Raw genomic sequence first — 72089 nt, forward strand, 5'->3', positions numbered from 1 at the left:
GCTTGTTTTGCATATTGATTCACGTGGTGAAACAATGCATATATGACTTGAATCCAGTGTGCATAACTCGAACTATGTAGGAGTTGTGTATGTTGAGGTTTAGTTGCTTTGTATTATAAAATATGCATGTTCACGTATGCATGCATAGAACTCATGTTTTTTTACGCATGCTTTGAGGCTCAATTTACAAAATACAACGCTCCTTGTGGCGATGATATGATGCATAGGGTAATATACTTTCATATGATATGATTTAAATGTCACGTGATATGAAATTATGAATGCATGCGATAAATGTTTAAGTTCAATAGTGAACTATGGTTTATGGAACCTTATTGGTTAAATGTATGATTTTATGATTTAAGTGCCATATGAAGTGATGTATGATGTAATGCATACTGATTGTATACATGCTTGTGCTCGTGTTGGTTGCTATCAACCCTAAAAGTGGTCAATTGTATTGATGCATGTATGACAATAGTTTTCACTGGATATGGTACCCTTTGAGGAACTGTTCCCAAAGGATTCTCAGTGAGGTTGTACATTTTTCAGACCAGGTGATCTAGTGTGGATCTTGTAAATATTTATATGATTAAATAAAATGTTATGATGAATTATGATGATCTTCTAAGTTGATTGAGATAGCTAATTATGAATCTATAGATTTAGCTTTTCTGTTGTAGCATGATTATATACTAAACTCAGATGTGATAATCAGATCCTTATTGATTTTAGATCTTGATATGAGGTTATGATTGTGACACTTATGTTAGCATATAGATGAATGATACATCACGCCTACATAGTTTTATTGCAAATGATTACATTATGATTGTATGAGTGAATATATCATATCTTTGTATCATGATTGATGTGTATCATGAATATCTAACTAAATTACTAAGAAGGTATGTGTGTATTTCACACTGGAATGGTCAAATGTGATTTGACTTATTGTTTATAAGAATTATGAATGCATATGAAAATGATGCAATGATCTGAATGTCTTATATTATATTATATATATATATATATATATATATATATATATATATATATATATATATATATATATATGCGATGACTTATATGACTTGAATACATATAGATTATGCTTTATTATGTGAGTTAAGGAAAAAAAATCTTAATACAAGAAAAAGAAAATTAAAAGAAAGAATAGGAAAAGAATTACCTTAATTTTTGGAAACTTTACCAAGATTAGATCAATAGCTGAGATTAACCCTAGCCCTTGATCTAATTTCACACCCTATTTAAAAAGAGGAGGGGCTCATGCCCCCCCCCCCCTCTTTTGCCCCCTTAGTTTTTTTCTTTAGAGTTTTTCTCTCTTCCCAAAAATCTCTTCTTCTTTCTCTCCTTTTTCTACGTCAACTCCATTGGTGTTTTCACCCTTGGAGCTATAAGATAAACCTTCACGTGGTTGAAGGAGGTGTAAAGAGGCTACAACCAAGTTCATGGTGCATGTGGATCACCTGGTTCGTAAGAAGAGTCCAACCGAATAGCATAGGAATGTGTTTTTCACCAAAAGGTAGAGAGATCTATACTTTTCTTGCGAAACATAATTCATAGCATGATATGTATCAATTTTTCATAAGCATAGACCCTAAACCAAGCCTCACACATGTCAGTTTGGCTTAGAACTATTAAAATATAAAAATAGATCGGGTTTCCAATAGAAAACCTCTTTTGAAAACAAGTTTTGCTAAAAAATTAGTTTCTCATAAAAAAAATCTATAAATTTTTAAAATATGTAGGTTACACTATAGTTTTTCTGTAAATATTGATTTGAATTAGTAGAGTATGTTGTTGTAGACATTTTGTAAGAAATTGAAGGATTTCTATAGTCAAAATCCTTAAATATTGCGTTTTTAGTCTCTTCAGGGTTTTTAGAAAAAAAAATGATAAATTTAGGAAAAATGTGAAATAGTTAATTTATTTCTTGCAAAATTTAATTATAATTGGTAGAGTATGTGCATACTGATATTCTATATTTATTTTATATTTATATGTTTTTTATTTGAAGAGTAATTTCATGCTTTATTTATTAAATCATGTTATTTACTTATTTTATTTCTGAGAAATTAGGTCTTGTGTAAGACGGGGACATACTTTCATTACAAATATTGCACATCAATTTGGTACAAGCATAATCATCAAAATCAGATTTGCATGAATGTCAAATCCATCACACACTTGTTCATACATACATTCAACTTAGATTGTTTGAAAATGAATGGGTTTTACACTACTGTCAAACAAAGCAAGAACAATTTGATCAGTGACCAACACAATGCCATGCACCAATTTGAGTCTATTAAGACTATCCACTATTGTTGCGGTTGTTGTTGTTGGGACTGGACTCCCCCAGTTGTCCACTGCTCATCATCGACCTGCTTCTTGGGATACTCCTAGATGTAATAGCCTATTTTTCTACATTAGATATAGCCACCCATGTTATGAGGGCATATTTGTCCACTGTGGAATCGATGGCACTTTTGATACCTTTGATTTGGCCTCGATTGAGACCTAGTTCCTTCGTGTTACTTCTATTTTTTAGCAGGTAGTGTGAACCTCTCGTCACCAAGATTCTTTACTAGCACTTCCTTTGTTACCAGTCTGTTGCAGAGATTAGTTTTGCAGGGCTTTCTAAGACTCTGCTGAGTCATTGTCAAGCAAAGTGGCCACTTTAATGACCTCATCAAGCATCTTTTCTCTACATGTGTAACACCCCAGATTTCCAAAATAACACTTTATCCAATTTTTATGGATTATTATTTTTCTATGTAGTGGGATTTAGAAAAGACTTTAGCAGCAAAAATAGACGATAGTTAGTCATCGATTTTAGAAGATGTTGGGCGTGTCATAGGTATGTGGCCAATCACTCATTGTTCACCAAAATATTTTATTTAAGCAAACCAAAATAAATTATTTATTACAAACAATACTGCTTAGTAAAGTAGTACTAGATAAACTGGGTTTGTAAACAAAATGTCTAACGTAGTCTCAAGAAACCCTGGATCTTGATGCTGCCCTGCTCTGCATCTTGCACCCAGGTTCAGTACCTGTATCCCCCATAAAATAGGGTCAGAACCATTCCTGATCTGGTAGAAAGACATTTTAATTCTAACAAGTATAATATATTGAAGACATAAAGGGGCCACTCCAATGTCGTAGTTGAAAACATCATAGATTAAGTCTCCACGACTTAGAGTATAAGTATCCCATGGACCGAAGCAGGAGCTCCTTGAGCCTAGCTTAGACATACAGATACAATCTGGGTAATTCACCTGATCGGTTCAATAATGTACCCAGATAAGTACCTTACATAAGGTGATGCATGAGTAGTACTTAACGTACATTCATTCATTCGTTAGCATATCTATGACTAATGCATTATTTTGATAATTACAAGTTCACCTCCTAGTACGTAGGAGAACCTAACTTCAGCATCAGACGAAGCCATCTAGGTGTTTCTTATGCTATGCATTTTTGTGCCTAGACACCTGAATGACCTCGTTCGTAGTGGGGTGACAGATTTTTGTCGGGATAACCCCTGCCAGGCTACTTTGGATGCATCCTACTACTGCAGTAGCAAGATCAACCCCTAGGTCTTAGGGATAACCCAATCTCCTAACCTTCGAGTGATCGAGAGACCATATGAACTCTTTGGTTCATAATATAAAGTATGTCACTCGATATGGTATCATCATCATCTTCCTCGATGAGTGTAAGTCCTGAAGGGGTTTGACAACATAATCTTTATTATTAAAATATCGAGTACCACATATGCAACCAATGCATTTGCATAAAGGAAAATATGAACCCAACTCCAACCAGTTTTTTGAAGCACGGACCGGTTCTCGTGTGGACAGAGACTATCGTTATGTTTGTTTATATGCATGTAGACATCGCTCTTGGCACCTATGACCTTCACAAGTGCTTCACCCATTGCGGGTGGATAACCAACTTTGACACAATGACACTTATGAGTACTATTCTTGTAATAGTAGTTTATAGAGGCATGCATAATCAAATATTACTTTTAATTAACTGCTCAGGCATATTTAGCCACAACGAGCACTGGCCTAACAAGGTGTAATAAATACTCTAGCGCAACGTCCTGTACGAGTATGATGTCTTTGAAGGTGAAAATGGAATGAGCCATCATGGCAAGGTTCCAACAATGAGGGCATCATCGTGTCATTCATACTAGCTTAGGTAAGTATTTTACCAAAATTTTTGGCAGCATCTCTCATGTTTACCGAGAAAAATGCTACACTTGTTCGAGGGCACAAATATGCCAATTAGATTCAGGTAATCATTTGCTAGAAACTTTGTCAGCATCTTCTCTATTTAACAAAAAAAATGCTACAATTTTGCACTGGTGACTTAGATGTTTAAGTAAATACAATTTTGCACAAATCTGAAACTTCCCAATAGAAGTTTCTTCGCCAAACAATATTTTGAACGTTGTAAGGCTTTTGAATCACTTTGAGCGATAGGGATCAATCACCATTTGTATGCTTATTACAACATATTCATATTTATTAAAAGTAAGAGCCTATGCACATAACAACGTGATGACAAAATAATAGCATAAAGTAGGAGCCTCTGCACGTAACAATGTGATGGCAAAGTAAAGTGCATAAAGGAAGGCCCGGTGGATGAAACCATGCATCGGACTAAGTAACTCGCATAAAAGAACACACACACACACACACACACACACACACACACACACACACACACACACATATATATATATATATATAGTAAATAGGAAAGTAGTTACAAAGATACTCACGTGAACACTGAAGCAAGCTTGTGGTGGCATAGAGAGCGTGAACCAAGGACTAGGATCCTATGACATGTAATTCACCGTAAATATCTAATAGCCACAAGGATATATGCGTGAACACTGAAGCAAGCTTGCAGTGGCCTAAAGAGCGTGAACCAAGGACTAAGACCTGATATCGTTTAGAAAGGTCCACTGTAAATGATAGTTATTTCAATAATATAACTTGAAATAGGAAACATCATGCAAACCTACCAAAATTTGATAGAGGTGGCTTAGTGCAAGCATAGAGGCACTCTTAGGTCATGGCTGACACGTCCTTACATTTGGTACTATCATAACCAAGAACGTCTCATGTAGAACCCGTCAGCATAAAGAAACGGGGAAAAATGTAGAGAGAGCTCTTCTGGAGAGAGTAAAAATCTAGAGAGTCCTTTTCTAGAGAGAGATAGAAAAACTAGAAAGGAGAGGGGAGAGAGAGAAAGCTAAAGAAAGAGGGGGATGATTTCTCTAAAGTGGGAGGAGGTCCTATTTATAGTGGATTTGGGTGTGGGCCCCACTCCAAGGGATAACTATGTCATACTTTTCTTGATTTCTCTCTACTCTTTTTGGATAAGGACAAACATGTCCCCTATAGGGCCCACCTAGATATTTATGAGACATTTATGTGGGACCCATGAGATATTTTTTGGGGGCCATGATTATTTTGTAGGACCCACATATTTTCGAGGCTTCGCCAATATTTTCATGAAAAAAGTGAGTACGCCGTTCTCTTCATTTTGACAAGATGAAGCAAATTTTCTCTGCTAAATTCTCTTTTCGCCAAATGAGCGTGATATGGCTCTTTAAACATTTTGAGTGTATATCTCCAAGTATATACACATCCTAAGTATAATTGGCTCTGCAAAATCCCTTTGTTTCCTATTTCAGGTCAATACGCTGAAATTACATAAAAATACCTCATATTTTTATTCAGAAGTTTACTAAAAAATTACGAATCCTACATCATTACCCTTTTAAAAGAATTTTGTCTTCAAAATTTTATTGTGGGTACTATGTGAATAGCTCAAGATATTTTTCTCGTATATTAGATTCAGACTCTTAGGTGCAATCATCTATCTATGATGTTGTCATCTCACTTTAACAAGTGAGATGACCTTCGATCTAAGCACCTATTTTTTATGGCCCATGATCTCTAAAAGTCTTTTTTCTACAGTCATGTCTTTCTTTATGTCAATATCCTCATGTTGAATAACGTGAGAAGGGTCATGGATGCATTTTCTAAGCATTGACACATAAAATACGTTATTTATTTGAGCATATTGGGGTGACAATGCAATCTGTGTTGCATGTTTCTTGATTTGTGACATGATTTAATTATGAATGTATCTTGTGTAGAGAAAATTATGACATTACTGCATGTAAAGATTGATGTATGATTTTAAAAAATGAGTGTAGAGTTTTAAAGTTTCAGGATAGGATATGTCTTGAAAATCTTACGCTTATACCATGGGAGGGCATTGTAAGTGTTGTAATTTAATAAGTCTATGGTGAGTTATTATTCTTAAATATATTACATATGAATATGTGTTAAAATTAGTTAGTGAACATAAATTAATGATTGTATAACACACTAACTTTAAGAAATGAAGGTTGAAAGAATAACGTGCATAGAATAACTACATAGAGCATAATAAGGAACTTTACTAAGAGGCATTGTTGAGGTGTGTGCCTCGTGTGTGCCTTAAGAATTTCTCAGACATTCCTAGGTGTCTCTTAAGGGTTAAAACATTGCTCACTAGACACATATAGGATGTAGCATGAACAATAAAACCTTAGGAGAAAATATTGCTTCTCAACACCTTGGGGGCAGGTATATAACTCCTTGAGTACATTGGGGGCATGTATAGCCACCCGAGCTCTTTAGATAGCTACCAATGAGCACTTTGTGGCCCTCAGCTTGAAACTGATGAGCAACTGCAACACTTGTGTCCATAGTCTGGGCCGGTTTAGACTATGTTGTTGTTAGTGGTTCTGTAAGACCCATAAAATTTTAAAGAAATATTTAAGGCAGTGAAAACTTTTAGTATACGCACACACACACACACACACACACACACACACACACATATATATATATATATATAAATTTATATCAAGTCTCTAGATTTTATTTAAAATGCATATAACCATATGAGTCAAAACTCTGAAAAAAAATTAAATGCTTAAACTCATTGTATTTTAGACATTTTAATAAGAAATGAGGTTTTAAGAAAATTGCTCAAGTCTTTGCGTAAATTTAGAAAATTTCTTTCAAAGAAACAAGACCTAGGTGTAATTTCAAACAAAAAAAGAGAATGATAAAATATAATGAGTTTTAGAATTTTTAATTTGAAAACGTTGGCATAGGGCCAACATCATTATTTTTGGGCAAAGGCACACTCTAAAGTGCAGCCCACACCTTGTTTTGAAAAGGCTTCTTTAAAAAAATAATAAAATAAATAATAAAAATGATTAAAGCATGCATGAATAGGGGTATCTTTGAAAAGACTTTCAAAAAGAGAATCCCCTATAAGGGCGTGTGGGCTGTAGAGGCATATTTATAAGTATGCCACCCCCTAGAAGGGTGTGGCATTTGAGTGGGAATAACCCCAACCATCCATTTTATTGATTAAGTCCTAGCCATCCATCTCTAAAACCCTAGCCTATTTAAGGTTTTGAAAAAGGGAAAGAGAGAGAAGCCCTAGCCGAATTTCCCTTCTCTCTCTCTCTCTCAACCAAGAGATTCTCTCCTTTGGGCGTCGACCTCCTCACTCTCTACTTTCTAAGGTGTAGAGTTGGGTACCATCTAGGGACTCCACTCTACACGTCCAAGCAAGGGAGAGCTTCTCCTTTCCTCCACCTTTCAAAAATCACACGGTCAAGGTGAGATTTCCTTTCTCTAACTTCCACATTTGCAAAAATAAATAAAAATCTAAGTTTCTAGCATGAAGCCATGCTTCCCATTGCATCTTATGCATGCATGGGAGTTGGGCAGATTCAGAACCCTCAATGGGTTTCATTGTTGTTGTTTACTTTGTCCACGTTGCATGCTCACACATGCACAATGTTTTTTTTTTGTTTATCTCACTCTTTTTGTTCATGGCATTATAGCACAACCTTGCACATGGGGTCTAGCCGTGTGGGGTATTGGCTAGAGGTTTTGTTCGGCCTCTTCCTTGCTGTGTTTGGGCGCAAGGGATGTCGGTTTCAGCACCCCCGACTCACCCATTTTCTGCCCAAACCCCCTTTTTCCTTTTCTTTTTTTTTCCTGCTCGTGTGTTACAGTTTTGGCAAAACCAGAACCAGCAGGTCTGAGCACGTTCCGGTGTGGGTTCTGCCCTGCAATGGCAGCCACCCAGGCCTGCTTGCACCGGCCAGCTGGTGCATGGCCATGGCGACCCAGCCTGGTGCACCCTGCAGTTTGAGCACCCTTATTTAAGGACTACAGCGGTCTTGCTGCAGCTGGAATTCCCACTGGCCAGTCCTTGGCTGCGTCAGGAGTCACGAGCTAAGGCAAGACAAGTCTGGACCAAGGGCTTGGTCCAAACCAGTCTCGACCCCTTTTCCCCTTTCCTCCTCTATGGTGAGTTGCGATGCTGGCACACTCGGAACCGACAGTGCGTGAGCAGCCATGTCGATCCCCAGCCTGTGCTCATGCTCAATTTTCTGCAGCAAGTAGCAGCCTGACTGTGTGGTTGTAATGCTTTTGTGGAACCCATAGTGAGCTTGGACCTGCTGGCCGAACCCTGTAACTGGTTCTTCTTCTTGCACGTTGCACATTGGCTGCAGCCTTTGCAGCACCAACCAATGACTTGCGAGAGCAGCACCTTGAAGCTCTGTCGAGTCTCTCTTTTGTTTGCACAACTCTAGCTATCCTGACAGCGATGCTTGCAGACAACATTTCATTGGTTGCAATTCCTTGTAGAACCGGTGCTTGCGAGCAACACCTGGTTTGTTGCAAGTTTCTGCTGAAGCAGATCCCTTTGGGCAGCTACTCGCTGTTGCAAATTCCTATAGCAACAACGTGCCTGCGATGTTGCAGACCATTATAGAAACAACGCTCTGTGGGGCAGCGCTTAGCTACAACAAATTTGTTGTAGAAAAGGTTTGCTGGCAGCGTTTTTCTTGCTGTGTTTTCCTGCGGTATTGATACACCCGACATCACCTAGTAGGCTGCGAATTCCTGCTCACTCAACGCATATCGGGCAGCCTCTAGCATGCAGCAGGAATGGCGTTGCGGTAGCACCTCTCTTGCTGTCATTTTCCTATAGAAGCGACGCTCTATGACAGCACATTGCTTGCTGCAAAATTCCTGCAATGATGACGCACATGGCAACGTCTTTCTTGCTGTATTTTCCTTATGTTTGATGCACATGGCAGCGCTCTACTTGCTGCAATTTTCGTGCATGATGAAATATGTATGGCAGCACCTCGCTTGCTGTCATTTTCTTGCAGAAACGGCCTTGTTGGCAGCACCTTGCTTGCTGCCATTTCTCTGCAGAACTGCGCTCTATGGCAGCGCATGGCTTGCTGCAAATTTCTGCAATGTCGACGCTTGTGGCAATGCCTTCCTTGCTGCGATTTCATGTAGTTTTGACACATTTTGGCAACGCATAGTGGATGCATAAGTCTACAGTAGAGGGCCCCTTATGCATCGACCCTCTCGCTACAATTTTCCTGTAGTTTTGGTGTAGTGGGCAGCACCTTGTGCGCGACATTTTCCTACGGAAAATGTGTTTGCGGGTTGCACCTAGTAGGCTGAAAATCCTTGTGCACACGATGCAAAAATGAGCAACATGATGTTTTGATGGAATGATGTGTCAGAAATACATCGTAGCATGCTAAATGAATGAAAACATGTCATATGCACTTCTCGCATATTCTGACACAGTTAATTTATGATTTATGAGCATACTTTGTTCAAGTGTCGCAGTAGCATGATTGTGCCATGTAATGCTTGAAATGTTTCAGATGCAATCTTCTTTACAAATCATGCTATGTGTTGTGCATTGACGCTTGTTGCGTCCCAAAAAGAAAATGGGATTTGGATCACACAATAGGGGCATGAATGAATTGTTATTGCATGCTGAAAAATAATTCATGATGAGTCGCTTGGGCATTTGACTTAGAGAGGGTGGATGGTACAACCCTGAGTGATCGATCGAGTTTTATGACACGTTTTAAAGAGCAATGGCGTCCTCTAGCCTCCCGTCACTTAGAGTTAGAGAGGTCAAGGTTACCGATAGTAGTATCTCTCAGCTACTATAATAGTGTGGATTGCAATCTGTTGCCTATACGATGTTTCTCTCGGCCATGGGCCGCTCACATGAGGTTGTTACTCGGTCTGTAGGTACCCTGGTTATCACACTCAATAGAACAATAAACGTCGACGATATTTTTCATAGATACAATATTTTTCTTCGTGTACCCAAAGGAGTAATCAAGACAAAACAATTAAACTAATTTACTAACTGCTGAGTCATGGGTTGGATAATTGTTGTTTAGGTTCATCGCTTAATTGTTTAATTGCACTTGGTTATGATTTTAAGAGCATGCTAGTTACGTGATGTTGTCACTCACTGCTTATTTTTATTTCTGCTGCAAGTGGTACTTTTCCTATTTACAGTTATATTTGCTTAGTGTTAATTGCTGTAAAAGAATAATGTTGATAATTACAAATACATGCTAGTTGCTCTTATTTTTTTTCATCAGTGGCATGTTATGGTTTATCTCACCTGATTGCAAGAGTTTTGACCCCATTTTATGGGGTGCAGGTGATGCTTGACAGGTGGTGCGATGGGGGCTGATGCGTTTTGAGGACTGAACCCATACTTCTAAAAAGCTCTTGTGATTCTGGATAATCATTTTGAGAAAATGTCTCAAGATTAAGACACTTTTTGTAAAAGAATGTAAATCAAACTTATATGTCTCATTTGGTAATTAGAAAGATCATTTTGTAATTCTGCAAATATCAAAGTCTGTCTGTAACTCGCTCAAAGATTTTCAATTCATTTTTCCTTTTTGATTTTTTTGCTTTGTGCAATCTTAAAAAAAAAAATTGTCTAAAAATCAATGATTTTTAAGTTGATATTTTTGGGGCATTACAAGTTCATATGTCTAGCCAACATCGTAGACTCTGAGTTGTCTATATGGGTTGCTACACCCGAGGAGGCTATGTTCGGAGTAGCTTATTAGAGTAGAGTATGAGTTTGAGTATGGTGATAGAGATACCGTAAAAGAAAGGTAAAATCAATAAACAACATGTGCATTTAGTTAGCAAACTAAACTAAGATTAGGAGTTTAGAGCTCATTAAAGTTGTAACAATCATATCAAATTTGTAAATAAAAACTTACTGAGTTGTAGACTCACTCCCTCTCTTGGTTGCAAATATAGGCTCAGGGGACTGCTGCCAACAGAAGGAACTAGTCGAGGATTTTGACTCAGCTGCCACAAGACATTATAACACTTCATGTTGCATTTTTGAATTATTCAGCTTATGTAATTGTGATACTGGTATTTGGATGGAAATAATTATTGTTAATGGATGTATGGACCTTTAGTCAATTCTTAAGAAAAAAAATGTGGCATGATTTTGAGGTTATGTTAGTTATTTTCTTCTGAAAACTAATGTCCACGAACCCGGGCTACAGAGACCCAAGTTTGGGTTGTTATAGGGTCTCTCCCGTTTCTCCAGTCCCTCAAATTAGAAATTCTTTTGAATGATCAAACGAGGGAAGAAGAAGAAGATGATGATGATATTGATGAAAGAGAAGAAGTTGAAGAGGAAGAGGAAGAGGAAGAGAAGGAATGGATCAATCGACCGGTTTTCGTACCAAGAGTGGTCTCTGGTCTCTCTTCAGCTCTTTACTGACGGGGTGGCGCTGGAGTTTTTTTTTTTTTTGTGTGTATTGTGGCCGGCCGGCCTTTTCTTTTTCTTTTTTCGCCCCTGGTTTGGTGTTGCTTTGTTTGTGGGGGGGTGCTAGAATTTTACTGAAGAGAATATTGGCTCGAAAGACGGACGGGGTGATATATTAGAGAGACTTGGTCCGTGGAGGAGGCACGCGTGTTGTACATTGTTAAACTATTAAAAAGGGAAAGAAATAGAAATATTTGTTCTTTCACCTGTTCCTCCTGTGCTTCAGTTTAGAGCAGATCCGGTGATGAAAAGCGAGCTTGTCTGAATCGGTTTTCAAAAAATTTAGCAAATTTCAAAGAGTCGGCTGATGCATACTCGAATGCAATTGGGTTGAATCTGTTGATTTATTATTTTTTAATTCAAAAAATATATAAAAATGGAGAAATAAGAATTATAAAAAAAAATAGGAAAAAGGGCTGATTCAGCACGATTTGTGCTGATTCTTTGAGTAGGACCCGATTCAACCCAGCAGCTAATCGAATTGATTATGGTAACATTGTTGAAACGCACTCGGGCACTCAATATCCAAAGGCACGCATCTCCCTGTATTCTCTGTTAAAGGCGTTAAAAAACACTGAACAGACCACCAATGAAGTACCGCCACATTTTTCTTGCAACAATCCAAGATATAAAGGGTATGGATAAGTATGACTAGGATTGCTAACATTACATGTAGGGGTGCCAACGGGTCAGATTTGGTTCGAACTCAGGTAGGTCGAAAGCCGGATCTGACTTTGAAGTGCTGGTAGCAGATCCAGTTGGGTTTACCATGATAAAAAAACATACCCTATAAGGTTTACATGAACCAGCCCTGGTAAAATAATATTTTTAAATTTTTTTACATTGAAAAATCACTTATCTTAATTGGAACTCAGGTCGGACCCAGATTGGGTATGAAATCTCACAAACCATACTCAGCTCCATTTACTAATCGAATGGTCCAACCTGGACTCTAACTGGGCCTCCTTATTTATTACCAAACCCTGACCCTATAGGGTTTGGTAGGGTCAGGTCTGGGTCAAACCCGACACATCGACACCCCTAATTACATGATCAAAAGTGTAAAACACCTCCATAACAACATGAAAAATATAGGTGAATCACATGTTTGAACCATGTTTTATCCGTACGAGTCCATGTCAAAGAGATACCCCAACTGACCCTCGCATCGTGTCCCTCGTGCACTATTGTTGACGGAAAATTACACAAGAACGGTGTCCCGTCTCTTATTTGTTGTGTTCATGTCACGAAGGCATGAGTACACCACTAAACATTTTAAACTACATCCACACATCTAATGCATATCATTTGAATCTGGCTCTGGTCTAAACTTTGTTACATGGTGAACCCAGCTAACAACTGAAGCCTATTTTTGAAATCTACCAATATACGACCTGCGCTGCATACGAGTTTAATCAACATGGAGAATTACCCGCACAGGAGAGTTGGCTATACTTGAGAAGAAAACATGCAAACCTGTTACCTATGTGAGAACTTTCTGATATGTCAGACTGCGTCACTATAAGGCCAAATCCAGAACTTAGAAAGCTAAAATGTTTCAATGAAGAATCAGGCTATATTTTGGTGAAAATTTTCTTGAACCAATCTTGAATAACTTGAACCAGATTCATGATAATTAGGAAAAAGTATTTGATCAAAAAACTGTAGCTGGCACGATCTTCTGAGGTCGCAGCAACGTGTGAAGTGCCAATCACAATGAAGCTTAAGCTCATTCATACTGGTTCAGTCAGACTTACATCAGGTTACACACGATTTAAACCAGAGCTCTTTCTAACCAACTTTTATTGTTTTAGTGGCCACTGAACACGGCCCTAACCAGATCTAACTTGTTCATCTCATGTAATCTCGGTGGGATAACATAGGTCTCACACATAGTATACACAAAAAGGATGTCGTACTAGCTTCAATATTTTTATGAGAGAGAGAGAGAGAACAGAAACACCAAGTACAATGATCAACTCTACATGCAATTTGATGCATGTTCTAAAGCACTCAACAAGTGAGCCTAGATGAAGCAATTCGTGTTTGAAAGAACTGATAAACTTGATCTACAACGCTACAAAAATACTTTCAATATTTATCTATCAAGTTCATGACTCGTTCCAAATTTTGCTGAAAAACCTGTCTTTCAAATAACTGCATCACAAAAGAATGCATGTGCAAAAGAACTAAAAATACATGCTTCAAGTGTCGAGTGTCTCAATTTATTATGTGCAAGAAGATTAAAACAGCAATGTACTCATCTTTTTTTCTTTCGGGAAAGGGGCATTTGGATTGCTCAAAGTTCTTGAAATCTCTGTCAAACAACTTATGCTTAAGGATACTTCAGCAACCATAAAAGCAAGTCCGAACTTTGGATTATCAATTCCAGAACATGTTGAGTGAACAAGCCCGAGACCACAGCTAGAAAAAAGTCAGCACGGTCTTGAGGATCTTGGTCCCAAACTGAACTTGATTCTTCAAAAGTTCTCGTTCATTTACTTGCAATCATATCACTAGAAGCACAGGTGGAAAACCCCATTTTTAACATGATTTCCTCCAAGCGCTTCACATTTGTCAGATAGAGATATCCAATCTGCACAACAAAATCACATTAAAGTTTTAGAGCTAAAGCAAATGCAACCATTGCAGTAGGAGAAATATCGGTCCATCTTCTGAAGAATGCCAGCAAAAAAAAGGCATATTAGCATAGGTCTGCATTAAAATGTGCAAATGCCTCATGATGGAAATCAAACAGCTCAATTTTATGTTTCATAAATGGATTATTGCTCCAAATGTAAACACTGCAATAGGGCAAATAATATGAATTGCATCTTCTATGAAAGCCAAAAAATGAAAATCATAATATAACAATAACTATCCAAAATTAGGAACTTAGGTCTGCAATTAAAAAGCACAAAGGCCTTTAATGCTGGAAATCAAACAGCTCAGTTTTATGTTTCATAAAAGGATTATTACTCCAACCTGCTTCCTGGAGCTGGTCTACTGTATCCCAGAAGTAACTTCCATTTTAAATATCATTCAGTGAGAAGCAGAATACAGAGGTCAGAACCATGTATCCAAGGAAAGAATTAAAACCACATCAAGAATGAGACTGAAGATAAAAATTGATTAATAAGTATTATAAAAGAGTCAAGAGTTGTGAATTATAAATCTCCTATCAAACAAACATTACTATATCAATGACGAAAATACCATCAGCATATGTTGTATATCACATAATATCACTTCTCAAACTCTGCTGAAAAGGATAGAACAGCTCTTTGTAAGAGGCTTTGCATAATGAGCAATGAAACAGCTATAATCAACAATCACCTTCCTATAAATATGTAACTAAAATGGATCGCTGGTTCAAACCCATGATATACAATTAACACCTGAATAAACAAAATAGCCATACAAAATGCTTCCTCGCTTTTAAAGCCCAACAGATTTTCAAATACCATGGTGGTGCCTTACATCAGTTGCCACTTGCCACCAACCAAGGTCAGTAAGATTATAGAATGTACAACATAAGATTACTAAGGTTGCCAAAGTACAACCAACACAAAGTGCCATAAACACCTGGAAAAGTTGGTTACCTTCATAGGTGACAACCAACATACTGGCAATTCCGAAATTGGTAGGCCAAAAAGAAAAAGGCAAAACCAGGTACCTGCTAGTATCCTTCCCTCACATTGTAGCAATACCATGGCGATCTGCACTAGTTTTCCTTCATGCAAGTCTCAAACCATCTTTCCTTAGATGGGATACCATATATGTATAAAAGCAAAATTGACATGCTTTTCATACTAGCAAAATCATGATGCATTTGCTTGCATATACCATTAGTCTATTCTTTAAAAGATGTGTCATTTAGCATTTACTGTATCTAAAAGAAAACAAGAGCACAATTGCAAGAGAAAAACATAAGACACCAATTAAAGCCCAAGATGCTTAATGGTATTGAATCTAACAAGGGTTTCGAGAGATGATGCCCTCTTGTAGGTTGATACGCCAACACGTTTTACAGCCTTTGTTTTCCCAGATTGTACATTTTTTCCCCATCGAACAACATCCCTACATTCAAAACTATACAAATAAGCATAATATTTTAAGGTGCAACAACTAATATCCAAGGGAAAACACAAATAGCATGGGAAAGAGGATGTCATTATACAATGTCATTCAAGGAGATGAAATTACAGCGTAAGGAACTGACGAAGGACAAAGGCTGGATTTAAAAGATAAATGGAATGAATGAATTCTAGAAGTAAAATGGTGATCAGAATGATATCCAGCAAAGTTTAACACTGATTCCATTTTATCTCCATTTTGAACAGTATGTGTTAAAATTGTTAAAATATGTAATCTCATATGTAATTTTTTTTTGTCTTTTTAGTCTAGTTATGTATTCTAGTTAGGTTAGGTTAGACCTTTTTTGGACCTTTTTAGACATATTGCTTTTTGACTTTGACCAAAGTCAAAAAGCAATGTACTAAGAGAGTCGTTGGACTCCCAACGGCTCTATTTGGAGCCAACGGCTCCCAACGACTCCCTCTAAAGCCCCTTTTGTGTAGTATAAATATGGGGATTGTTCCCCCTTGTAAGGTATTATTTTTGAGGGAGTTTTTTCCATTTGAATAAAAAGATATTTTTCTATTTTGCTTTACATACCCTTTTTCGGGTATATTGTATGAACCCTAGTGGTTCTTGTGTACATTTGTTTATGAACCATTCTTGGTTCTTATGAGAAGTCGTTTGTGTGTATGATTTGAAGATTCGATCGCTGATCTCATCTTCTTACATGGTATCAAATCTCGGTTGTGATCAAGCTATTTTTTTCGGAAGCATGCCACTCAAGTTTGGAAAAGAAATGACGTTCTTCTTCAAGTTTATGTAAAAGTGTGATTGTGCAAAAGCTTGGAGAAGCATTCGTATCTATCATCCGTGGTAGAGTACATATTCTCTCTTCTCTACTCTTTTTACTCACCTTCTCCTCTTTATTATTTCTTTCAAACATTGTAAAAATGGATGACAATGATAATGTCACCATTAAACCCATTAAACTCAACGATTCAAACTATGTTACATGGGCTTCAATTATTAAGCACCTTATATGGGGAAAATGATTGTGAGGATTAGTGGATGAGACCGATTTGGAACCTAAGCTAATTCTTACAAAGATTTAAGGTGAGACAAAATACCTCTTACTGAGGTAGAAAAAACTAAAGTCATTACCACTTACGAGAAAAAGTGGAAGGAATGAAGAATGGGACACGCCAAGATTATGTCTTGGCTCATAAGTAGCGTGAATATCAAGAAGTATTCAAGTCTTGCAAAATTTAAACATGCTAATGATGATTGGGACTATCTTAAGAGAATGTATTCTCCTAAAGACATTGCACATGTATGCAATCTACAAAATCAAGTTCGGAATATAGTTCAAGGGGACAAAAGCATTAGAGAGTACTACAATAGCTTATCCGAATTATGGTAAGAGTTGACTCTTCTCGAACCAAAGTGGCATTACCCACAAGACATAGAACTCCACCAAAATCAAATAAATGCATAACACTTTTTTCAATTTATTAATGAACTAAGATCAAAATTTGAGTCTACCAAGTCCATTCTTCTTCATCGAGGAAAAGTTCCCTCGATAGAAGACACTATAGAGGAATTAAGCATGGAGGAAAATAGGCTCAAAAATAGAATCATCATGAGTGATGATGACTCGGTTCTAGCCGTATCTAGACCGAAAAACCATGTTCGCACATACAAACCTCCAAACTATGGGAGGACAAATGATGAGAAGCATGGAAATGAGTTTAAAAAAGGAAAGTAATTTGTTACTATTGTCGAGAGTCGAGACACGTGAAAACTTATTGTCCAAAATTAAAGAAACCATATGAAAGGAAGGTTGCCTCTATCGGACCTCCTCAAGAATCTAGTGAACCATCCATCGGAAGTATGTCCTTAACACAATTGGTGGAAACACTTCAACCATTGCTCAAAGGAACGTCTTCATCCACTGAAGTCACCGTCTCTTCCGTGGGCATCTCCGATCCTGGTAAATCTCTTTGGCTTCTTGATTTCGATGCTTCTTTTCATATGACACCAAACATTGATATGTTATCTGAATGTCATAACTCAAGTGAGTCAAATGTGTTTACTGTTAATGAAACATCTCTTGAAATCAAAGGAATAGGAAATTTTAAAAAAGATTCTCAAAATTCAAAAAGGTTTTGCATTCTATAAATTAGATATATTTCTAAACTTAATCTAAATCTTCTATCTGTTTCACAATTATCTAACCATGGATGTAATGTTTTCTTCTCCTCCGGTGGATGTCGAGTGCAAGATCACCAGTCAAGGAAGTTGATTGGAGAAGAACATAGAGAATGAGGCTTGTATTATATGGACTTTTTGAAAATACCTAAGAATTCATTGTGTTGTAATGTTCAAAAAGTTGACTTAGATTTATGGCACAAGAGACTTGACATCCTAGTGTATCCAAGCTCTAATTTTTTTCAAAGATGATTTTTTTTTGTAATTTTGAAACTTTTACATGTGAAAAATGTATTCTTGAAAAAAATGAAAAGATTACCTTTTCAAGAAAAAACATTTGTCTCTTCATGACCACTTGAGTTGATGCATTCGAATGTATGGGGACCCGCACCTGTTATTTCATAAGGTGACTTTATTTATTATATAATTTTTGTAGATGATTTCACAAGACATACTTGAAACTATTTTCTTAAACATAAATCTGAGGTTTTTTTCACACTTTCAAGTATTTCATAATCAAGAAATCAATTTAAAAATGATATTTCAATTTTTTGCACGGATTTAGGGGGAGAATTTTTGTAAAAAGAATTTAAGGATTATTTGAACTTACATGGTATTATGCATAAAAAATCATGCCCTTATACCCCTCAGCAAAACGATTTACCAGAAAAAAAACATAGACATATTATAAAAACAACAAGAACTTTACTTATTACACATCAAGTACCAAAGGTCTTTTGGGCTAAAGCCACTTAAATTGCAGTTTATCTTATCAACAGGATGCCATCTTCTTTATTAAACAATATATCTCCTGTTGAAAAACTTTTTAAACAAATCCCAGATTACTCTAGATTAAGAGTTTTTTAGTGCAAATGTTTTGTTTTTTCAAACAAAAATGACAAACTTTCCCCTCATGCTATTCCGTGTGCCTTTTTAGGATACGCAAGTCATCAAAAAGGTTATAGATGTTTTGATCTCAAAACCAAAAAATATACGTTTCAAGGAATGTTCCAAAGAAAGTTTTTTTGAAAGTGTGAATTCTAAGGAAATAGATGAATATTCTTTTCTGTTGGACCTAGTTCCAAAAATTGATGAAGATGATATAGATAAGAGTCAAGAAGAGCAACTTGATACGACAAATACAGAATCATTTAGTGATAATCCAGATTGTATTCAATATTCTAGGTGAGGTGATTTCGAGAAACCATGTACTCTAAAAAAATATACTAAAGGACGGGAACAAGTGTCCACTAAGAAATCATCTAGAGTGTCTAAAGCTCTAGAAAATTTTTTGTCATATGAGTCTTTTTCACCAAAATATCAAGCCTATATTGCTTTAATACACTCCTATGTAAAAACCTTCTAACTATGATTCAACCAAAGAACAATCCGAATGGGTCGAAGCAATGACAACAGAATTAAGAGCTTTGAAAAAAGCAAATACTTGGACTATTCAAAATCTTCCATTGGGCAAAAAGCCTATAAGTTGTCGATGGGTGTATAAAGTTAAAACCAAGAGTGACGACACTCTTGGTTTTAAAGCCCGATTAGTTGCCAAAGGTTATTCCTAAGAATATGGAATAGATTATGAACAGACCTTTGCCCCTGTTGCTAGAATGACCACAGTTAGGATCGTGATAGCTCTAGCATCATCAAAGAAATGACATGTATATCAAATGGATGTTAAAAATGCATTTCTTAATGGAAATATAAATAAAAAAGTATATATGGAACCACCACCTGTCATCAATATTCCAAAAGGAAAATCTCTTCGATTAAATAAGGCTTTATATGGGCTTAAGCAAGCTCCAAAAACTTGGTATGATAAATTTAGTCAAGTTATGATTGACTTTGGGTTTCAATCTTGTCTTACTGACACAACTTTGTTAAGAATTCTAATGTAGGTATTATCATTCTTCTTCTCTATGTCAACGACATGATCATCACTGAAAGTGATAAGCAGGGAGTTGACAACATCAAAAAAATTCTCAAAACACATTTTGAAATGAGTGATTTGGGTTTCTTAAAAAAAAAATCTTGGTATAGAAATTGCTTATTCTTCTAGAGGCTTCTTATTAACTCAGTCTAAATTTGCCCTGGACATTATTGACAGGTCTGGTATCTCAGATGAAAAACAGGTTGACACTTTTGAAGTGGTGAACATCAAAATAAAGATTGATGAAGAAGAGTCACTTGAAAATCCTACACCTTACAGACAACTTGTCAGAAAATTGTCTTAGCTCCCTATTACAAGACCCGACATTACGCATGTTGTCCACACAAGTCAATTTCAGCACGCTCCTACCACTGTTCATATGAGAGTTGTTTTACGCATTATTCGATACATTAAAAACTCTATTTTTAGAGGACTTTTTCTGTCTGCTTCTTCCTCCTTAGAATTAACTGCTTATATTGATGCAAATTGGTGAAGTGATCCCAATGATCGACACAACTACTGGCTTTTGTGTGTTTTTAGGAGAATCATTGATTTCATGGAGTTGCAAGAAGCAACAAAAAGTCTCTCTCTCGTAACTGAAGTTGAATACAGAGCAATGACTATAACTACTATGGAAGTAGTCTGGCTAAGGCGCTTGCTTCATGACATGGATGTTGAAAGCACAGGAGCAACAAAACTATACTACGACAACAAAAGTTCTATTTATATTGTCAGCAATCGGACATTCCACGAACGCACCAAGGATATTGAGATGAATTATCACTACGTACAAGAGGAATTTCTACATGGCACCATTGATCTTCCCTATGTTTCCTCAGAATACCAATTGACAGATTTCTTTACCAAGCCTCTCGCTGCTCCTCGATTTCACTTTCTCTTAAACAAACTTTCGATTATCCAACCGTAAGTTTGAAGGGGAGTGTTAAAATTGTTAAAATATGTAATCTCATATGTAATTTTGTTTTTGTCTTTTTAGTCTAGTTATGTATTCTAGTTAGGTTAGGTTAGACATTTTTTGGCCCTTTTTAGACATCATTGCTTTTTGACTAAAGTCAAAAAGCAATGTACTAAGAGAGTCGTTGGACTCCCAACGGCTCTATTTGGAGCCGTTGGGAGCCCAACGACTCCCTCTAAAGCCCCTTTTTGTGTAGTATAAATATGGGGTTTGTTCCCCCTTGTAAGGTATTATTTTTGAGGGAGTTTTTCCCATTTGAATAAAAAGATATTTTTCTATTTTGCTTTGTATACTCTTTTTCAGGTATATTGTATGAATCCTAGTGGTTCTTGTGGATATTTGTTTATGAACCATTCTTGGTTCTTATGAGAAGTCTTTTGTGTGTATGATTTGAAGATTCAATCGTTGATCTCATCTTCTTACAGTATGGAGCATATCGTAAAGTTCATAACTAATCTAGCTTTATGATATTTAACTAAAATGAGAACCAGTTACTTTCAGATGAATTGGTTTCTAAAGGAGATTAAAATTTTAGTGACTAATTTATCCAGTTGAATACTGTTTAAGTTTAGTTTTGCTTTATTCTTTGCACATAAGAAAAGGTAAAAAGTTAAATAATTTTTTTCCTTAGTTGTTTCTTATGTATGTGTCCTATTGTAAGATTGTATCGTTCAGGCTACTAGAATTGTGTGAGTTGATTCTTATGTGTGTCTTATTGTAAGATTCTGTTGTTCAAGCTATTAGAATTGTGTGACCTTTCCACAAACTTCTTTTCTTCATTTCGCAATGGAAGTTACTATTTATAGCATATATGAACAGAATAATATCTGTCTTAGCATATAGTTTACTGAGTAAAATTATATGAATTTTCACATAAAAATAGATCACAACAGTCTTGCTTAAATAGACAAAGTATATTACCTTCCTATTATCTACCCATAATAGTTGAAATGCAATTAACAGTAAGATAAAATCATCAAGCACTAACCTCCAAGATTTCATTTACTGATATACTAAAAAATGAATAGCTTCAATTACTAAATTTTCCAATAAAACAATCAACCATGCAACAGAACATCCAGAAAGAGCACAAATTATGGTACAAAATGTTCTGTTACCGCTCATCTTCAGTTAAAAAATCATCCTTCTTAAGTTTCTTCAATAATGCATCCTGGATAAATGAAAAGATGACAATTAGTGTTCTAATTTTAAGGAAAACTGCAATCGTGTGTTAAATAAATAATAAAAATCTGAAGAGTATCATCAACAAGTTTATCCAATCCACACAGGTCAGCTATTAAAGTTATAATTCTTCTCTGTCGAATTCCAGTGTAACTTTTAGAGAACATGACATACTAAGTGGCAGTTGGGTTATTCTAATAAAATACACTTGAGAGATAGCCAAACGTCTGGCACAGAAAATTTTTCAACTTTATGCCGCAATCAAGTTAGGAATTAGGATTACAAGAAAGCATACAAGAATGAAATGATCAAATACTTTTAGAATATCTTCCATAATCCATCAACAACAGAATTAAGGATTCCATAGAGCATCAGTTGTGACTAAAGGCAGTTTCATCCTTCCAACTAGTGCATTTCATCTTTGTAATCCAGTGACAAGAGGTGAATTAACATAGCATGCAAATCACAAGGTAGGCTAAACTATCGAACATTCATCTAAAAGGGTTGTGTATCAATCTGAAAGAGAATTAGTCATCCAGGGACTAAATGGGCTACATCTTCACAATGCTTTCACTAGAGAGAGACTTAATGGAGATCCTTGATTGCTTATATAATAGAAGAGGGGTATAAGAACATGAACTAATCAATGTATGACAAAGCCCCTTGCAAGAGAACCATATTAGATACCAAGCAAACACAAACAAACTGAATAGAACTAAGTTCCATTGTTCAATTCTAAATCTGCCCATCAAACACAACTAGGGTAAGGTTTTATTAAACAAACATGGCAACCCAATAAACTGAAAACAAGAACTCCTTTGAACCAGGGAAACCAAATGAATCAGTCTAAAATATTCCTCAAGCATGCTTCATTCATAAAAGCATATTAACTAACCAAGCAACGTTCATCCTGCAGTGTGCACCTTGAAAGCATGTGCACCAAGTCTAGATAAAACCAAGGACATCTAATCAACATGTACCACAGAAATTATGGAAGAACATGAGAGAATCAAATTTCCACGTGGCTGTAAACACAAATAGAGGATCAAGGCAGGGAAAAACATGTTTACGAGAGCTCCCTCTGTTGGTCTTTGATACTCAGAAAAATATTAGGAAAGAAAACATAGTTTAGAATTTATTTTGAAACAGATACTTCTGTAGAGCTACCAATTGAAATAGCAATAGAGAACTGTAATCCACTATGAGCTACTCAAACCATAATCAGTACAAGTATTGCTATATTCTTATAAAATCATATAAATGGGCACAAAAAGCAGAATTGGTTATCGAAATAAATAACCATCAGTGCACAACAAATTTGTGACCATCTGCACCAAAATTTTTATCATATACCAAAAAAAAAGGAACACATGACTTTCAATACCTCAGATATCTCAAACAAGGAATAGAAATAAGGCAAAACTTGCTATGCTGAAATTCGCTGCTATACCCATGTCATATGATCTCATGTGGCTTCAGAAATTGAGCAAAGGGCACTTTGACTAATACACCATTCTAGTAAAATGCATTTCTAGTTATGGATATGAGAGTGATTATTCCAGTGACAATGTCGTCCATTTAGCTAGGAAACTAAAAGCCATATTTTAGATCCCTATACAAGTCAATAAACATCAATTACTAGAAATTCATACTATTGCTGAACAATAAATCTTGGCCCCCAAAAGAAACAAAATAGAAGAATGAAATTTGAATGGTTAAAGTATAGCATGATATATACAATAATAGCCTTAACAAAATGAAGGAATAAATGACTTACTAACAAATAAAGAAAATCACCAAAAATGATTAAAACATCACAAGACTTGGCATAAAATCAAACTCTTGGCATTGGTAATAAGAGTTTATCAGATTTTGAATTAATAATGCACGCATCAGTCTGGCAATACCAAGAATACATACTTGTGCCTCACAGCGCACCACTGCCATCACACGATCATTAAATTCATCAATAGATAAAGGAGGGAACAAGAAGTGACGCCGAGCATATAACTGCATACTTCAAGGGAAAAACATGTGAGAACATAGAATAAGTAGATTATCACAATGAACACCATCAAATGGATTAAGAACTCATCTGCTTAAATTTGCAAAAGGTGCATAATCACATAGAGGCCTTGATAGAAATAATTTGCTATGGTTTTATATATATAACAAATCTTGCATTTCCAATTGGTAGTAGGGTTTGATAGCTTTTGAAAACGTTCCCGCTGCAGCATTCTATAAATTCATAGAAAGGAAGGTCATAGCTGCAAGCATAAACGTGGTGCACACACATAGTGTAATACCCATGAATTTTATCAGATAAATAAACTTGAAATTTATATCCTTAAGCTAGTATAATGATAATTCTATTGTTTTAATTGGTAAATCATATTTGGATCTCAGATATTATGTTTGGATCTTCAATATTGGATCCCAACAAACATCTAATAATAGAGGTTGAAATTCTGTTTGGATCCTTAGATTCGGATCTCTTGTAGGGATTTATAAATAGATTGGATCCAGAATCCATATCAATTAGGGTCTATATATATATAATATCATATATATATATTATAAAAAGAAATAATAATAATAATAATAATAATATTATAAAATAAACATAAACTATACACGGGGATCCACAGTTGGATCCATTTTGCGGATCCACATCGCTTGAGAGACGCGAATCCAACACGCGGTTGGATCTCGGGTCTCGGATCCGGACCCGAGCCGCGCCCCTTGTTAAGAGTACGTTAAAAAAAAAACACAACATTAAAGTTGTGCTGGCCCGATAAAATGGGCGTTAGGGTTCTCTCAGAATCCTAACGCAGCCGAAGGGGCGGTTATGTGCGCAGCCGTCCTTTTCGGGGGCCACGCTCCTACAAATCCCCTCTCCTCTCTCTTTCTCCCACTCTCCTCTTCCTCCCTCACTCATTACCTTCCTCCTCTCTCTGTCGCACGGCCTGAGGAAGAACACACGACAGCAGAGGAACTCGACAATGGAGCTACCGAAGCTCGGGACCTCTCCTCTTGCGGCGGCAGCCTCCATCGCGCCGGAACAGGTAGGATTTCCTGTTTTTCTTCTTTAGGGTTCCCATCTGTCGAGAGATGTGTGTGTGGGTTCCGTGAATGGCAACCCGAATTGTTATGTTGGGGGTTTTCGATTCCGGTTTTGTGGTTGCCGGAAATACTCAGTGAAAGGGAGATTTGGGGGTACCTTTCGATTTCTGCAAACAGAGTCGATTTCGGCAGCTATGAAAATCCGAGTGAATGGAGGCAGGGAATCCGAAATCCGAAATCTGTAATTTTGAGGATTTCAGATTTTCTTGACAGAAGGGTTTTGATTCCTGTTATGAACTATAAAAAAAATGTGAATCTCGTACACGTGAATACTTGTAGATTTAAACCCATGAACAGTAATGTAGTTCATATTATAGTTTTATTTCAGTTTTCTTTTGGTATCCATCTGGTAGTTTCTGATATTATTATTCATTGATAATGAAATGAAATAAATGTGTTGGCTTGCTCTCCACTGTAATGTTTCAGAAGTTTTAACCTTATAGTATTACTTGTTTTCGCTGTTATAAAAAAAAATTCTCAAAATTTGGGTTAAAATTTCGGGGCGTTACACATAGCTTCCCTTAAATCATTTCAGCCTTTACGATATAGAATATATGTGTGTACATGTGTGTAACGACATGGGAGCAATCTCACAAAGCACAACCCAATAGGGTTCATACAAGAGACAAGATGATCACTCACACAACCCAAATATAGGTTCAAATACAAAAGGCCACTAAGGGTCAAACCAACAATATAAAAAATTATAATCTTCCTTTCATAAAATGCATACAAGATGCATACCATACCAGGGGCAACATGCCCCATATATATACACAGATTCTAGCTGTTGGGACGCTCCCAATGGCTAGATTTCTATCTGTTGGGAGGCCCCAACGATCATATTGTCAAGGGCAATAATGACCTACCTATAAAAGAAAACAAAAAACAGAAAACGGAAAATAAAGAAAATAGAAAAAGTATGAAGACAATTCTACTCCTAATGGGCAAATCCTATTACAAGGGAAAATTATCAAAATACCCCTAAAGGCTATTACCTATTACATTTACAAATAATCTATAAACAAATATATATATATAAGATACAATATCTTAACACCCCCCCTCAAACTCACGGTGTAACAACCGAGAGTTTGCCAAGGAGGAACTGAGATCTGGGTAAGGGAGAAAGCTTTGGTGAAGAAATCTGCCCTCTGATAATTAGAAGGAACATATGGCAACATAATGGTCTTCTTCAAAAATTCTTCATGAACATAATGACAATCCATTTCAAAAACTCTTCACGTACATATGATTGCCCACTATGTAAGTTGCGCTCTTGTTATCACAACACAATCTTAAGGGTTCTATTATATGAACTCTCAAGTATTCTAACAACTATTTCAACCGTACTAACTCGAAAATAGTAGTCGCTATAGTACGGTATTCTGCTTCTGTGGAGGAAAGGGACACTTTCTATTGTTTCTTGTATCTCTACAAGATCAAAGAATCACTTACGAAGATACAACATGGTTAAGCGTCTATCATTCACATCTTCCCCCTCATCAATCATAATATGCAATAACATGTAATGGGAAAGAAGATGACAAAAATAAGCCATAATTGAAAGTATTTCTAATATATCTAATAATCCTCATTACAACTATGTTAAATGTAAACACATGTATATCTTATATATATATTTGTACATGTGTCCTAGGGGTATTTTAGTCTTTTCACATATACAAAGTTTATATGTATTTTTTCTTTTTCTGTTTTCCTTTTTTTATTAATGTAATTATTCTCAGCCCCAAGGGCTTATTGGGAATCACAAAAAGAAGTCGTTGGACTCTACCCAACGGCTACATTTCTAGTCATTGGGTAGGTCCCAACAGCTCCTCTGAGCCTTTTCTTTGTGTATAATATGGGGTTAGCCCCCACCCATTGTATGCATTCTCAAAGGGATTATTTCTCAATAATATCTATTATTTTTATGTGTGTTCTCAGCCCTTAGTGGCTCATTCTTGTGTTTTCATGTGTTGACCTACGAATCTTATCTTTTATTGTATTTCCACACATCCATCTAAGCATACGCATCTCAGCTACACTCACTTTTTGAATATGATGTCTCTTGGCAGCCCAACATTCCGTACCATATAGTAAAGCGGGCCTAATAGTCGTCCTATAAAACTTTTCCTTCAACCGCAATGGCATTCTACGATCGCACAACACTCCAGTTGCACTTTTCCATTTCATCCACCCAACCTTTATCCTATGATTTACATCTCCATCAATGTTAGGTCAGGAATAATGATTCAGGAGTTGTTGTGGGATGTTGCGGATGCGGTCGTAATTCACACAATCTTTGGGGATCCTGGCCAACAATTATCTAATTAAACAATTTTTTGTTTTATTTGAATACATTCATTGTAATAAGTTAATAACTCCTTTAAATTCAAATGTTATAAACCTCTGATTTTTATTTTTTTATTCGATGTCTTATTTGGATGGTAACATCTGTTTAAAATTATTTCTGTTGTGCTTACTATTTCAAAAAAAATACCAAAAATTTTGGGAGAAATTTTGGGGTGTTACAATAAAGATCACAGCACCTTTGGAGAGGTAAAATTTAAAAATTCAGGTGAAAGGGAAACAAGCACCGATGACTTTGTGTGATAGTACAAGTAATTAGGCAAACTTTTAGCCTTTGAAAACCTTTTTGTTATTGTCAAGCTGGGGTTAGGCAGACCCCGACCAGATTACAAGAATGAATACAACTCAAAATCTAAATTTTTGAAGGACACCATTCAGGTGCTTTATTCTTCCAACAACAGCCATTCCTTAGAACTCCTAATTTTGCAAGACTAACAGCCACATGAAGCTTTTCTTTAGAAGTCCAAATACACTTCAACTGATGAAACCTTGACAAGGATACCAAGACACCATGATCAATATTCACATTCCTACTACCGCCTTGTAGTATATTATCGAATGTTTTCACCACATCCTTCCGGGAGCTCTCAATCACCACCTGATGAAACTCGCAGTCTCTAAGCACTAAGAACAAATTTTCATATAAATTGGAAAAAAAATCCACATAATCTTGCAATACATCGAATGCTGTTGATATTTTCTAAAATCTTGATTAAATAACTATAGCCCTAGTCTTATATCTTGTGATAAAATTGTAATCTTTTCAAAATATCAAGGACATGTGACACATGGACACTTATTCTGCCATGGAAATTGTAAAGTTGACATGGGAGTGGATCAAAGAACATGAAAATATACGGCATAAGTTGTTCATTCCACTCAGGTGGTTCTACATGTGCCATGCCAATTAATGTGAAGGTTGCATATCAATAAGAGAAACACAAGCAGTCTCCAATAGTTTCCAAGCTTGACACTAGAACAACAATCTTGAGATATAAATAAATATCAACCACGAGTTTTCTCCATGTAGGTAACAAGTCATAGAGGACCCTCAATAACTGTAATAAGTTGCAATGAATAATCACCTCATAGATGCAATCACCAACGTAAGCTAGAGATTCTGCATTGTATATGGTTCTAGGCTTATTCACTTTCGGTGCCAGTGGCAACCATGTCTCATATCCCAAGTATAAGTTCCCTGTTATCATCAAAGAAGTAGCTTAGTGGAAGAAAGTGGAACAAAGTCATAAAAAATTTATAGACAGGTAGCTTAAAAGAAAAGCACAATTCAACAAAAAATTTGTTACGTGTAGATGCCATTTAGGTATGCCAAGAACACTATATCATGAATCAGACACTGACATCCATAACAAGTGTTGTTATGACGTATGTGCCCATAGAACATGTAATACTTTCTACCATAATATTTAAAAGATTAGTCATCAAAGGCTGGCTAAGACGATCCCATTTCCAACACTGCAAGCATCATTTAGTCTTACAAAGTTGGCAGAAACAACATGGTCTTACCTTGCACATTACTATTGTTATGTTCTCCGGAGTACAGGGGCACAAATAGCAAACAAAGATCATCAACTTATGCAAACATCATCATCATGAAACTGAAGAACACAAAATACCAGATGCCCAATGCGAATTTCACTCCAAGCATGATTTGTTTAGAAGATGAGAACTTCGGGGATCATAAAAAAAAAAACTCTTAGAGAGCAGTAGGAAACACAAAGGTCTTGTCATTCAGGAGACTTCCAAAATGCACCGTGTGAGATTTCTCGGATGGAATAGGACGCTGAGAGAACCTTCGAACTGAAAATCAACACAGGTAATGCTCGCAAAACTTTAAAATGCCAGTCCCTCATAATTCACACGCTATGCTTTTGATTCCCCTACCATTTCAGCCATCCAACAACACAGTTTCATAATCAATCGGTTGGCGGCAAACTCGGTTCGGGAGAAAAATTATCAGTCTCTCATATATCATATGAAGTTTACAATTTTGTAGACGCATTAGTCATTACAAAAGGTAATCTACGATGGCATACATGCTTCTTTTCATCTCAAAAAATATTAAATTCAGACTTATGTGACAAGCCAAGGAGCTGAACTGATCCCCTCGTTTAGAGCGTCATTTCCCCCCGTAATTTAGACAGAAACGGAATTATGGTGCAGGATTCTTGGGTAGAAACTGGTAATGTTATTATGTAAAATTAACGCCTCAGACGGCCAACACAGGCTGAATAGAGATAACCCAGTACTGAAATTCCAGAGAGAGAGAGACCTGGTTGGGCAACAGCAGCAGGGGTGGAGGAGGTGACGTTTGGCTTGAGAAGCAGCTGCGAAACGTCATCCACTTTGGTTTTGTTGTCGGCTGTCTGCTGCTGTGGAGGATGGGTCTTGGTGGTGATCGAAAGCTTTGGGGGTTTGTGGGGAGGAAGGGTCGTGGTGGTGGAAAGCGTTCTGGTTTTGGTGTTCTTGGACGATTTGGTGGTGGGGACCTCATCGTCGTTCAGCTTCCACGATGCGTACTGTCGAGCCACATGAACCGATGGCTGCAATCCTACACCAGCAAACGCACACACCATCTCTCTCTCTCTCTCTCTCTCTCTCTCTCTTGCGGCAGCCACCACCTCCCTCCTCTCCTCTCCTCCCGCCGGGATGAAATTATGTTTAAGATATCGCATCATTTGCTGTGTAGTTATATGGTGATAAGAGATTGAACACAGAAATCAAGTTCCCATCAACGCCGAGAAGGTTTTTTCTTGACTATACAGGTGGGCAATCAGCCATGATGGCTGAACTTACAAATTCTCCTTTTGTGGCTTGTCATTCTTCAAGAGTAAACAGTACGGGTTTGGGTCAGATATCCGACTGAACCCGAATCCTTTTAGTGGGTTCAGTAACTTCAGTTAGAATAATGAGACCCAATAAGTTAACCGAGTTGGACTCAGTTTTGTGGTTCTATTTCCAAATGCGAAATCTGAATCTGACACTGCGTCCAGTGTGACAAATATCGGCGTAAAAAAAAAAAAAAAGAAAATGCAAGAATTGGGTGGCCAACATTTTCTGATAAAAATGTCATAAATTATTTTTTCCAGATTTTTAAATTTTACATTTGTTTTTAATTTTTCTTTAAAACGTTATTAAAATTGGTTATTTGTTTATTTATCTTTTTTCCAAAAAAAATCCAAGATTTATAAAGAATTTCAAAATATCTCCGGATTTTGGCTGCCGATATTTAAAAAAAAAAGCTTGTCACTAGTTGCCATGACTTCACATGACGTTCGGAATCTTGGTTTTTAATTTAGGACCAATTAAGATACATAGCTGAACAGAGCAAGGTCCATAAAAGCTTTCACCATCAGATCGGGCTGCATCCAACCTTGGCTATACCACATAGGGATGGCAGTGGACCGGGGGAAAGCGGGGCCCTGCCCTGCCTCGCCCCGTTTGAACCGGGGATGAAGGGTATGAAACGGGGATGGAGGCGGGGACGAAGGTTAAAATCCATCCCCGTCCGGGGGTGGAGGCGGGGATGGACGCGCACTTTTCCCCGCCCCGCCCCGACCACTTTTCCCTGCAATATCCCTGCCCCGCCCCGCCTTATCCCCGTTTGAACCGGGGATGGAGGACATGAAACGGGGATGAAGGCGGAGGTGGAGGATAAAATCCATCCCCATCAGGGAGGCGGGGCAGGGGTGGAGGATAAAATCTTGAGGCGGGGCGGGGGTGGAGACCTTGTCCCCGCCCCGCCCCGCCCCACTGCCATCCCTAATACCACATGGTGGTTGTGAGGGTGCTGAGATGAAGGCACCAGATCAAACCTGCCCCCACACAGGGTTTTCTTTGCTTCGGCGAGGCTTATTAGTCACAAAATTAAAAATCTTGGCCACAAAGTCAGATTTGGAATACAACAACAACAACAACTACAACTACGCCTTCATCCCAAAACAATTGGGGTCAGCGATATGAACCAACAAAGAAAATCATTATGGGTCTTTCACATAAATCCTTCTCCTCCGTTCATTTCTATCCAATGCCATGTCCTCGGTGAGGTTCAAAGCATTCATATCCTTTCTTATCACCTCCATCCATGTCTTCCTAGGCCTACCCCGACCTCTTTTAACCAATATATCAGATTTGGAATAATAGGAAAAAATCACACGATAACTAAAATATTTTGTGTGTTATACAAATCTGAGCAAAGTATCAATGAATGCATAATACCAAAAAATCAAAATCTTAAAATATAAATAAGATTTTAAAAAGCGCTTTTATCCCATTAAATTTATGGTATTTTCAAAAGATACACTATAGCTGAACATGGAAAGGAGATCAGGTCATATTACATATGTAAATCGGTTCAGGCCTCACCACATATCTCACTTTTATAGAGATGTAGGACCCACATTAAGAATTACCGAGTGAGATACTGAGATGCACAGTTCCCATTTAAGATGTCCAGTGGGATTGAATACAGTCAATATAACCTGCTCTGCTCTCTCTTGAAAATGATATCCCAAAATACATGTGAATTTGAGTCTAGTTTTGGTCTGAGGGGGGATATGATATATTTGGAAACCTTGGCACTACGAAAAAAAATTAACTAGAATATGTTTTATTTTTATCTGCATACAATCTTAACATTATCATGATCATTATGCATTTCAGTGCTATTGATTTCAATTTATCCTTAACAAGATTGGCTATCAAAATCTTTGGCATCATGAAAAAATAAAACCTTGCTCTGATGTATAATGATGCAATCAATAGGAATCAAGAAAACTAAAGAATAATTTTTCGTAAATCAGTTTAATCGTGATCTAAGCTTTTATTAAAACTGGAATCAATTTAAAAGCCTCTTATAATCCTTCATTTAAAAAAAGAAAGAAAATCTAATGAATAATATTTTATCATTAGAATAGGTCCAAAAATCAGAATTATATCCAAAAGGAGCTCCATGGATCTTATGTGCTGAAATAAATCCCATGAGACGACATTGGATTTTTAATGCAAGTCGAATATCTTGATCTGAGTTAGCATTGATAACTGATACGTAGATATCAACCTTACTCAGTAGAACGCGTTCTCTTATTTTTCTTTTGATTCATTGTTTGTCCTTTGTGGCAAATGTATGGTGAATAGGTTATTCAATAGATGTCAATGTCGAACATGGCTAACACATGCAGATCACATAAGTATTTAGCTAGGCATGCATAGCAACTATACCAAGCTCATCTTAAAGAAAGTGCAATCTCCTGCGCACTCGATTGTTGAAATCCAACATTTTCTTCCCTTATTGATGATAGATTACTTTTCTAGGGGTGCCAATGGGTTGGACCCTAGTGCTCCAAACCCGGATCTGACTTTGAGGCGCTGGTACTGGGTCCGGACTTGAGCTGGGTCGGATCTCACCCACCATAAGAAAAAACATACCCAGGTTATACAAAGGTGACATGTGTTAAGATTATACTGGATCACATAAGATCCCGATCTAGATCCACATAATAAAACATGTATATTTATCAAGAAGGTAATGTTGTAATATGTCACACACATATAAATATAAAGAGACATCACCCTATAGAGAGGGTCGACTATTCTGTTTCAAGTTTTCCCTTCTTTCTCTTGTCTGTTTTTTATGCAAGACACGATTTCCAATGAACATCTTCACATGGTATCAGAGCTCAGAAGAGGTAAGTCTTGTTGATTGTTAGATGCAAAGAATCCTTTTAAAATCTCTCATTCTTCTTCGTTATCAGGTCTAAAAATATATCCTTTCTTTATTATCACATCAGATCTGAATCAATACAGATCTGGTCAAAAAAAAAACTTTCTCTCATCGCATCTAACATCATATATGTGTCAAGTCGGATTTGATTTCCCTCTTTTCTTCCTAGTTATTTTCTCATATTTGAACCAAATCAGATATGTCCACATCTTTTTTTTTCTTCTCTCAAATAGATCTTATCAATGATCCTTCATATCAGATCCTTTCTTGATCATGTTAGGGCATATCTGACATGATCTGAGCCATTTCTGAATCTGACTAGATCTAAACAACAAAAGTTTTTTTCGATCACGTTTTCTGAATTTGACTAGATTTGAACAAAAAAGAAATTCAGATCACGCCAGACCAGATCTGACGTGAACCTCTTGCTTGTTTATAATATATATATATATATATATATATGTATGCATATTTTTGAATACTTTAATTGAATATGGGTATCTCTGATCTCTAAACTTTAATTCCTTACTGTCTAAAAAAAATGAACGAGACAACCTAATCTTGATCATGAACCCAACGTGTTTGTCTTCTACTGTAACACCCCCAAGATTTTGAACCCGAAAATTTTGAGATTTTTTTTCATAAGCGGAAACATTTTCCAACATCTTGGATCAAAACCCTTATGCGAGTTATGGGTCGATCAATCACACTCGTACTAGATTTTTATATAGAGAGAACATAGTAATTTAAACTTTTATTGTAGCATATAGAGTATTGTTCAATAAGCTAATAACCAATATTAAAGTTCATAAAATGAAATAACAGAAGTTCCAAAATCCAGTCTTCAAGAAAGGGAAATGGTTTGGCTTCTTGACTCCGCCACAGCTCCCTGCTATCACCCCAGTAGTTCATTCAGTTCATGTAATTGTGTAGGGGGTCAAAACAACAACCTAGTAAGAATACAATAACAAAGTACATGTATATGAAAGTAGGCATATAAGAAACATCATTTTGCAAGTATAAACAAATATTAAGGCATTTGATCAATCATAAAACCACTGAAATACTCAATTTAATACTTATGCATGAATTACCAATGCACTAGAGTATTCATCTATGACATGAGTGGCTTAAGATTCTTTCATTTAGGTGATCTTTCCTAAATGATGCATGCAATGCTTTTGACAGAATACACAATACACTTTTGTTTCTCTTTTTAATAGTCTTTGTGGGTACGACACATACAATATTCATATTGGAGACACAACCAAGGGGTACATTCAAATAATTTGTGTCTTATTACCTTGGCCTTGCACAACCTTTCCATCCGTGGATGAGGGACGAAACTTATCGCGAGAGAAATCCCAACACCCTCAACTTGATATACCAATTTTTTTCTTCAGCTGAAGCCTTATTCACTACCGCCCTACAGCACCAGTGGTAGCTATCCCCTATGTTCGTGGTTGGAGAAGCAACTTTCTGTGCTTTACAATACCCCACAGAGTCAATCATACCGCTTACTCTCTCATTGTAAGCAACATGAGAACTAATATTCACATTCTTAATTAGTTAATTCTCATGACATACGTACTTAAACATTACTTTCAAACTTTCAATGGCCTCCATAGGACACAAGTACGCATGATTTTCTAACTTATCATAGTCATTGACCATCACTTTGGGGCATAACATTACAATTCTCTTTCACAGGTTTTGAGCACATATGGCCTTTCTCACTACCTTGTGAGTCAATTTCGATATTTCGCTAGTGTCTCAGAATAAAGCATTAACGCATACTTTCTTTGCATTCATCAATTAACATACATGTGTCTCATGTTTTTATCATTATAATAATTCACATAATGTGTTGATCACCCATTTGGTTGTCAAGCAATATGCATCACATGAAAAAATAACTTTTTTAAATTGAATAAGCGCACTCTTTTATAAGGCAAGTATTTGTTTCACATTCTTCAAATCACATTTATGATATATCTTAAAAATCCATACAGGTTATGGTAAAAATACATTATATATATATATATATATGTATATATAAACGAAGCTAACATAACCCTTAATCTTTTACTTAATGAAAATATGTAGTTTAAAATCATTGAGGCAAAACAAATGTGACTATATTTTAAAACTTACATCATACACAAAAATCCAAGCCAAAAACACATCATACATAGTTTAATCATATCACTTTTCATAAACTAATACTTTAAGATCATCGAATAAAAAGCTTGAAGTCATACATATAAATTGTTTTTCACAAAAATCCAAATCTCAACTTGCGGGTCACCATATAGTTCACAAAACACTTAGGTCATTATATATGTTTTTTTTATAAAATAAAAAAACCATCTAAAACGACGTGAGCATAAATTTTTTTCTTCCCTTCGCATTCATATAGATGTTGGTGACTCATAACTGGATCTTTTCGGCCAGACAATCTATGCTGCCACACAACTCGAATCGAGTGCATATTTCGTTGATTGCAAATCTATTTAACAAACTTACTAACTAAGCATTTTGATTCCCAATCATAACACGTGATGTTAAGAACATGAAAATCATATTTAACAGGAAAAATCAGTAAGTAGCAGTTCAACATTTGATGTCAATTGACAGGGCTGATCAAAATGAGATTTTTGAAACCTCATAATAAAACAAAAAATCATCAAACACAAATCATCTTTTGATGTCAAATAACAATGTAGCTAAAACGAACCTTTCTAGAAATTAGCAATATTAAAAATCGACATTTCATGGAGCCATAATTTCACATGCATATACTTAAGTCAAAGTACCTACCTCGAATCGATATTGCGGCAGTTAGACACTAGTGATTGGCTGCGAACCCGGCTAACGATCATCACTACTACCACGATCTAGCTACAACAATATAGAGAGAGGTATATAGGAGAGTATGAAAAAACATGTAGGCTCGCATATTATTTTATAGAGAGGGAAAAGTAGAGGTTACAAAGTTAGTTAGTGTTGGTTTTGGGGGTTTCAATTCTCAAGGGTTACCTTAGGGTAGTGGGGAGGCTGCCATTTACGCATAGCTTAATGAGATGGAGAAGTGAGTGAGAGTTTCAAGAAACTCCAAAAGCCTTCTTTGATTATTATTTTTTTCTTTTTTTTCACATGTTTTGCAACTTCCCCCATTCATGTGAATCGAGGTATTGTTGGTGTGAGTTTTGAAAAATGATTTTTGAAACAATATTTTTAAATAAAATCAAGTGAAAGCCATACACCAAATAATAAAAATTGGCTCGCACGAGTGGTGGAGTCTGGGTCGAACTCAAGGAACGGGAAATGTTTTGTATTGAAGCACACAATCTAAACTACACTTCATTGCCTTGAAAAATAAAATATTAATTAACTAAATAAACAAGAGAGTGTTGCCCCTGCAGAGGGCTTAAACAAATAATTAAAGTGCCTTATTACAAACCCAAATGAATTAAATAAAGGAAATCCTAATCTAAAAAGAAAAGGCTTCTTGAGTCTTTTGTAGTTCCTCTTAAATTGATTTGCTTCTCTTTGTCCTTGTTTCTATGTTTATGTGTAGGCTATGTTTTCTTTTGCTCTATGAGGGCTTTAGGGGACCTCAGAGGGCACTTTGGGGGTATGAAAATGGGCTCACAACATGTCCTATTGCTTCCCTGCAAAAATAAAAAAACAAAACGCAGAACAGACGAACAAAACTACACTAAATCTAAACTTAAAAGTCAGCAAAATTAAGATCTAAACTAACTAACTACAAATTCACTATGAGACAAAATAACAAAACTAACTATCTAACAAACATGTAACTAATTGAATCAACTAATCTATATTAAAACAAGAAAGAACTAACTATAATAAGTTAACTAAAAACATGAACTTTGAACTGAATCAATTGAATGCAGAAAATTGCTAACAAGAGTTGTGAATCTAGAACTAACTAAATAAAATCTAACTAACGCTAATTTAAACTAAAACATGGAATTAAAAACTACATTAGCAAATAAACTACGCTGCACTACAAATTAATTAACTTGACTATGTAAAACGTTCTAATGAATCAAACGAATTAACACAACTAAGCAAAACATGAATTAGAACAATGAGTTAAAACAACTAAACTTTTTATCAAGGATTAATAAGACTGATTATATGTAATCAAGCTATTCAAAGCAAACAAATAACTAAAAAATGTTAATGTTAAAACTACATGTACCTAATAAAAAAACTAAGTCAACTAAATTTAATAAACTATTAGGTCCAACCAATTACCAAACAAATAATGTAAATACCATAATGAATCAAGGTTAACGTATTGTAGTAACCAAATAAGAACGTAAACTACGTATAGACTTAATAGTTATGCGGTAATTTTTTTTTTCTAAAAACACTCTAATTAACTATTCACGTTAAATCCAATGACCGACTATTCCAAACGTTTATCAAAAACTAACTCCTAATGTAGCCACGATTGAATTAACCAATAACTATGAAAAAGAAAACATAAGCTATCCTAATAATTTATATGAAAACAACCTAATCAGACTGTCTTTACTAAAGGGATATGGATCGATTAGTCTAAGAAACCATCCATTGATGCAGCAAAGATCGTGACTCTACAAGCATCAACACTTTTGATCAGTGTGATTCGGTTTCACGCTTATCTTGCATGTTTGGTCAATCGGACACCAAAACAGGAAAGAAAAACTCACGATCCTTATGGCCACATTAACTTGCAATACCCTGTCGACTGCAAGTCATACGAGGCTACATGAGCAGCAGATCATATCAACCAAAAAAATAATGACGTTCACAAGGGCCGATCAACGTCTCTACACTGGGTTCGATCAAAGGTGTGTGCATCCACTGGTTCACGCTGATCTTGCAGGCTTCACAAACCCAAACCAACTTTAACAAAGATGTGTCGTGTAATAAAAAAAATAGAATACTAACTGAACAAAACCAACCTATTTGAGATCTACGATATGCTACACAACTTTTAAATTTCTTCTAACCTATATGCAAAAATATGAATCTAAGATGACCTGGATGCAAAAAATGATAATATTTATTTTATGATGTTATGCCTATACAGAGGAGATGAAAAACAATACGATCTATGCAAAAATCAAGCAAATAACGTTCAAACTACCCTATATGCAATGTTGGAAATAAAATACGATGCATAAATCTAAAAATAACTACGGAGATGGGGGAGAAGAAGATGTTTTTTACCTTGCTGCACCCAAATGGACTTCAGCTCTCTCTCTTCGACAGAGGGGATGCGATAAACCGATGACGATGATGTTTAGAAGAAAGATTAAAAAGCAAGAAAGGAAAAAAGTAGGCAACCGATCGATGAAAAAGGGGAAGAAAGGAAGAAGGGAAGGCAGAGAAGAGAGCGAGAGAGAGGAGCTCAGGCTGTAGGGCTGGAAAAAACAACTTCTTTGCTGGAAAAAGAACTATTTATAAGCTATTCTAGGTCAAAACATAATTTTCAAAGAAGGTCCAAAATATTTTCATAAATTCTAAAGAGGGTCTTTCTTAAAAATGTGCTTTCCAAAAGGGTTTTTTCCTAAAACTAATTAAAAACAATTAATTAAGTCCTAATCTAACTAAACTATAATTAAGAAAATTCTAAAACTAATAAGCATACCGAAAAATGCAGGGTCGAACCAAAAAATATGATTTTCTCAAAAATTCAATCTCAAAGCGAATTCTAAAAAACAACGATAAAGATGGGTTTTTAATGCGATTTTATCATGGATGATGCATAAATAAAGATGAATAAAATATGAATATTATGCATGATCAGTTGTCCAACCCACCTCTTCTAGTTGAATTACCACAACCCACCATCTTCCAAAAAGACATTTTTAGCTTTAATTCTTATTATCTCTTCTTTTTTTCTTTGATTCAAATGGGATCCACTAGAGAAAACACCCCCTCTCTTTAATGTTTATTATTTCGCTCTCTTTTATTAAAATGTATATATATATATATACATGTTCCTATACTTATGTAATTTATTTCAATGCTTTATAAAATCTATCTCATGTATGTAATTATTTCATACTTTTATAAGATCTATATTAAATCTTATATCTAGTACTACTTTAATTTACATCATTAAAGTATGGATCCATGTTGGGTCCAGTCCTATGTACATCGATCGATACACATACCGAAAATTAATTTGGATTTTGGAGCCTAGGTTCCAGGCCCAATTTGGATCCTTTCAAGATCCGAATCCAATTACCAAAATTTGACCCATACATTTCTATTATATATATTTTAATATTCAAATCTCGGATTTAACTATGAAATTGATCCAAGTATTGGATCCATTTTTCATAAATACTGGATTTTGGATACTTTAGGTATTGGATCAAGATCCAAATCCATGTAGATTATAAATTCACGAAATTACATTCCTCACTAACCCTTAGTTTATTTTAACTTTTCAAAAATTATTTTTAAAACACTTAAAATTTCTCATAAATTTGCAGGTCTTACATCTACATTCTTTTTAAAACTTCTTTTTTCATTCTCCTTCTAATTCTACATTTTCTTCTAAATTTTCTGCTCTAATCTAATGGCCACCATTAATGCTTCTTTTCTCAATCATTTGGTTACTGAGAAACTCGATTCTTCTAATTTCATTACTTGGAAGAAACAAATTATTTTGTTTCTTTGCAGCCATGATTTAATGGGGCATCACGATGGGTCGATTCATATGCCTTTGGAATTTGTTTCCCAAACAATTTTAGTGCAGGATGGGAGCTTAGAGAAAGTCTCAACCACTATGGTTCAGAATCCAAAGTTCATTGCATGACATAAATAGGATCAGTCTGATGTAGCCTTTATTACAACTACTCTTTCTCATGAGGTTTTGCTACATATTACATTAGGAGTTCCCGGAGAAGTTATGGAATATTCTTCACAAGTGGTATAAGGAGATCTCCACCCCAAAAGTTTTTCAATTAAAAACAGAGTTTGCATATCTAAAAAGAGGTGATTTCAATCTTGTTGAATATCTCAACAAGGTTAAGATTCTCGTAGACTAGCTTATTGTCATACGATCACCATTGTCTGATGAAGATATATTCACTGAAACAGTTAGATGACATGGACTAGAATACAACATGTTCATCACCGTTTATATAAGCATTGTGCCCCGTCCACCGTTCGATAAGCTAAGAATCATGTTGCTGGCATGAAGCCATGTTCAATATATCATTCGCATCTTCGAAAGATGAGGTGAGTCATGAAGTTATGATTGCAGCCTAGAATTTTAGCTCCTCTTGAAGAACAGGACGTGGTTGTGGATGTAATTTTGGTGGACGTGGAATAGGTATCTTGCCTATACCTTCTTTCTCTTTCAATCAAGCAAATATAATATGCTAGATCTGCGGCAAAAAAGGTCACACTTATTCTAATTTCTATTGGCAGTATGTTCCAACATATCAACCACCTATTGCGCCTATTCCAACCCATTTTTGGGCACTTACAACTGCAACTTCTTCAATTTCTCCCTTTGTTGGTCCTAGTCCATGATCTCCAATGAATTTTATGCATGCACCATCTAATTTCTCTTCTCCTCCAGTTATGAATTCGTAGGGTTTGGTGTTACTCAATGCTAGTTTTAGACAACTTAATACTTAGCAGAATCACAATCATGTTTGTAAGACCTGCGAATTTTGTAAATTTTTACTTGTGAATTTATGCATATTTTTTTAGTATTGTGATTATTAAAAAATCATTTGATAGAGTATAATTAAGGGTTTCAAGGAATTTAAAACTTTAAATTTGAACTCCATATTTAACTGGGTGTTTGGGTCGAATATTGGATCTGGCATATGTTTAGGATCCAATACCGATAGTAATTGAATATGGTACATGAGTCTAGATCTCGGGTGGATCCAAAATCCAACCTATGACCGGATATGGAGTGGTCCCAATTCTAATAGAATGGTTCCAATTTGGATCCTGATCCAAATAGGGAAGATGAGAATTTAAAATCCTGAGAATAATAAGAATAAGAAAAGAAAATATAGAATATGGAAAGGTAGGGGGGCTCGCCTCCTATGGGACCCACCTACCTTGTTAAATAATTTAAATCTTCAAAAAAATATATATGGTAGAATCATAATTTTTCAAAACCCTAGATTAGGATAAGCACTTACCTAATCCATTCCCAAGTATGAAAAAGAGAATGAATTGTGATAATTGAAGCAAGTATGGGTTGTCCCCCTCCCCCCTGGGATCCACTTGCCTTGAAAGAGAGGACCAACCTCCTCTCTCTCTCTATCTTTGTTAAGATTTAATATATACATATGCAAAAAATAAATATCACAAAACAAACGAGGTAAATTAGAATAGAAGAAGGAAACAAATTAGGAATAAGAGGGACTTACCTTGAGCGAGAGAATGACCAAGAAGGAAAAGAGGGTGGCACCCCTCCTTACAAATTCCTCCCTCAATCTCTCCCTCTCTTTCTATAACTCTCTCTTCTCTCAAACCCTCACCTTATCCAACTATTTTTGGATCTCTCTCTCTCTCATTCTCTCTCTCTTCTTATATTGACCAATTGAAAGGAAGAACTTCATTGTTGGAGCTTGGTGGATGTGTTCATATTCGTGCACACTACTAGAACCGAGTTCATTTACTTTTCATACTTCGAGGTAGGATTTATTTTCAAGTGTGCATGAATATCGAGCCAGCATGCAGGACCATGCTGGACCGCAGTACGATATGGTTGTCAATCCTTCTTTCATAATGAAATCAACAACATATTAAGTGCATTCGAATCCCACAACATGCCTATAGGATTCAAATTTTTGAAATGAGAACAAAATATATATTGAGACTGATTACATTGGGGTATACATATTTTGCATGTAATCTTCTTGATTATCTTTCTAAGCATCATTTAAAAAAAAAGAGAGAGAAATAGATTTGCTTTACAAGAAATATCCTATAGGGCGTGATACTAGAATGTTATGGTTTTGAAAATACATTGTTCTTCTCATAGAAATTGAAGAAATACATGAATATTTTTATTTTCATTGTTCTCATATTATTTATGTGCACACATTCACTTTACATAAATCCTTTTGTTAAATAAAAGAATATATATATATATATATTATTTATTTATTTATTTATGCATTAACAACAAAGAGGAAATCGGGAACGGGTAGGGGTCAGCTCAACCTCAGCCCTTGTTTCCGATTGTTATGATAGCGGTGGTCAGACTCGACCTATCACAACCTGATCTGGCCTGGCCTGTGTGACCCAATGTGGCTTGGTGTGAACCGAGTGACACATGTTAGCTGTAACGCCCTAAAATTTTATTCTAAAAATTGTGATTTTTTTTTCAAAGATAGTTTTAGAAATCACAATGGAAATTGGATAAAGAGATTTGGCAGGTTATAGTATGAACAATCACTATAACTGAATTAAAATGCGAATAACATTCACTATTAAAATTTAATTCAATTCCAATAATTTAAAATTCATATAAGAGTATTTTCAATCCAAAATAACAATAAATATTTTTCCAAAACTATCCTTTGAAAAGAAAAAGACTGGCTCTCGACGTTGTTCAAGCATTTTGCATCCACTCCGCAGCTATACATCATATTTCATCTGAAATCCCATAAAATGAGTCAGACTCATGAAAGTCTAGTAGGGAATACCAATACAGGTAAACTGAAACCAATATACATGAACATATTTCAATAAACTCACACATTAATTCAGGAAATTGTCTATTTCAAATATGCATAACATCGCAGCGCATAACAAGAGCAACATTAAAAAATAACCACAATTGTATGCATGAACAAAAATAATACATGCACTTGCCAATGAAGAACATGTGATCTTTCATGCATGAGTGACTTTAATTGCCTTTATTTAAGTTTTCTTTTTACATGATATGTGTCATGCTTAACTAAATGCATAAAAAATTATGGTTTTCACTTCTTAGCCCTGTGGGTACTACACAAATATTACCTGGATCAAGACCATGACTCAGAAGAGTATATTTAAACAACTTGTAGCTTTGCTCTGACCGAACACATTTCACCAGTCCTAGGTGAGGGACGACCTAGTCGAGAGAGAGCTCCCAATACCTCTATCTTGATGCATCAGACTTCCACTCATGAGTTTTGTGACCTACCACCCTACGGCTAATGTGGAGGCCTTCCCCTATCTTTGTGGTTGTGTTCATGCTCAAAATATATTTCATGAAGTTGAAAGTACTCTTTACCTTCTCATTGTAAGCCCAATTGTAACAAATGGAAAATTCCAATAATATTTTTATTGTATTGTTCTGAACTTTGAAAATAAATTTTGTTGAAGTTAATAGTTTGGGTGGTAGAATTGACTATTTATATTCAAGATCCATATTGAATTGGATTTTTGGTCCATAATCCAAACCATACGCACAAAAAAAATTAGGTGGACGATTCACAATTAAATTAAGGTAAGTAATAAAATAAACATAAAGTGTGAAAATAACTTGAATTTTAAGAGAATTGAAATTCAAGTTGAAATCCAAACTTGAGAATCCTAGTGGTTCTTGGATTTATCTGAAATAGGATAGAATCCAACTCATATCAAGAGTTGTTATAATCCTAAGATGAGTGGGTCGTCCCCTTGGTGGGACCCACTTAGCAAATTTGAAATTTCGTATTCATGACATGGGATGAAAGAAAAAGAAAATGTTAGTTTTGGTACGTGGACTTATTTCCATGAGTTTTTGAAATGAGGGTGAAAGAAAAACACATAGTGGGGTCAACAAGGTGAAAAAGGAAATAAAATAAGATTTTAAAGAGTTACACAAGGTAAAAATGGAAAGGGGGTGTCGACCTCCCTATCTCCACCTTTTCATAAGAATAAATGAGATTAATATGGGTTAGTTAACTTGAAATAAAATGACAATTAAGAAGAGAGATAAAAACCTCTCACACATTTTTGTGATTGAGTAAATTGGAAAGAAAAGAGGTGGACTATTTGAAAAAGAAAAGATATTCACTTTGGGAAGGAGATTAAATGGATGAGAGGATTGCCATTTCTCTCACTCTCCTCCCATAAGTGATATCTCTCTCTCACTCTCTCCCCACAACACGGGAATCCATCTTCTTCCTTTCTCTTTCCCACACGTTGGAAGAAACCACAAGGTGGACTATGCACAAGGAAGAGGAGAGGAGTTGCTATAGTTTGTTGAGGAGCGAGACAACTAAGGAAGGACACTGGGAGAAAAGCGTCAAAGGTAGGGGCACAATCTCACTATCTCTGTGCATAGTGCCATGGGGCACGTATGGTGTGGATCACCTTGATACCAACCATGCTCAGGACTAAAACAGTTCGAGAAAAAAATAAAATGTGTCACACGCCTCCTTGAGATGATCTAAGTGTCAATCCAATACTTAGATGAATTATATACATAGATCTACATCACATTTTTTTTAGCTATATGAAAGCATATGTCCGATCACTTGATCTACACATATCTAATCCAGCATATAGACAAATTATATACATAAATCTGCATCACATTTTTAGCTATATGAAAGCACATGTCTGATCACTTGATTTGCACACATCTAATCCAATATATAGATGAAACATATACATAGATCTGCATCACATTTTTAGCTACATGAAAGCATATGTCTGATCACTTGATCTGCACACACCACCTTGAGATGATCAAATCCAGCATATAGATGAATCATGTATATAGATTTGCATCACGTTTTTAGCTATATGAAAGCATATGTCTGATCACTTGATCGATCCAACACTTAGATGAATCATCTATATATTTCTGCATCAAGTTTTTGGATATATGGAAGTATATGTTGAATCACTTGATCGATCCAACATATAATTGAGTCATATATATATATATATATATATTTCTGCATTACGTTCTCTTTATATATGTGGAAGCATATGACTGACCACCTAATCAGCACACATCACTCCTAGATGATTGGAAGTATTGACCCAACACATAACTATTTATGCATGTGTTACATCACCTATTCGAGCATACAAATGTATAGATCCAGTTATAAAAGAGGCACACATGACATATCATATGCTACAAAAAAATGTTCAAACCTACAGCTCAAACAGTCAATATGATTTCAAGGGAATAATCCATTCAAAATCTAGATAAGCATACTCGATTGCTAATAAAAAAGAATATATATATATATATATGTATGTATATATATATTGTAGGTGATGGGGTAGTCCTGATGACTCCCAATGCACAACAGACATTAGGCTAGAAAAATGCTACAATTCTAGTTGGCCATTCTGCTCACATACTAACCAGTCATGCTTGTGAATCTGTACATTTCGTCTGTGAATGTAGTACAACAATATATGCAAATCTGCTGGGATTATAAATCAGTCATTGCATTTGCGAGCATCTTACAACAACATATGCAACTCTGTTATGATCATAAACCTATAATTTCACTTGTGATTGTCCTGCAGCAGCATATGCAAATCTGTTATAAATGTAAATCTGTGATTTCATTTGTGCAGGTCATACCATAGTGTATGATAGCTTATCATGTAGGCGAATTCATATATGATTTCTTGAACATCTTATAGTTGCCTGTGCAAATCTGCTATGTATGTGAGTCTGCCACTGTATTCATGAATGTCACGTAGGTGCCTATGCCAACTCAGCTATGCATGTGTGTTATCATCGCAAAATTTTTCCCCTCCCTCTGTAAGAGAGAGAAACGATTCTGCAAGTCAAACTCGACCAAAGTTTTGAAAATGGTTTTTGAAAATTGCTCACCTTCGTTTTGAAAATTTATGAAAAAATTTTGTGGAATGGGATCTGTCTGTCGGTACGAGGTTCAACCATTCTTGGCGCCTTTATCAGGAGTAATCGAACCAAGGATCAAAAGTGTGCTTTAATTAAGTTTAAATGCCTAAATCATGTTCTATTTTTCTAAAATGCACAGAGAATCAGACATGTGCTATGGATATTTGAAAAGATGCAAGTTTGAGAAATATGATGTTTGCTTGGGAAAATGCTTCGAAATACTTGGAAAAAGTGATGATTCTGGGAAAATCATGAATTTCATTGGAAATCAGGAATTTACATTGGAAAATAACTTTTGAAATGGAAAATTGATTCTCAGAAAAAGTAGAACTTTGAGAAAATTGATTTTTGGAATTTGATCTGAATGCTCTTTATGAGAAAATCAATTTCTGAAGAAGAGTTGGGAATTCTGAAAAAAAACAGTTTCAGCAATAATTCAAGGATTTTGGAAAAATCAATTTATGAAAACTTGTGATTTTGAAATTTGAGAATTTTAAAACATTGGAAAATCATGATTTGAACTTGGAAAATATTTGAAATATCATTTGAAAACCCAGAGTTTTGAGAAAATCAATTCCTGAGAAAGACTTAGAAAATCTTGAGAAAATCGATTTCTCTGAAATAGAATTGAAATTTGAGTTAGAAACAATAATGCAAATTGAATGAAATGAATGAATATGGATTTGAAAGACATTTTCAGAGGAATTGAGAAAATTCTTTTGTATTTTTGAGAAATGCAGTGCATTTTTGAAGTTAGCCTAACAATGTAGGCTGAATGTGGCTAATACAAAGATCACAAATCTGGGTTTCCTTCATATTCTGACTATGGCCATAAATACGAGTTTCACCAAGTTTGTCAACTCCCTAAGTGCTTGTGCACGTGTCATTCACGTCAACCATAGTGGATTTGGAAAAATGTGCATGAATGATACATTCATCAGATATTGAAATTGTGAAAGCAAACTATATACAATGCATCCTATTCTAAGCAGAAAATATAACTCTTATTCCAAATATTACATCTTGATATTACATTGAATTGAAATAAAAAAAAAATGAATAAAAGTCTTCTTCTTGAATATTCCTGCAAAACTAGAAAACAAGTTAGCACAAAAATGTAGGTTTATCTGGATTTATCCAAAAATATTGGAAAATTATCGAATTTTATCCGGATATAAACCCTGATTCATACCCCCGATATAAACATAAGAAACATATGATAAAAATGAATGGAAAATCTAAAAATAAAGTCTGAAAATTCGAAATAAAGGTCAAAATGACCAAAATGCCCCTGATGGCAAGACCATGGCCTTGAATTGAGGGGTTTTCAGAAAGATATTTTATAAAAATGATATTTTGGATTTTAAATAATGATAAATCAAACAAAAAATGATATGATATGATGAAAATACAAAAAATAAAGTTTTGAAAATCGAAATTAAAGTAAAATAACCCAAATGCCCCTGATAGCAAGACTGGCCTTGAAATCAGGGTTTTCTGAAATAATTTTTTGAAAAAATGTAAATTTTGAAATTTAAATGAATGCAAATGATGTGAAAATCAACTATAATATAACGTGAGATGTTGATAAACAAATTAAAACCCTGAAAATGTAAAAATATCATAAAATATTGAATTTCGCTTTGGATTTTAAAGATTAACTAACACAAAAGACAAATGAGCTTGGAATTGACTCAAATTTGGCATGGACACCTAGACTAACCCTAATAAGAGAATGAAATCTGAAAATTAATATTTTTGATATTTTTCAATATGAAAATTCAAATAAAAACTCTAAATTACATAATTTTTGCCTAAAACCCTAGATTTGCCCTAATAAAAACCAAATTTGAGGTACTAACCTACCATAGAAATTCCTCAAATTTTATGAGATGACATAAGACAGTTAGGCAAAGATTTTTTCCTTTTAAAAATTTAGAATTTGATCTATGGTTGGAGCTTTACAGCTCTGGCAAGTTTGGTCAAAATTCGACGACTCTAGAATTAAGGGCAGACTGACAAGTTTTCACAAAAAATACAAAAAAAATAGTAAGCAGAGGCCACAACCTATAAAATTTTAGGAGGATGGCCCTTACAGACAGAGAAGCAATTCCTTTATTGATAGTTTCTACATTGGACATATAGATTGGAAGAACACAAAGGATTATCAGACCTCTAGTTCTGATAAAATTGAATTAATAGGGATTTAACCAGTGAACTTGTAAAATCTAGAAAAATAGGAATCTGAACCCTAAAAATTCTAAAATTCTGGAAAATGGTAGAGGAGTTCATGAGGAACAACTCCTTTTTTTGATAGTTTTGGAATTGGACCCACGAATTGGAATACCACAGAGGATTAGGGTTGGTCTAGACCCTGACAAATAGATGACAAGATTTTCACAAAGGTCTGGGAAATCTGATTTTTGGCAGAGACTAAATCTCTTTAGAAAAATCCAGAAAAATACTGAAAAATAATAGGTTCTACCAGAGATCTACAATAATTTTTTGGGAATGAATCAGATCTTTTATGGGGGAGATCTTGGGTCTCCAAATCTGCTAAATAAAGATCTGGATTTTTTTACAGGGTTTAAAACCTGATTTAATGTCTAGTTTTTAAAGTAGAGTTACATTCATCAGATTAATCCAAATTTTTGACAAACAATCATAGAAGAACAAAGTAATTCGTCTTTAAAATGTCCAAATTTATTGATGAAGAATTATGCATAAAATGATAGTGGGACAGGGCACATGAATTAAAACTTACAAAATAATGACTAAACCTTAACAAAACTAGAATAAGCCTATGAAATGAATGTAAATCAATGCCATGAACTCGAGCATGATGCTTAAAATATGAAAACAATATGAGAATCTACAACAAAAAAAAAAAAGATAAATCAGGGATATACATTAGAGATTCCTATGGCTTATCGGAGCGGGAGACCCCATCCATGAAACAGATGGATCATCTCTTCCGATAGCCCTCATCGTGAAAGATTAATCCAAATTTCTTTTCTTTTCTTTAGCTTGAATCTGATTTTAGGTTGTTCTTACACTGTACTCAAGAGAATATAACTCAACACTTCTATTTTAATGAATCTCAAAGAGGAATATCACACGTTGTAGATGAAACCAATCCCAGTTATCAAAAGAATAACAAGTTTTACCTTGAATCCCTGATGTAATGGTTTGAAACGGCTGCAACAACCAGTAGGCTATGAAGGTTGTTGTAATGAGGAGGATGTGGCCTTAATGAAGGTTGCTAGGGAGGAGAAGCTGCTACAAGATCGAAGGCCGACTACTTGGAGGTAGTACTCTTGTTGGAAGTGGAGATGAAGATGGCAATAGCAGGGCGTCGGCAGCAAAGGAGTGACTATAACTGTTGCAGGCTAGCAGAGGCGACAACAAGGTGGGAGGGGTTGTACCGGTGGTAGCACCAATCGAAGTGCTTCAAAGTTGAAGGAGACTGCCCCTTGGTATGGCTGAAGATGAAGGCTGTTGAGACGTCTCTTGGAGGTCTGCCTTGTAGCATGACGTGGGCTGAAGTGTTGCGGCTGAAGCAAGTTGAAGATGATGGAGAGCGTACAACTATGGTTGAAAGGTTGAAGCAATGATGAAGGCAAGAAGGACTGCTACAAAGTGAGGGTTGGTCGCAGTTGGGAACCATGATGATGTTGATATTGTTGCTTCAGGGAAGATGGCTACCCGATGAAGAAGGTGGCTGGAATGGGGTGCTTCAAGGCTAGAGATGGAGTTTAAGGGAGAGAGAGGCGTGAATTGCCTAGAGAGAGAAAGAGAGAGAGAGAGAGAGAGAGAGAGAGAGAGAGAGAGAGAGAGAGAGAGAGAGAGAGAGAGAGAGAGAGAGAGACTTGGCTGAGAGAAGGAGAACTAAGAGGGAGAGATGGCTATAGAGGGTTAGGTGTGTAATGCTTGTTCAAGAGAGAGAAGCTGTTGAAAATCCCTTAGGCATGAATGAGAAAGAGATTATGAGAGGGAGGTAGATAGGGTTGAGAAAGGGAGAGAGAGAATGAGAGAGTCAAGAGATGACTCTTGGGCTGAGAGAGAATGAGAGAGAGAGAGAATTAGCTTTCAGTCGTGGGGTGCCTGGAGAATAGAAAGAAAGAGGAGGTAATAAAGAGAGGAAGAAAGGGATGGAAAGAAAGAAGGAAAGAAAAGAAGAAGAAAGAAGGAAAGAAAAGAAGAAGGAAGAAAAGGAAAGAAGAAAAAGTAAAGAAGAAGGGAGGAAAGAAAGAAAGGAGAGAAGAGTGGTTGTACGCGAATGGAAGGAGAAGGGAAAAAAGAAAAAGGAGAAAGGAAGAAAGAAAGAAGAAGAAAAGAAGAAAGGAAAGAAAAAGAGGAGGGAAAAAAGAAAAGGAAAAAAAAGAAAAGGAAAGAGAGGAGAGGGCTGATCGAACCCCTTGTGGGTCCCACCACCTCTCATTAGGTGGAAATAATAAAAAAATAAAAAAATAAAAACAAAAAATAAAAAAGAGAAAACAAAGAAAAGAAAAGAGTTTTTCTTTTCTTTTTGAAAACTCGAAGTGTGGCACCACGTTGGAAGTGGGTCCACATTCGTTTTTGAAATTCATTTTGAAAGCCAAAGGGGTAGAATGGTCTCTCAAAAAATATTCGGATGAAATGAGTTATTTTTGGCAATTTTTGAAATGAGCTCAGAATTTGGAGCTCTATACCTCGTTGCAAAGCAAATCCAGTTTAGAATTTGAAAAACCAAGTTCAAAAAGAATTTAGATTGTTTTCTCAGAAAAATATTTCTAAATTTAGAATACTAGGGGTAAAAATGTTAATTTTGGAAACCCAGGGTTTGAAATTGATTTTTGAAAACTTTAAAACTCAAATCTAGATTGGAATTTTCAAAACTGGAGTTGTGGGTCTCAAAAATGAAATGAAATGTTATGAAATGATGGAAAATGATGAGAAATGATATGAAATGCCATGCAAAATGCTAACCCTGAATGAAGAATTTTGGATACTAAACCCCGATTGACAGTTGTTTTAGTTCAAAAAATGATAATTTTGACAAAAATGGGCAAAATGGTTCAAGAAATAATTTTTGGGCTCTACTGGGACCAGAGTGACACTGAAAATTTAGGTTTGAGCTGGATTGAACTGAAATGAACTGGATTGAGCTGGGTTTTAGGGTTTCAGAACTCAAATGGACTGACAAGACACTGACTCAACTGAACTCCCAGGCTGAATTGTCAAGAAAAACCATCATTTTTAGAGAAATGGTCACTGAGGTGAAGTAAATTACATACCAGAGCTGAATTTGAGCTGGAACAAAGATCAGTAATACTGAGATAAACTAAAATTGAAGCTCGAACACTAGCTCAACTGACTGGACTCAACTCAATTTCAGCTGAAAGAGCTGAAATAGGCGAAAATAGGCTCCTAAACACTTGGAAGTGGTTTTGAATTGAAACTGAAGTACTTGAACGCCTTGTAAGCTCAAGCTAGACTCTGAGAAATAAGATTGACTGGAAATGACTGACTCAGAGATAATTGGCTTGGATTTGAGTGAGAAATGAGTTCATTTTTTAAGAAATGATCTCATTTTAGCAGGAATGGTCAGAAATGAACATGACCTGCTCACTGTGAGTTCAGGTGAGCTAGAAATGACTGACATTCTAACTATTCTGAGTTTACAAATGAGCTTGGTCGACTCGGGCTGACATGGGTCTGGGATGACCTAAGGGTAAAATGGTAATTTTTCTAATAAAATTAAGTAAAATGGTAATTTTCTATAATAGACTCGGGTTTGGACTCGTATACTGACCTACCAGGGTTGGCATCTGCACGAGGGGTGTGTCTGAGAATGGATAGAGAAAATTTAGGGTGTTTACAATATGAACCTGTAATCACACATAGGAGTAGGATCATTAACTCATGGATGAGATGAGTATGTATGCAAAATAGCTAACACCTACATAGGTGTAGTTGGAAAATCCTGTGTCGTGGGCTGGCATGCGAACATGCATAAGCAAATGCTCATTGGGACCTCCGAACATGAGATTTAGCTAACAGCCGTCTTAATTTGGGGGAGAACACACACCACCCTCTTCTGCTTGAGCCACGAAGAGAATGTGTTTAAAATTTGTTGCATAAAATAATAAAAAATATTGTTTGATGAATTATTGGTTTAGCATGTAGGTGCGAGAGATATTGGTGAGTAGCCAAAGGCACGTACAGAGACAGAGACGTAGGGAAAACGGTGGAGCCGAAGTGTCTATGGTTTATTAGGACAAGCTTAGGGTTAGGGTACCCATGGTGTGGACCCACCGTCCCCCCACCTTGTCCACCCTATCTCCCCGCAAATTATGGGAAGAGGCGTCCCCAACGTAGACAGCCTTGTTCCCATGTGCCCAAATTTAAGAGAAATGCTCCAAAACACCAACACCCTATCTGCCCCTGCCCCCCCCTCTCTCTCTCGACGTTTTCATGACAATTATGTATAGTGGGTATCCACCTCATGGTCGTCTGGGCTTGGGAGGTGGCTACAATTACAAATGCACCCCTTCCAGTGGGATGGTGTCAAGGACAGAAGGGATGTGGTGTCTCTTGTTGTTGAGGTGAATAAATCACATATATAAAGGCATGACACCTCATCTAATTTGAAATTTGGATGGTAGAGATGGAAGTGAGATATTTGAGGTCCATCATTTTGAGAGCAAGTAGTGGGGCTACTTTTAATCGTGTCCTTTAGCTCCTTGATCCGGCGACAAGAAGAGGGATACAATGACAAACGTGCACGCAAACCACAATGCATGGAGAATAGCGAAGATGGGAGGGAGAAATAAGGGAAGAGGAAGGAGATTATTATCACACCTTCTCATGCCTAGCAAATTGACGTAGTAGCAAGACGGCGGTCCCCTCAGGCGCCGGCCTCGCTCGCACTCTTTATAAGTAGACCTCCTCTCTCTCTCTCAAAGAAGAAGAAGAGAAAGATGGTAGAGATCTACTTCTGCTGGATGGTGCTGTTTCTAATGGTGATTGGTCTAGGGATAGTGAAAACTTGGTTGGTGGTGTGGTGGAGGCCTAGGAAGATAGAAACCCACTTTGCAAAGCAGGGGATAAGGGGTCCTCCATACAGACTCTTTATTGGTAACATTAAAGAGATGGCGTCCCTGATGATGCAAGCTACCTCCCGACCCATGTCCCCTTCCCACAACATTTTACCCAGAGTGCTTTCTTTCTACCACCATTGGAAAAAGATATATGGTATCCTCTCTCTCTCTCTCTCTCAATATGTGTGGTCGTATCTTTTGTGTTTTTCCTGTTCTATTAGCTTCTCTTTCAAGTTTTAATGGTAGGCGCCACTCATACTATATTGTTTTTCTTGTTGTATCTCTTTTTCTTTCTTTGGTGTTCGCACTTCCAAATTTTAATGGCCTCTCTCTCTCTCATTTGTTTTTGGTTATTGATTTAGAGGAGGAATGACTGTGAATGGTTGCAGGCAGGACGTTCCTGATATGGTTCGGACCTACACCGAGGCTCACCGTGGCTGATCCCGACCTCATTCACGAGATTTTTGTGTCAAAGTCGGAATTCTACGAGAAGAACGAGCCGCACCCACTGGTTCGACAGCTCGAGGGAGATGGCCTCCTTAGCCTCAAGGGAGAGAAATGGGCTCACCACAGGAGGATCATCGCCCCCACCTTCCACATGGAAAACCTAAAGGCAAGTAACTCTTCACTTCAAGCTCTCCTTTCTCTTCCTCTTCTTCATCCTTGCCACTAACTTTGCCTTTGTCTTTTTGCTTTCAGGTTCTGATTCCGGCGATTGGACAAACTGTGCTAGAGATGGTGGAGAAATGGGATCAGGAGGCTTCGGAGTCGGGTTCCAGCGAGAAAGACATCGACATCTGCGAGTGCTTTCAGAGCCTGACTGAAGATGTCATCACCCGAGCTGCGTTTGGAGTCGGCTACGAAGATGGAAAATCCATCTTCAGCCTCCAAACACAGCAAATGCTCTGTGCTGCTGATGCCTTCAACAAGGTCTTTGTACCCGGATACAGGTAATGGTTGACATTCATACGACATGATGCTGAATCAATAAGTAGGCTAAATTCTAATGCTCGGCATGATCACGAATAGATTTCTGCCAACAAAGAAGAACGCGCAGACGAGGAGGCTTGAGAAGGACATAAAAAAGTCCTTAACCGATTTGATATGTCGGAGGCAGGCAAGGTCCGAAACCGAAGAGAATGAATCAGGGAGAACCCGAAGTGAGGATCTGTTGGGGAGGATGATCTCGGCCAGCGAGAGGGCGGCATTGCCGGTGAGTGGCAGGCCGGGTAGCAGCCCGATGGTAGCGATATCGGTGCAGGACATCGTGGAGGAGTGCAAGACCTTCTTCTTCGCGGGAAAGCAGACGACGTCCAACCTGTTGACGTGGACGACGGTGCTGCTGGCCATGCACACCGAGTGGCAGGAGGCGGCACGTGCCGAGGTCATCCAGCACTGTGGCTCACTTGCCGTTCCCACCAGGGATTCCATCTCCAAGCTGAAGACGGTAAGCCCAACACCACCACCACCACCACCACCACCACCACATTCCCCCCTTATTAAGGTTATTTTCGTCATTTTCTTGCTGCCTGGTCCCTGTCATTTCGTAAAAGTTTTGGGATGAGTACAAAACATAGGTAGGGATGGAGACCCTTTTTTATGGGTACCCTTTTGTCATTGTTTGAACCCTGTCAGGTTGTCTCTCTTTGTTTGCACGAAAGAGTTTGCTCTGCTATTTTGTAAAGTATGGTCGGATGAAGGCAGAGCCCCAAACCGAGCTAGCTTTTGCTCGTTTGTGAAAATCTGGGCTTCTTGTCAGCCTCTCTGCTTCACTTCAAGTACGTAGGAAAAAGGGCTGAGATGGCGTCCAAACGGGCTTCTTTTGTCATTAAAAAAAAAAATTGTGTAATTCAAACTCATCGTATCGTATCGTATCGGCGTCACGATACGCGTGAATATTTTTCAGCAATGAAACAAGCAAAGCAGTCGTTACGTGATCCCTGCTGGCACCTGAATTACAAAAAAGTCCCTCCTGGTGGCATTCTCTGAACCTGATTGGCCAACGATTTCTGACCCCGTCCGGTTTGGATGCAGATGAACATGATCCTGAACGAGTCGCTGAGACTGTACCCACCAGCCGTCGCCACCATTCGCCGAGCCAAGTCGGACGTCGTGCTCGGTGGGTACCGGATCCCGGCTGGTACTGAGCTGCTGATCCCGATACTGGCGGTTCATCATGATCCGAGGCTTTGGGGGAATGACGCAAGCGAGTTCAACCCGGGCCGATTCGTGGACGGGGTTGCCCGGGCCACCAAGCACCCAATGTCCTTCATCCCGTTCGGACTCGGCCCAAGGACGTGTATCGGCCAGAACTTGGCCCTCCTCCAAGCTAAGCTGGTGCTGGCCATCATCCTTCAGAGATTCTCCTTCAGACCGTCTCCTTCTTATGCGCACGCCCCTACCGTACTGATGCTGCTTTACCCACAACACGGTGCTCCAATTTCATTTAAGCCATTGGGTCATCACCACCACCACCATTTGTAGCATCTCTGGCTCCAATTCCTTTTTCCTACTCTGTGTGCTCTGTATGTAATCATATACGCACAATTATTTGTATACAATTTTGCATCTTCTACAGATCCGTGAAACGGCAGCTTCTATTGCAATGAAGTCCATGGTATGTCATAAATAATGCCCATAATTCAAAAATATCACGATTTTATGCCGATGTTTTCAAAGGCAAACATAATACCCAAGAGCACGATATTTTCAAAATATTACTTGCCATGAAAACATCATGGTTTTATCCTAACATTTACACAACAAAATTTTTTGCAAAGTTATTTTTTGTAGTACTTGAATTTTATTTATATTTTTGAATATTTGATATATATATATATATATATATATATATATATATATATATATATATATATATATATATTTACATATGCCAACATTTTCACGAGAAAAAGTAGGTTCTTGAGATTTTCCCTCATCGAGATTTTTTTGGAGATTTGTGACTATGATTCCAAGACAATGGGGGAGCAAAGTTTCTTGACTTGCGTGCTTCTCTCTTTTATTTTTGCAAGATTATTTTGGGGTTGTGTAAAAGTTGTGAGAGAAATGAAAGACACTCAACACACTCAAATATCACAGAGAGAGTTTATGCGGTTCAACAATGTATGCCTACATACACAGAAAGAATAAACACTCTTTTATTTTTTCTTTTCTTCTTTTATTTTATACGATTTTTGAGAGACTCCACTGGTATACATTAATTTTACATGGCTCAATAACAGAAGTCTTCTCACAAGACAAACTTCCTAATTTGCATACAAACTTCCTAATTTGCATTTTTCTTGGATTGTAGTTTCCATACAAGGTGGGGTGTACCATCCTGTTGTTCCTACCATATTGTGGAAAGGTTACCTTGAATCACCTGTTGCCTTTTTTTGTTTGGATGTGTTACCCTACTGACATATTGCTCCTACATGGTTGCCATGCTATAGTGTGACTTCTTTCAATAGGTGATGATTGGTAACAACACTTGTTCTCCCTCTTTTTCTCTATTTCTCAAATGTTGCTTTTCTTGACTAATTGCGTGATTCACCAAATCACCAGAACCACTTGCCAAATCATCAAGTCTAGTTGCTTGATTCACCAAATCACCAGAATCAGGCTTTTTCTTCTCATGTCTCGCAAGTCCAATGTGTCCATGTCTACATATATTTGTAAAACCCATGAATTTTTGATATTTTTATAAGGAATAAAAGCAAATTTAACGCTAAAATATTATTTGAATTTAAGATGAGATTTAATTGTAATTCGAGTTTTAATTGGATTTGAAATGAATCTAGAATTTTTTTTTCGAATTTGGTTTTGATATTTTATCGGATTTAATCTGGATTTAAGTTGAACTTAATTAAAATTTAATTTTAGTTTCAATATTTGGTAGGATTTGAATTGAGTGTGCATTTGAATTTGGAGTCTCATTGAATTTTGATTTCAATTTCTAGAGTTTTATCGAATTTGGATTTTGATTTGAGAATTTGAATTCAGATCCGATTTGGATTTAATTTGCACTTAATAAATATGTCACGAACATTATAATTAGATTTATGTTTGATTCAATTCTAAATTTAATATTTAGTTGAATGTCAATTCAAATTTAAATTATACAATATTTTGAATTTTTGTCAAAATTGAATTTGGAGATAATACATGCGATTTTTTAAGGTATTTTTGATGGATAAAACAATATTAATGATGAATTTTATCAAAAAGGAGTACAAAAATGCAAATTAGCTCAAGGTGAATCATGAGAAATATCCTATAAAAATTAAAGTTGATTTAAATTGATTTTAGTGAAATTCACATTCAGAATTGAATTTGTGAAAAAAGATAGAATTTAATAAAATAGTTGATAAATTTTGTCGAAATAAAGTCGAATATGATTTCAGACAAATTTAGAATAATTTGATATGAATGTACTATAATTTCAATAATTTTGAATTTAGTTTTATGAATTTAAAATCTAATTTATAAAAATATATTAATTAGTAAATTAATTTTTTGTGGAGTAAAAATTTTGGTTTAACTAAAATTTATAAACTTGTAGAGGTCCATAGGTGGGATATCCCCTTATGTGGGCCCATACTATATTGAAAAATCTGGAAATTTGAAGATGAACCGCATTAAATCTAAAGTCAATGAAAATTTTAAAGGTTTTCTTATAAAACACTAAGGCTACTTAGTGATATATGATAACTTAGATATTTTTATAAGTTACATTAATTTGAAAGAGGCATCCCCAAGGTGAGACGTCTCACCCTAGTAGGTACCTTTACCATGGCTAGAATCTATTTATAAGATAAGGAAAGGAAAGAAAGACTAGAAAAAAAACCACAAGGCATTTTAAAACTTACCAAAAACTTAAAAGAAGGAAACCAAGTCAAAGGTTTCAAAAATAGAGGAAACCCTCCCAGGGGGGCGTCCCATCCTAGAGGATTCTAGGATGGTTGACAAGCTAAAGTAAAAAAAAAAGGATGTGAAAAGTTTGGAAGAAAGAAAGAAAAAAAATATAAATGAAAAGAAAAATTATGGCAAAGTCAATGGCTATGTTAGTTTGTTTTGAGAATTGGTAAGTAAGCCAAGGAGGGATGTCCCATGTAACACCCCAATTTTTGTAACCTAAAAAATGGTAGATTTTTTTTAAACCCTTTTAAATCTTTTAACAAATAACAGCGGAAAGACTCATCAAGTCTAAAAGTTGGCATGCTACTTTCCGTATTCATGCATAACCATACAATTATGAAAATTTAAAAGAAATAAATTTCAACATGCATAAAATAAATCAATGTCCACAACCATTCATAATTAATTACATTTGTCCTTTAAAAAAAATTTAAATAAATAATCAGAGTCCAAAATCTTCAAAGATATAAGAAAGGTAGGCTCAGTTCCCATCGCAACCTCCCGCCTTCTCATGCAAGCATCTACTCACTTACTAAAAAAAATATTAAATCACATGGGGTCAGATATAATATATCTTAGTAGAGTGAAACATACTAAACTTGTGAAACAGAATATAAAACGATAATTTCATCAGACTTTTTATAATTTAAATCTAAAGAATAACTCATACAACTACACAATTGACATGAGTGTACAACTCACTAAATTAAACCAGTATGCACCAATTAACTCATCTAAAGCAAATAAAATGCATGAGCAGTTAAAATGCATGAATTTACCCAAATACAGAAGTCACTAAATGCATGCACAAATTTTTATCTTTAATTGCATGTTCTTTCTTAAATAATGCATGTAATGCCTAACTAATGTGCATACATCTTAAGTTATTATTTCTTAATCTCATGGGTACAACACAAATATAATACTTGGTTCAAGGCCATGACTCAGGCAGTGTTTTATGTACAAGGGTGGCTTTGGCCTGTCAGGTACCTTTCACAAGGGACAGGGTGAGATATGATAATTTGAGAGAGATTTTCAACACCTTTAATCCCGATGCATCAAATTTTCACTTATGAGTTCCTTACCTTTTGTGTTGCAGCCTCTTACAAAGGTTTTCTCTATCTTTGCGGGTGGGGAGGAGCAACCTTTCGTTTTCAAACAGAGTTCTACGAAGCCAGATGTATCACTTGTCACTCTCCTAGCAAGTATCTTTTACTTGTAATGTTGCATTGTCTTACTTTATTACTTAATATCTTACATGAAATCATAATTGAATTCATCAAAAGGATTCAACCCCGAACATGACAATTGATGCACTTATAAAACATTGACATTGAAATAATCTTTCATTCATGCTTTTAAACAAAAATATGTGCATATGCATAAATGCAAATCACATTCATTACTTGACATTCATCTATACATACATGTCAACATCATCATCATCATATAGACTTTCATACGAATTCAGCAAAGATTCCATTAACATTTATAAACACATTACACAATTCAGACTCTTCGGTCATTTGCTTGCGCATAACCCCCTTTTGGGCAAACATACTTATCATTGAACATACATGCATGCTTTATCAAAGATATATTATACCCTGCATAAAATCAAACATTCTCATGCATACACATTCTGTTTATTGATTGAAAGAAAAGAATTTATGCCAAACATAATAAACTACACAAGTACCAGGGTTCGGTCCTTAGACCGGTTCTGATTTGCAAAACTCTCAATTTTGTTTGATTGTTATAGAGTTAACAAAAAAAAATCAGTTAGTGAACAGAGCTAAGATTTTCATAGATTTTTGGAAATTTTGTCAGCTTTTCGTAGTTACAAACCACTCATAAAAATTCATTCATATAAGGAAGTTACAAACATTTTACTATCGATATATATTTTTTTGTTCTAACTATCACAGAATTATACACATTTCATGAACCGACCCAAAGACTTACAATAGATAGAAAATTTTGTTAGCTTTCAAATGTAGTAAACCGCTCATAAAAACTTTTCCAGACGAAAAAGTTATGAGTATTTTACTGATCGAATGTCTGGCTGGAAAACTGTAATACTGGGTCTATGCATTCGAGTTATGCCAAACCGGGTCACCCAAATTCCTATATTTGTATTTTTTTACATAAATTAATTTAAAAAAATAAATAAAATGCATATCTAAGCTAATATATTCTAAATTAGATAAATCATATTTGTCATCAGCCGTTTGGCTGGAAAAATAGACCCATCTTGATCGTGGCTTAATTCGTTAGAATTAATTTTGGTAAAATACCCGATTAATCAAATAAATCTTGAAATTTACATGCAATTAAAATTCTAAAAAAATCATAGAATATACACATGAACCTATTCTACCAACTACAATCAAAATATTGCATGATCCTAATTACGAAAATCATGATTTTCCTAAATTTACTATTTTTTTTAAAACATGATAAGACTAAAATTATAAAATCTAAGGATTTTGATCATAGAAATTCGTCAAATTTTTACAGGATGTCTACAATACCATACACTACTGACCCAAATCAAAATTTGGATAAACGGATTTACGTCTATAATACCATAGTTAATTTACATATTTTGAAAATTTATATTTTTATTTTCTGAGAAACCGATTTTTGGAGAAAAATGTGTTTTCAAGATGGTTTTCTCTCAGAAGGCTATTCTTTTTTCATCTTTTGATATCCCTAAGCCAAACCCACGTATGTGAGGTTTTTTTTAGGGTCCATTCTTATGAAAAATCAATGAAATTTGTGCTACTAATTCTATTTTACAAGAGAAGTATAGATCCCCCTACCTTTTGTCGAAAAATCTGATCCTATGCGTGTTGGTTGATCTTTTTGCACGTGCCAACCGGTCCACACATACCACCACCTCGATTGAACTCTCTTTGAGCCCTCTTCAACCATGTGAAGCCCTCTCTTATATACCCAAGAGAGAAAAAAATAAGGGATTGGCTGTGAAAAAGGGAGAGAAAAAGGAGAAGAGGTAGGAAATTTGGAGATTTGGTAGAGAGAAAGGAGAAGAACTCTAAAAAGAGGCAAATAGGGGGGGGGGGGGGCATGAGCCTTTCCTCTTCTTTTATAATCTCTTTAATTATGTCAAGGGTTGGAGCTAACCTCAGCCCTTGATCTAATCTTAAATAAGTTTCTAAATCTCAAGGCACCCCTTTTCCAATTCTTTAGTTTTTTTTGTCTTGATATATCTTTTTTTTTTTAAATTCTCTTTTCTAATAAGTATAGCCTATATAATATAATGTATTATATGTATAATACATACTATTAATATCAAATAAAGGGTCTCTATAGGGCTGGTCAACACCACTATGGGATCCTTTCTTTCTAATTTATAAAACTTAGCAACATGCTTGCTTGGCAAGCAAGTTGACTAAGTCTTTTTTTTTTCTTCTTTCTTTCCTATTCTCCTCATGGGTCCAACCCTTGTTGAACCCTTCTAGGGTCTTCTAAAATTGACACCACCCCTTATGGGGTTTGTTTTGAAAATTAGAAAGTTTTAACTTTTTCAACTATTTTTTCTTGTTTTTAGTAAGTTTGATTTTCACCTCATTTTCAAACTTGTTTTTATTTTCACCAATTTAAACTTTAAATTGAGATGCCACATAAGATGAGATGGCCCACCTATGGACTTCTACCATTTTATAAACTCTAGTTAATTTTTGAAATCCATTCCATGAAATTCAAGTCAAATTCATTTAAAATTAAATTGGAATGTTTCATAAATTAATCTGAAATGCACATAAAATGCTAATACATGTATTTTAATTAAATTCAAGCCTAATTAAATTTCATTAATATATTTTCAAAGTATTAAACATTTAAATTATTTATTTTAATTAATTCCACTAAAGGCTAAATTTGATTTTTTCAAAACTATTTAGAAAATCATGTTTCGAGAATCAGGAAAACCCTAGGCACGTAGGGGTTATTTTCATACCTAAATATTTTTTTCTAAACCCTACAAACCCTCAAAGCACTTCTAGCTAGAATTTGAAATTTATAATTTCTCACATAATAATTCAAACATCGAAAATTCAAGAAAAACCTCAAAAAATGTTGGGTATTCCATCCAACTTCATATTTATGTTTAATAAAAAACCAAAATTAAATTTGTGTGAAATAGAATCTAAATTAAATCCAAACTTCAAAAATGAACTTCAATTAAATTGAAATTCAATTGAGATTATTTTTTTTACTCTTCTTAATATGCAAATGAAATCTTGATTTAGTCTTAATTAAAATTCTATATTTCACCCAAATATAAAAATTCATTTATTTATTTATTAATCATTAGAACATTTTAATTTGGTTCTAATTTCAAATTAATTCAAATCCTAACTAATATTGAAACTCAAATTAAATTAAATTTTAAGTTCAGCTTAAATCATGGTTAAATCCAATTAAAAATCAAAATCCTGATTCAGAATAAATTCTCAACTAAAAATTTATTCTGAATCCCAATTAAAACTTGAATTATAATTATATTTCTAATTTGATTTTGAATAATGTTTTAGCCTTAATTTAATGTTATTTCTTGAAAAACATCAAAAAATTATGGGTTTTACATCCCAGGCTTGTGGGCCCCCATAGTTTTATTTGAACATATGTAATATATATATATATATATATATATGATATGTCATACACATAGTTAATATAATTATATTATATAAGATATAAAGTATAATAGATGTCATAGTAAATATGGTTAAAAAAAAGAGAAAGATTTGTAAAAAAGAAACAAGGGCTAGAAGTTAGGGGATTTCGAAAGATATAAGAAAGGAGAAAAAAAAACATATAAAAGGGGCTCGGAGGGTCTCACCCCCCCCCCCCTTTGATTTTTTTGGGTCATCTTTTTTCTCTCTCTCTCTCTCTCTCCCTCTTTCTCTCTTCTTTTTCTTTCTTCCTCCTCCTCCTCCTCTTCTTCTTCTCCCTAAGAAAGGGTTGACCTTCATTGAAGGGGGAGGCGAGGCTGCATAAGGAGGAACCTACCATGGAATCGGTCCAGCTCATGCGGACCACGTACGTCTATGATTTCAATATCGATTTTAAGCTTTTTCAAAATGGAGGTACTATTCTTTACCCGTAGATCAGAACCCGTATGTACGAGTTATGATCTGATTCTAAATAGATAAACCCTGTATTGAACCTCTTATATGAGGATTTGATGTCAAATCTATGATATTTAGTGTAGAGATGATTTTTGGGATCAAAACTGCCTCAAAAACAAGATTCTCACTCGAATCAGTATCAAAAGTTAAAATAAAAATCAGACTATACGCACATATGTGTGTATACATATCAAATCTGATATGTATACACACATATATATGTGAGAAAGACTCTGGTCTAGCGTATTAGCCAACAAGAAAAAAGAAAAATAAGATATTTTTATGCATTTTTAGCTGAGTATGAGCAAATCAGGCATAACTGATTGGCCCAAATATGATACACAAAGGGTTTTCATCAAAATGAGTGTCAAAGAAGTAGGGACTGATCAAATCCCACGTTGGGGGTTAGTTTATAACTTTTCGTTTAGCCGTTTGGAAGAAATGATTAAAATATGGAACTCTATCAGAGATACAAATAACAGAGTAGAACTTTGGTCACACCCAAGCAACTGAAGTTACTAAGAATTTTAGCTACATTATGAGGAGGATTCAAGAAAAATGGTAAACAACAAAATTGTAGTGGTGGATATTAGCTTTCTAACGAGCTTAAGAACACCTAAAATAGATTGGTATCTTGAGAGATACAGTTCAAATACCAAGATAGTATCTGACAATCCCGAATGCAGAAATGCACACGAAACACCCAGGACAAGTAAATCTGATTCTCTAATAGCCAAAAATGAAAGAAACCAGTTTGCAAAAAGTGATATCTATTTTTACAGCCAACGAATTCCAATCTTCAGCAACCACAAGGGTTGTTCATAAACAACTTGAGCAACACAAAACAACAACTCCAACGTCCAGGCCACATGCACAAGGTTCACACTTGCTGGACCAATAGCCACAAGGCCCATTCCCACAACATTTTTTTCTCCATTTTTTTTAAAGAAACAAAGCCTCCTTGCTGGATGACCCCCTCTTGGACTCTTAAACCCTAGAGAATGAGACTCATAAAGAGAGAGAGCCCTTCCCCAAGTTGGTGCCCTCCCAAGTGTGAACACCCCAAATTTTTCAAAAAATTGCAAAATTTCTCTTTTTGCCTCTGCCCCCCATCCTCTGAATAAATTGGGTCAATTTCTAATCAAAATTCTATTTATTTCTTGGATTCACTGAAATTCAAATTCAAATTCCACATCTGGCCCAATCTCGGATCAGAATTGGATATCCAAATTCAAATCTGATATCCGGATCCAATTCTGAGTTCAGATCTCTTATTCTTCAAAAAATAAAAAAAAATTCAATTCTTTGTATTTTCTCAGAGGTTTTATCTGGATCCAATCTCAAATCCAAATCTAAATTTAGTATTTTCTCATAATATCGGATCCAAATCTATTTTGAAACCCAATTTCGAAAACTCAACCTCATATTTTTGCAAAATCTTCTTTTGTAAAAAAACCCCAATTTTCAAAGCTACTATTTTATAAAAACTCCTAAAAACCTCAATTTAGAAAATCTTAAATTTCTAAAATGAGTATTTTATAAAATATTTCCAAAACATTACCTAGGTCCCGTTTCCCTCAAAACCCCTCTTAAATTTCTCGTATTTTAGATTTTTCATCAAAACATAAAAAATTCCAAAAAAGTAGCTTTTTACCCTTTCTGAAAAATCTTGTGAAAGAGAGTCACTATTTTGAAAAATTTCAAAACTAAGAGGGACCTGATTTGTAAAATTTCTAACGGTCTCTTGTTATAAAGAGAGACCGCGGGGGCGATTCCTTCCTATCTATTTCCACCCCACCATCGCATTCCCTCTCGATTCTTCTTCATCGTCTTCACCCCTCCCTCTTCTGCACATGATCTCCTTCTCATCTGATCCGTCTTCACCCCATCAAATTCACGTTTCTCTTCTTCCTCTTCCCCCCATTTTCTGTTCCTCTTCCCCTGACTTCTCTCTGCCGATCAACCTTTAGAGCTTCGGCATATCTACATAATACAGGAGGCGTCTCTCCTTCTTCAATTAAAACAAAACGATCCGCCTTTCACCTCTCCCTTTCACGTATCTGATCTGTTTTAACCCTCTTACTGCATCCATCGCCTCCCACGCCCCTCCCCCTTCTACGTATGATCATTCGTTTTCACCCTTCCCTCTTGACTCTTCTTCCTCATGATCCGCTCTCACCTCCCCATTTGCGCTCGATCGCCTATTCACCTCCCCATCTGAGTTTCTTCATTGCCATCTCTCCCTCTGGTTCTCTTCTCTTAGATCGCTTCTTCACCCCTACACATTCTCGAGTCTTCTTCCCCTTCTCCATCTCTCCTTCACATACTTTTTCTCTTCTTCCCATCCTCTCTTCTTCATCTTTACTCTCTTGGTTCTCTTCCCAATCGACGGAAGAAGGTTGATCATACAAACTCAGAGCCAAGGAAGCATCATCTTCTTTCAGTTGATTCACGGTAAGTAACCACTTCCCTTTCTCTTTACATTTATGTAAAAATCCTTCGCCTATACATCTCCGTTTTAATTTGGCACTGGTTACATCCCTTCTTCTTTCACATTTCCCTTTTACTGTTTATCAGGAGTATCATCCGTAGTGTCAGTTTTCCTCTAGCAATATCGATCTGCGTGTTGCAATATTAATGGAATCCTTGTATTCCTACATTTTTTTCTCTTTTTGTAATTTATTTCTGAAATTTTCCCAATCTTCATATACTGTGAATATTTGGTTTGATGTTGTTTATAATCCTTCATCGCATCTGCACATTTTTGTTTTCTATTTTAAGTTCATCATCACTCATTTCCTTGTTTTATTTCAATTTTGGTTATAATGCATCATTGCAGTTGAGCATCACATTCCCCATATATCAGCATTCGGGCCACCTCTGCAAACATCGGATTGAATTTGTGCTCAATGGCATAACGTCTGTAGATGTTATACAATTTTTTTTCTCTTTTCACATTATAATATAGTTTGGCATGGCGTGATGTCGATTGTATATGTTATTGTATTATGATTGCAGTAATCACCAGTGCCCCTTTTTTTCTTTACGTTGCATCCTCACCTACTTTCATTCTCCACAGCATTACCTCATTTTCCCACTTCTTGTGATCTTCATCTCCCATTGCCTCTCACCCCTCACTTGTTGTATTTAGTATATCTCATGTGCATTCTCTGAAGGCAACTGAGGCATTCAGTTAGATCATCTAGTGCTGAAGGCAATTTGCTGATTATCCGATTGAAGAGATTCATGCTTTCCCTTGGTATATGGCTTAGCCGTGAAGATGACAGGAGACAATGCCTCCAATTAACAGAAATTCATTATTCGAGGTTTCATCTGCATCACATCCTTGGCATCCACTAGCATCACGACATCCTCTTTTGAGTATAAGAGGTGCCAACATTTGTATATCAGCATTTTACTTCTGATGTCATATGTCCATCCTCACCTGTATATCCTATATCGTGCGTTTGTGTAATGCTTTACATTGTATTTAGCCAGCTAGTTCATCTGTGTTTTAGCATGTTTGTAGGTTTGAAGTTCAGTTTTATTTAGCATATCACCAATGCTTATGAGGTTTTGCCTTAATCAACGTACTTCAGTACTTTAATAGGCTGACTCGAGTGGTGAAATTTTAACCAACATTTCCATACCCACTATCTCTGGTTATCTATGCCACTCACCGATGGCAATAGAACAATTCCTTTTTATCTGAAATATTTTGAAAGTTATGGTGGTATTGTCATATTTCACTGCTGTATATAGTGTAGCATTTTTCTCTTCACCAGTATGTTCACTACACCCAACACCTTCATCTCACCATCAATAACACCATCAACACCACTACATTTCCCGCAGTGTTATCCACCTCACAGCATAGCATTCACTCCCCCACCCACACTTACCACATTGCATCATACTTGTAAATATGCCTCTACAGCCCACACGCCCTTATAGAAGATTTTTATGTGAGTGGCATACTTGTAGATATGGTTGAATCCCTTAAGTGGATTTTTATGTGAGTGTTGCATGTAAAGTAATTAGCTTGAAAGTTTAAACATCTAACACTAAAAGAGCGATACTTACTAAAAAAAGGTAAGTGGTACTAGTTTGGCTTTGTGGGTATCAAATTGAGCACGAAATATTGCTCCTTCCTAGCCACGAAGATAGGGAAACCCTTCACATTAGACTACAACATGAAGAATACAGAATCTCATGAGTAAAGTTTGATGCATCGAGATGGTAATGTGGGAAGTTCTCTCATTTTTGGCATCTCTCACCCGACATTGATGAATGATGTCCGGCTAGGCCAAATCCACCCTTGTTTAAAAACACCACCTACACAATGGTCTTGATCCAGGATTATTGTCTGTATTTGTACCCATAGGGGTAAGAACTATAATATTAATTGATTGTGAATTTAGATAGGTATATCATGCATCATTTAAAAAAAACTTAATTAAAGATGTTAGAGTCACTCATGCATACTGTTTGAATTTCGCAATGGTAAGTGCCTGGATTTTTATCTGTTCATGCATCTTTATTTGTTCATGTTTAAGTGAATGATTAATTGAAAGTCAGTTTGGGAATGAATGCTTAAATGACATATTAGGAATTCATGTCTGTATTTGTGTTATATTTTATCTTATTGAATGTATAAAAGATTGAATCAATTACTGCTTACTTGTTTCCAATTTATGTATTCTGAATATCTCTACCCTACTGAGACATGTTTGTCTAACCCTATTGATTTTAAATATTTTCAAGTAGAGAGTGAATTTACATGTGATGGTGGAAGGTTGTGTCGGGAACCGAGCCAAGCCTTTCCCAACCTTTGAGTGTCTTTTGAATTGCGAGCATTTTAAAATGCTCAGGACTCTGATCATTTGATTTAAATTCTAAATAGATTATTATTATTAATTTAAAAATGTAATGGGTATTTAATTGATTTATGAATGTTTAATTTTTTGAATTAAAAGCATGTATAAAAATAAATATGATCGAGAAGTAACATGCCAAGTTTTTGTCATCGTTTAGTTTTTCACTATAGTTTTTATAAACCATTTCAAAAAAAAAATCATGATTTTTTGGGATATATAATTTGGGGTGTTACAACTTGGTATCAAAGCAAGGATTAAATTATCTGGAGATATCAATTTGTCTTTAGGTAAAAACAACTTGGTATTAGATCAAAAGGGAAAGATTGGCTCAAAACTCGTCTAACTAACCGACATCACTGTGAGTATTTTTTTATGTTTTTATGTACTGCTATGAAAATAATTTTCTTAATTGTTTAAATTTTATGATTTTTGCAAATTCAAAATTTAAATGCTAATTAGGGACATCAATAGATATACCTGTATGAATTACGTATGTACAACTTGAGTAACATATATAGGAATCATGTATGCCTGAGCTTTAGATGTTTTATGTTATAAAATGCATGTGTTTTAAATTATAAGATATAATTGATTTATATTTTTTAATATATCAGGTTCGATATTTTGATATTGGATTTTGAGGACAAATTTCTTTTTTTAGGAAAAATAATGTAATACCCATAAATTTTTTATAGTTATTAAACAAATAAATGATAACAACAAAACATTTAGAACTATGTTGATAAATAACCCTAGTTAAATTTCAAGCATAAAACTTTGTTGAGAGAAGGATGTAAAACCCATAAATTTTTAATATATTATGAGGAATAATAGTGAATTTAAGGCTAAAATATTATTTAAAATTGAGACGGGAATTATATTACAATTCGAGCATTAATCAGGATTCAAAATAAATTTCAAGTTGAGAATTTATTTTAAATCAGGGTCTTGATTTTTAATAGAATTTAATATGGATTTAAGTTGAACTTAAATGAAATAAAATTTGAATTTCAATATTAGCCCAGTTTCGAATTGAGTGCATATTTGAATTAGGAGTCTCACTAAATTCCAATTTTAATTTCTAAAGTTTTATCAATTTGAATTTTGATTTGAGAATTTGAATTCAAATTGGATTTAGATTTAAATTCAGATTTTATAAATATGTTTTGAATATTATAATTAGATTTGAGTTTGATTCGAATCTAAATTAAGACTTAATTAAATATTAATTTAAGTATGAAATATATAATAATTTGTATTTTTATTGAAATCTTAAATTGAAATCCGAAGTAATGCATGTGAATTCTTTAAGGTATTTTTAATTAATAAAATAATATTAATGATGAACCTTATGAGAAAGAAGTGTAAAAATATAAATTAGCCTAAAAGGAATTATAAGAAACATCTTATAAAAAATTAAAGTTTATTCGAGTTGATTTTAGCAAAATTTGCATTAAAAATCGAGTTTATGAAAAAATAGAATTTAATAAAATAATTGGTAAATTTTATTGAAATAAAGTCAAATAGGATTTCAAACAAATTTATGATAATTTGATAAGTATGTAATGTCAATTTGAATTTAGTTCATAAGTTTGAAATCTAATCTACAAAAAAATTAAAATAAATATTCAAAATGACAATGGGTCCTATCGACCCTGGTAGAAATCATTTTTAAAATAAATTTTTGAGAAAATAGTATTTTTAGAAAAAAGATTAAATAATTTAGATAAATTGATAATATGAATATATATTAAGTACTATACTATATATTGCTTAAGCCTTAGAAAAAAATGAATGTACGAAATATACCCACACGCCCAAGGGTCCAATCAACCCTAGTGAAACTTTTGTTTTTCAAAAATTATTTCTGAAGAATCCAAATTAGTCTAGAAAGAAATAAAGGTGTAAATAAAAAATTTTAATTAGTCAAAATCTTGGTTTAGAGACACATACACACATTTGAAAATAATTCAGTTTGAATTTGGAGTCTAATTGGATTTGGATCTAAATTAAAGATTCATTTGAATGTGTAATATGGATAAATCCAAATATGGATGTATGATGGATCTTGGGTCATTAATCCCATTGGGTGGGACGCCCCTTGTGGGCCCCTCTTATATAACTAAGGTCCCTACTTTGGGTAGAATCAAGACAACCTATTAAGTTTCTGAAATCAACAGAGAATAAAAAAAACAAAGGTATTTAATTTCCAAATAGTATTGGAATCCATTTAAGCTTAAGGAATGGGTTAGATATGATCCAGGGAAAGCCAGTAGGAATTAAGGAAATGCAAGTATGGTCTGCATGGTAGGTAAGGTCAGCAAAATGTCATGGAAATTTCTGACTTACGGTTAGGCATGATGCACATATAGAAAGCTGGGGTCCATGGAAATCTAGTGCAATATGGGTTGATATAGCCAAAATCAATAAATCAAGGTACCTAAACACATTAGCTCTAAATCAAAAGAAATATATGGAATATGATATGATGTGGTAATTAGAACGAAAAAAAATTATTATCTCATTATGGAAATGACCAACACAATTAGGAAAGAAGAAAATACATATAATACCTAATTGTTTCCCTATAAATTTTAGTTACAGTTAGTAGATAATGTTCATGTGAATATACTATAAAAATTAGCATGTTTTTCATTGTTTTTGTCACATATAATACCTAATTGTTTCCCTATAAATTTTAGTTACAGTTAGTAGATAATGTTCATGTGAATATACTATAAAAATTAGCATGTTTTTCATTGTTTTTGTCATATAAAAATATGGCTTTCATGCTATCGATTTTCTCAAAAATAAATTTTGTAATTTTTGGAAAATCCATGCAATATCTAATTGTTTTCATGCAAATTTTAGTTAGATATTGTATTGGATATTCATGTGAATGCATTGTGATAGTTAACATGATTTTCTTATTTTATGTAATGGAAAAATTATGTGTTTTATATGCCTTATTGCAAAATTTAGCGAAACTATTTTTGAGGAAATAGGCTTCGGGGAGATGGGTCTATTTTCTGGCCTAATAGCTACAAAAATAAGATTTGTCCAAGGTAGATTAGTTAAAAATAGTGTAGTGTAGTTTTTATGAATTTTCTCAACATGTTCATGTGAAAATATCTCAGAATCTGAATTCAGGTGGCCTGTTTTGGCCCACCTGAATGCATATTTTCCCTAACTACGTATTTTTAGTCTGATACCCAACCGATAAATTGCTCGTATTTCCTTCATTCAGAGGAGTTTTTATAAGCAGTTTATTGGGTTGTAAAGCTAACAAAATTTTATAATTCATAGAATGAACACCTTTTTGTGACAATCGAAACAAAAAAGTATAGGTCTGCACCAAAATATTTGCAACTCCCTCATTCAAATGATTTTTTATGAATAGTTTATGGTATCGAAAAGCTGAAAAAATTCTCTACCAACTATGAAAATTTAGCCTCTAATTGATGACTATAAAAGTTTTTTTAGCCTCTTTAACAGTCAGACAAAATTGGGTTTTTGCAAGTTTAGAATCGGTTTAGGAACCGACTATCGAATGCTTGCGTATCTCACGTGTTTGTATGCATGTCCTTGCAAATTTATGTTATACTGTTGTAGATTGTTAAGAATGAGTTTGTTGCAGGAAATTTAAGTGTCCCCTATTGTGACACAATTTGATTGATTTGCTAAGGCACAAGCATGCCTTTGCGGCCCCTAATAAATAAGTGGACCGAAGTGATTGTTTTGCGAATTTATGCAAATATTAAGTGATTACATATGCTCTCTCTTT

The 72089-nt window shown here is 35.4% G+C and overlaps 2 protein-coding genes across 2 annotated transcripts; one reads left to right on the forward strand and one right to left on the reverse strand.

The window, feature by feature from the left end:
- Positions 1–13803: 13803 nt before the first annotated feature.
- LOC149829429 (uncharacterized) lies at positions 13804–30316 on the reverse strand. The gene is made up of 6 exons (XM_090015529.1): positions 29944–30316; positions 28736–28848; positions 24075–24164; positions 22091–22143; positions 15750–15852; positions 13804–14368 (listed from the first exon to the last, which is right to left on the reverse strand). The coding sequence occupies exons 1-6, from the start codon at positions 30245–30247 to the stop codon at positions 14267–14269; spliced, it is 765 nt and encodes a 254-aa protein (XP_089871655.1). The 5' UTR covers positions 30248–30316; the 3' UTR covers positions 13804–14266.
- Positions 30317–53245: 22929 nt separating this feature from the next.
- On the forward strand, positions 53246–55961 carry LOC149829430 (cytochrome P450 734A1-like). The gene is made up of 5 exons (XM_090015530.1): positions 53246–53509; positions 53745–53968; positions 54055–54305; positions 54385–54802; positions 55390–55961. The coding sequence occupies exons 1-5, from the start codon at positions 53260–53262 to the stop codon at positions 55837–55839; spliced, it is 1593 nt and encodes a 530-aa protein (XP_089871656.1). The 5' UTR covers positions 53246–53259; the 3' UTR covers positions 55840–55961.
- Positions 55962–72089: the final 16128 nt, after the last annotated feature.

The sequence above is a fragment of the Nuphar pumila genome, chromosome 8 (genome assembly GCF_984573655.1).
Source record: "Nuphar pumila chromosome 8, dmNupPumi1.hap1.1, whole genome shotgun sequence".
Lineage (NCBI taxonomy): Eukaryota > Viridiplantae > Streptophyta > Magnoliopsida > Nymphaeales > Nymphaeaceae > Nuphar > Nuphar pumila.

Coding starts and splice junctions, on each gene's coding strand:
- LOC149829429 (XM_090015529.1), bottom strand. CDS start 30,247: ATGGTGTGTGCGTTTGCTGGTGTAGGATTGCAGCCATCGGTTCATGTG. Junction 24,165..28,735: donor TTGGTGATTGCATCTATGAG/GTGATTATTCAT, acceptor TGAAGTATGCAG/TTATATGCTCGGCGTCACTT. Junction 22,144..24,074: donor TGGTGCGCTGTGAGGCACAA/GTATGTATTCTT, acceptor TCATTTATCCAG/GATGCATTATTGAAGAAACT.
- LOC149829430 (XM_090015530.1), top strand. CDS start 53,260: ATGGTGCTGTTTCTAATGGTGATTGGTCTAGGGATAGTGAAAACTTGG. Junction 53,969..54,054: donor TCCACATGGAAAACCTAAAG/GCAAGTAACTCT, acceptor TTTTGCTTTCAG/GTTCTGATTCCGGCGATTGG. Junction 54,803..55,389: donor CCATCTCCAAGCTGAAGACG/GTAAGCCCAACA, acceptor GTTTGGATGCAG/ATGAACATGATCCTGAACGA.